The sequence below is a fragment of the Suncus etruscus genome, chromosome 16 (genome assembly GCF_024139225.1).
Source record: "Suncus etruscus isolate mSunEtr1 chromosome 16, mSunEtr1.pri.cur, whole genome shotgun sequence".
NCBI classification, from domain to species: Eukaryota; Metazoa; Chordata; class Mammalia; order Eulipotyphla; family Soricidae; genus Suncus; species Suncus etruscus.
In genome coordinates this window covers 78,846,438-78,918,526 of record NC_064863.1, presented here as the reverse complement: position 1 = coordinate 78,918,526, position 72,089 = coordinate 78,846,438, and the positions used below count along the sequence as shown (strand labels likewise).

Genomic DNA, 72,089 nt, shown 5'->3' with positions numbered 1-72,089 from the left:
TTCCAAATACCTCAGATAAGTGCTATCACTTGTATCCTTCTTCTGCCTTACTTCATTTAACATAATATAACCTAGAGCCATCCATGTTGCTGCAAAATCCATGATTGTATAATTTCTAACTGCTAGGTAGTATTCCATTGTGTATAAGTACCACATCTTAATGAAACACTCATCTGTTGTCGGACTTCGAGGTTGGTTCAAATCTTGGCTATTATGACGAGTGCTGCAATAAATAGTGGACTGTATACATACTTTGGGAAGAATGTCCTTCTGTTTTGGGGACAGATACCCAGAAATGTGATTGTTGGGTTATATGGCAGTTTATTCCTAGTATACTGAGCACCTTAAATACTGTTTTAATAGGGGTGGGATCAGGCAACATTCTTTCTTACCACATCCCTGCCAACAAAGATTTGTTTCATTATTTTTGATGTGTGCCATCCTCACTAGTGAAGGTGGTACCTCATTGTTGCCTTGGTTTGGATTTCCTAATGATGAATGGTGGTCAGCATGTTTTCATGTATCTATTGGCCATTTGTTGATCTTTCTTGTAGAAGTGTCTATTTATTCCTTCTCCCCATTTTTCTACAATATTATTAGTACCACCCTTTCTGATGCTTTGTATAGCCTAGATATCAACCCTTTATCTGATGTGTTGACTGCAAAAGTGTTTTCCCATTCTGAGGGGCTGGATTGGTGGCGCAAGTGGTATGGCATCTGTCTTGTGCACAAATGCTTAGGACGAACTGCAGTTAGATCCCCTAGTTTCCATATGGTCCCCCAAGCCAGGAGTGATTTCTGAGTGCATAACCAGAAGAAACCCATGAGCGTCACCAGATGTAGACCAAAAACAAAAAAATTTTCCCATTCTCTTAGGTGTTTTCTAGTTTTAAGCAGAATTTCTTCCAACAAACAGAAACTTTTTTGTGTGATATAGTTCCATTTATTTAGTTTGATGCTAAAGTTTTTGACACTGTCATTATATCATCAAAGACTTTTTTGATTTTTAAGTCTTAAATTTTTTCCCTATTTTTTCCTCAATGAACATTACAGGTTCGGGTCTGATTTCAAGGTCTTTAATCCATTTGAGTTGACTTTTGTATAATGTGTGAGGTATGGATCAATCTTTAATTCGTTACAGGTGACTTTTTTAGTTGTTCCAATACCATTTGTTGAAGAGACTGTCTTTGTTCCATTTCAGATTCTTGATCCTTTGTCAAATATTAGTTGATAGCATATTTCGGGTTATGTTACTGGACATTTCATTCTGATCAATTGGTCTGAGACTCTGTTTCTGTTCCAGTACCATGCTGTTTTGATCACTAATAGCTTTACAGTATAGCTTCAGGTATGTAAAGAAATGCCCCCAGTTTTCACTTTATCAGTATAGATTTGGCTAACCTAGGTCTTTTGTGGTTACATACAAACTACAATTTATTGTGCTAAGTCATTAAAGAATGATGTCTGAATTTAGATAGGGATTACATTAAATCTATATAATAATTTAGATAAGATAGTAATTTTGATTATGTTGATTATTCCTATCCATTAGCAGGGGATGTTCTTCCATTTTCTTAGGTTCTCTTCAATTTCTTTCTGAAGTGGTTTGAAGTTGTCATAGTACAGGTCCTTCACTTCTCTTGTAAGTTTTATTCCTAGAAACCTGATATTTTGTATACTTTTTAAAATGGGATTGACTCCTTAATCTCTTTCTCCTCTGCTTCTTTATTTGTATAGAGGAATATTATTGTCTTTTGTGTATTGACTTTGTAGCTGGCCACTTTGCTATATTGATTGTTTCTGGAAATTTTACTGTGAACTAGAGTTTTTGATGTATATCATCATAACATCTGCAAAAAGAGATAGTTTGACTTCCTCTTTCCCTATCTGGACAGCTTTGATTCTCGTCTCTTGTCTGTTTGCTATTGCTAGAACTTCTAGAACTATGTTGAATAAGAGCAGAGAGAGTGGTCAGCCTTGCCTAGTTCCTGAACTTACTGAAAATGCTTTCAGTATTTCACCATTAAAGATAATGTTGGCTGTGGGCTTTTTATAGATAGCTGTAACTATGTTGAGGAAGGTTCCTTCCAACCCTTTTTGCTGAAAGTTTTCATCATAAATGAGAGTTGGATTTTGTCAGATGCCTTCTCTGCAACGATTGATATGACCATGTGATTTTTTTCTTTCTTGTTGAATCATCCTTGCATCCCTGAGATGAAACCTACTTGGTCATGGTGTATAATCTTTTGATGTATTGTTGGATTCAGTTTGCTAAGATTTTTTTGAGGATTTTTGCATTCAGGTTCATTAGTGTGATTGCTCTGTAGTTTTCTTTCTTGGTGGTGTCTTTGTCAGCTTTGGGAATGAGTGTGATATTAGCCTTATAAAAGAAGTTAGGGAGGACTCATGTCTTTTTTTATGATTTGGAAGAGCATATGGATCAATGATAATAATTGTTCTCTAAATTTTGGTTTTTAGAATTCACCTGTAAACCATATGTTCCTGGGACTTTTGTTTTGGAGAGTTTCTTGATTGCTATTTTAATTTTATTTGGCTGTGTTTGGCCTGTTTTAGAGATTCAACATCCTCCTTATTAAATCTTGGAAGAAGATATTTTTCCAGACACTTGTCAATTTATTTTGGGTTCTCTAACTTAACTGAATAAACTTGTTCATAATAGGCCCTCACAATGTATTGGATTTCTTGTTGAGGTTGTGTTGTAAGCTCTCCCCTTTATTTGAGATATGATTTATTTGGGGGTGTCCTCCTCCTCCCTCCTCCTTTCTCCTTCTCCTCCTCCCTCCTCCTCCCTCCCCTCCTTCTCCTCCCTCCTTCTTTCCCCTCCCCCTCCTCCATCCTTTCCTCCCCTCTCTGCTCCTCTTCTTCGTGAGTCTTGCTGGTGGTTTGTCTATCTTATTTTTTTTGAAAAACCAGCCTCTAGTCACATTTTTGTATTGTTTTCTTTGTTTCTATGTTATTTATATATGCTCTGGTTTTTATTATTTCTTGCCTTCTGCCTGTGTTTGGGTTTCTCTGCTGCTGTTTTTTCATATCCTTAAGGTGTCCCTTTAAGCTGTTAATTTTATTATTTTCCTCTTTTCCTATCAAAGGTCTGTATTGCTTCCCACTAATTATTGCTTTTTCTGTGTTCCCACAGATTTTGAAAATGTTTTCTCATTTTTATTTGACTCAAGGAATCTTTTTATTTCTTCCTTGATTTCCTCCTTGATCCAGCTGTTGTTGAGTAGCATGTTGTTTAGTCTCCAAGTGTTGGATTTTCTCCAGACCTTCTTTTTTAAAAAATTTTTTAAGGCAGGAACACACTCATGATGCTCAGGTATTAGTCCTGGCTATGTGCTCAGAAATAGCCTCTGGTGAGGCCAGTGCAGTGGCGCTAGAGGTAAGGTGTCTGCCTTGCCAGCACTAGCCTAGGATGGACCACGGTTTGATCCCTTGGCGTCCCATATGGTCCCCCAAGCCAGGAGTGACTTCTGAGTGTGCATAGCATGAGTAATCTATAAGTGTTACAGGGTGTGGCCCAAAAACAATTTAAAAAATGGGGCTGGTGAGGTGGCGCTAGAAGTAAGGTGTGTCTGCCTTGCAAGCGCTAGCCAAGGAAGGACCGCGGTTCAATTTCCCCGGTGTCCCATATGGTCCCCCAAGCCAGGGGCAATTTCTGAGCATTTAGCCAGGAGTAACCCTGAGTATCAAACGGGTGGTGTGGCCTGAAAAACCAAAAAGAAAGAAAGAAAAGAAAGAAAAAGAAAGAAAGAAGAAAGAAAGAAAGAAAGAAAGAAAGAAAGAAAGAAGAAAGAAAGAAAGAAAGAAAGAAAGAAAGAAGAAGAAAGAAAGAGAAAGAAAAGAAGAAAGAAAGAAAGAAAGAAAAGAAAGAAAGAAAGAAAGAAAGAAAGAAAGAAAAGAAGAAAGAAAGAAAAAGAAAGAAAGAAAGAAAGAAAGAGGGAGGGAGGAGGGAGGAGGGAGGGAGGGAGGGAAAGAAGAAGAAAGAAAGAAAGAAAAAAGAAAGAAAGAAAAGAAAGAAAGAAAAAGAAAAGAAAGAAAGAAAGAAAGAAAGAAAGAAAGAAAAAGAAAGAAAGAAAGAAAGAAAGAAGAAGAAGAAGAAGGAAGGAAGGAAGGAAGGAAGGAAGGAAGGAAGGAGGAAGGAAGGAAGGAAGGAAGGAAGGAAGGAAGGAAGAAGGAAGGAAGGAAGGAAGGAAGAAGAAAGAAAGAAGAAAGAAGAAAGAAAGAAAGAAAGAAGAAAGAAAGAAAAGAAGGAAGAAGAGAAGAAGAAGAAGAAAAGAAGAAAGAAAGGAAAGAAAAAGAAAGAAAAGAAAGAAAGAGAAAGAAAGAAAGAAGAAAGAAAGAAAAAAGAAAGAAAGAGAAAGAAGAAGAAGAAGAAAGAAAGAAAGAAAGAAAGAAAGAAAGAAAGAAAGAAAGAAAGAAAGAGAAAAAAAAGAAAAACAAGGAAATACCATCTGGCTTGAAAGACCATATGGGATGCTGGAGATTTAACCATAGTTCTGTCCTAATTTAGCCATGTGCAGGGCAAATGCCCTATCACCTCTGCCACTGCTCTGGCCCCTTTACAATCAATTTTGTTCTCTGTTGCGTAGTGATCTAATATCGTGCTTCTATAATCCTTATATTCATGACTTGTGCAAGTTAAATATATATATAAGTTAAATATATATATATATATATATATATATAAATATATATATACATTCTTGAGAATGTTTCATGTGCACTTGAAAAGAATGTGTATTCTGTTTTCTGGTACTCGAGGGTTCTACATAAGTCCATAAGTTCTAGTTCTTCTAGTTTCTCTTGTAGAGGTCTTATGTCTTTGGTGGTTTTCTGTCTGGTGGATCTGTCTAGTGGTGATAGTGGAATATTGAAATCTACTACTATCACATTTCCTTCCATATGTTTCTCTAAGTTTGTGAGCAAATGCCTTACATATTTTGTTGGCTCTACTTTTGGTGCATAAATGTTGAATAGAATTAGTACTACTAAGTCTAATGTTACCCTGATCAGTAAGTAGTGACCTTCTTTGCCTCTGAATACTTTCTTGAGGTTGAAATCAATTTAGACTGTTATAAGAATGGCTGTCTAAGCTTTTTTTTGTTTTGTTTTCCTTTGGCTTTAATAATTGAATTCCATCCTTTTTTATAAGTCTGTGTCTATCTTGTTCTTATAGGTGTGTTTCTTTTTTATTTTAAGGATTTCTTTTTATCTTTATTTAAACACTTTGATTACAAAGATGATTGAAAGAACACTCTCCCTTCACCAGTGTAACATTTCCATCACCAATGCCCCAAATATCCCTCCTCCCCACCCAACCCTGCCTGTACTCTAGACAGGCTTCCAATTTCCTCATTCATTCACGTTGTTATGATAGATCTCAATGTAGCTATTTCTCTAACTGTACTCATCATTCTTTGTGGTGAGCTTCATGTAATGAGCTGGACCTTCCAGCCTTCCTCTCTTTTGTCGCTGAGAATTATTACAAAAATGTTCTTTATTTTTTTTAAAACCCATAGAGGACTGAGACTATATGCCTCTATCTCTCTCCTTCTGACTTATTTCACTCAGCATAGTAGATTCCATGTACTTTCATGTAAAGGAAAATTTTATGACTTTATCTCTCCTGAAAGCTGCATCATATTCCATTGTGTGTATGTACCACCGTTTCTTTAGCCATTCATTTGTTGAAGGGCATCTTGGTTGTTTCCAGAGTCTGGCTATTGTAAATAGCACTGCAATGAATATAGGTGTGAGAAAGGAATTTTTGTATTGTATTTTTGTGTTCCTAGGGTCTATCCCTAGGAGAGGTAGAGTCGTATTGTATGTGAGCTCAATTTTCAGCTTTTGGGAGAATCTCCATATTGCTTTCCATAAAGGTTAGACTAGACAGCATTCCCACCAGCAGTGAATAAGAGTTCCTTTCTTGAAGGCAGCAGATATCTGGTTTTTGTTTTCTGATCTAACCCTCTACTCTGTGTCTTAAAATGAAGGAATTTAGTACATTGACATTTAAGGAGATCATTGACAGAGAGGTTTCTTACAATTTGCAAGTTATTTCTTTTGTCTTTGTTCATTAGGTACCTGAGTTTTTCTTCCAATGTTTTGTCTCTTGTTTATTATTTCTGTTTCTTAAGATTTCTATAAAACCATGTAACTATGAACAAAAGTCTTAATACCAGAGAGATAGCATGGAGGTAAGGCATTTGCCTTGCATGCAGAAGGTCATTGGTTTGACCCCAAGCCTACCAGGAGTGATTTCTGAGCATAGAGCTAAGAGTAACCTCTGAGCACTGCGGGGTGTGACCCACCCAAAAACAAAAACAAACAAACAAAAAAACTCTCATTAAAAATTGTAACAGGGCCAGAGCAATAGCGCAGTGGTAAGGCATTTGCCTTTCAAGCAACTGATCCAGGACGGACCTCGGTTCTATCCCCGGTGTTTTAGCAATTGTCTCTTTGTATAATTTTTAGTGGTGGTCTGTTAAGTTTTAGCAAATTTCTCTTTGTATAACTTTTAGTGGTGGTCTGTTAGGCTTTAACAATTGTTTCTTTGTGTAACTTTTAGTGGTCTGTTAGGTTTTAACGAATGTTTCTTTGTTTGCTAAATATTTCTTTCCTTTAATTGAGTTGTGCTGTATTCCTAAGTAATATGTAACAAATACTACTTCCGTGACATATGCTGTTCCTTTGGAAAAGTGCTCTATAAAACACTGCTTAAGTGATGGTTTGGGGTCTTTGCTCTGGGGTTCTTCCCCTGGCACTGGCCCTGGTGTCACCCTGGCACCAGAAATAAATAAATCACCCTTTGCAAATTTGCATGGCTCCGCATCTCCTTGAAAGGCTCGAGACACCGCTCAAGAGAGGGGGACTAATCCCCTACCGCAACAGTAGAAAGCCTGTCTAAAGCACAGGCAGAGGTTGGGTGGGGAGGAGGGAGATTTGGTACATTGGTGATGGGAATGTTACACTGGTGAAGGGGTGTGTTCTTTATATGACTGAAACCCAACCACAATCATGTTTGTAATCAAGGTGTTTAAATAAATATATTAATTTTAAAAAATCAAACCAAAACAAAAAAATAAAAGGAAAATCTTCAGTCATTTCAGGACATTGGCTTAAAGGAAGACAATGTTTTATGGGCATGGTTGACATTTTCCACATATTTCCAGAAGGCCTCACTAATCTAAATTACAGCATATGGAGAAGCAGCAGGTGTGAACTCAGTAAATATTCGAGACAAGTTTTCAAAATAGGCATGCTACTTAAGGCTTTTCTTATTTGAGATAAGAGAACATATATATTTAGAAAATTTAGAAAGGACATTAGTTTGTTTGTATTAAATTAAATGTTCTGAGTACTTTTTTGTATTTAATACATGGAAAAATTAAGGCATAATCTTACCTTATATACATTTCTATCCACTCATGTTTTATATGACAAAATTTAAAAATTTAAATATAGGTGTAAATATAAAAAACTGAACTGGTATGAATATTGTAAAAATTAAAATCCAAATATACATGGTTGCTGGAGGCAGCTTCTGTCCTACAGCCATCAGTTGGATTTCAATTAATCCACTTTAAGGCGAGTGGGTTGCACAGGTAGCGAAATATGAAATAAGAAATAATGAGACAACACAAAATAAATTGTATGGGTAAGGGACCCGTATCTTCAGAAGATGTGAAACAATTTTACTTTTCAAGCTGGTGACATGTAAGCACATTTCTGGCATGGTATTTCCACGCTAACAAAAGGTGAAGACTCTCAGGAGAAACAACACAATGGTATCAGGCCCTAGAATATACATATCAAAAAACTAGCTGCAGCCGGCAGGAAAGTAAAATGCAAGAAAGATAGAAACTGTTTACTGACTAGAAGCTGAAACCAGAAAGGCTGATTTGCATTTGCACTGATCACTATGTTTTTAGAAATGCATATTTATCTGGCCAGGGGGCAAAACTAGCTGCAGACTTTTTGGTGCTGAAAATTTCCCTGAGTCATAGACTGAGGCCTGTAATTTTGGCCTGTATTTCTGCAAGGGAGAGAATACGCCAGATAGTAAGAAAGAAATTGTAATGCTCCTATCATGTCATGAATATCAGAAATATTGCCAGTAAGCCATGTAGGGGGTATAATTAACGTCCACCAATGAGCCTGCTGACTAAAATAATTTTGGGGGGAAAATATCAGCTCACTGCACCAGGAAAAGTCAATAGACACATCTGGTGGGCTTGCTTCTCTTATATGGAGACACCTATTATTGCATGCCATGACACATGGGTTTAAAATATTGTGGTTCATTATATTACTGCAGTTAATATTATTAAAGAAAAAACTAGATTGATAAAACTAAGTACAAATAAAACCAAGGAAAAATTAAGATTGGTAATAAACATTTCACCTTTATTAAAAGTGCAGAAATTTATTTTTGTACTTTGTGTTAGGAAAAATTGGTAATTACCAAGAAGCATCTTAATAGTATAAAATACATAGTTTAGCAGATTAAAATATATTGAAAAACAGTATACTTAAAACTATTATTGGTTTATATTTTGACTTATGTGAACAAAAGGGGAAACAATAGGAAAAATTTAAATCTATTATAAGGTATATATTTGTAATAGACATAATTATCAAGTACACTGTGTATTTTATACTTTTTGACTACAACAAAATATAGGATGTTTTACAGACTTTTGGTTTGAGCCAGTGTTATACTTAGTTATTATAATATCATTGCTATAAAAGTCAAAATCCTAATATATCTTGAACTTTATTCACTAAAAATACACTTAAGATTGGAGAGATAGTACAGAAAATTAATGCTCTTGCCTTCGACGCTGCCTGTTTATTTTCTTCACTATATAAGGTCCCCCCACTTCAGCCAAGAGTAAGTTATTCCTGAACATGGAGCCATGAGTAAATACTGAGCACTTAAATATGCATTTATATTTTTGCATTCTGCAAATATTTCAGGGTACATACAAGGGGAAATATGAAACTCAAGCTTCACTTAGCTCTCCATTTACATATATTTAAAAGGGCCACAACAGAAGCAACGGGCATACATTATATTAAGAGCAGTGTCGATTTCTGTAAAGCTTAAATTTTCAGCAACCTTATATGCCTTCTATTTTAGTGCTATAAGAGAAATTTAGTTTGTGAGGTTCATGATACCAGTGGAGGAAATTTGGGCATTAACCTTAATAATATGCACTTTAACATTTAACTTTATTGCTAAGACTATGTTTTTTCATCCATTTCTAACATGAATGAGACTCAAAAAACTAAAAACTAAAAAAAAATAAACTGATAAGATTTCAAAATACATATTAGAATAACTAAAAATCTTAGTATATTTAACTTCTAAAAACAGCACAAATTCTTAGCCAGTTAAGTAAATATAATAGTGTTATAGATAATTTAAACTTCTTTACTGCAGGATTTTTCCGAGTCTTTGATGTTGTCATGAGAATTACTCATCTCCAAGAATATAAAAGAACAATGTTTCTGAAAAGTTAAAATGAAAGTAACCCAGTGTGATTTAATGGTAAACAGAGTTGTTTTTCTTATTCTTTTAATGCTTTACTTAAGTCGTCTTTTTTGATGAGTTAGGGCCCAGATGTAGTCTTTAATTTCCCGCGTTTTACAGCCCCTGTGTGGGCAATTTCCTTTATCTAAATGTTGCAGGTATGTTTAAATGATGCATTTCCCTTCTTACAGCCCCTTACAGCCCCTGATGTGATCTGTATTTCTTGCCCTTACTGCCTGTTTCTCTTCAAAGCTTGTCTTGTTCTTTAACAATTACTGACTAAGAGTGACTTTGCTTTTGCCTGAAAAGTATGTAAACAGACTGGACAAAGGCTCGAGGTCTTTTGCCTCTGTCCTGTTATGGACATGCTTTAGACCCTGACCAGCCAGAAATAAAGAACTTGCTAAAGGATTTGCCTGGGTGTCAGTCTCTTCATTTCTCTGCTTGGGCAGCTAGATTAGGACGTCTGGACCTTTCATTTTAAAATTCTATTTTGGAGGCCAGAGCAGTGGCACAAGTGGTAGGGCATTTACCTTGCACGTGCTAACCTAGGATGAATCACAGTTCGATTTCCTGGCATCTCATATGGTCCCCCAATAGCGATTTCTGAGTATATCCAGGAGTAACCCCTGAGCGCCAATCACGTGTGGCCCAAAAACAAAAACAAAATACTAAACTTAAAATTATTTTCCTTCAAGAAGTGAAAACTGATATTTTTAGGTACTAGGCAACAAGATCATCTATTTCCTGCTGACATGAGGCATTGTGAAGTTGCCAGAGTTTTACTTTTTAAAAACTACCTAAAGAGAAAAGGGAATGTGACAAAATTGGGGATTCATTGGGTGAAAAATTTAAATAACATTTTGACAATTGTTACTTCCGTGTTTTAACTTTTGTGTTTTCACCTGTTTACTGTAACTTCTGTATTTTCACCTGAATGCATCAATTTGTTTCTGCCTTTATATGTTTTTCATTAGCCTCTCAGAGATTTTTATTCAGCATTATTTATGTATTGATCATAATGAGCATGACACTGAATATATGCACTTGCTAAGATTTTTTCCAAATATCAGGAGAACCTGACAATATCTTTCATGGAAGCAAAACCCAAAAATAATTGCTTTTTTTACTGTTGAGTGGAAAAGAGGTGACTTTTGATTTTGGGATGTAGCCTTTTAACTTTGGGTTTCAGTGTGTAACTTTTGAAGAAATCTAGGCCCAAGGAGACAGCTGATTCCTGAGATCAGGCTGTAAATCACAAAGGACGTCCCAAGGTACACAAGAGCATCTTATTTTCCACCAGACACCTTGAAAGGCGGGGAAACAACTAATCATCTTACATTCCAACCTTGATCCTCGAAGAGGAGATTCCCACAGAGGACAGATGGCCCTTGAAGATTAGGGAGAAATAATTGCACACAGTCACTAGAAAGGAAAGACACATTGATAGAACAGACATAGGTATAGATAGAATAACACATAGGTATATAGGTATAAGGGGAAAAAAATCTAGTTTAATGCTAGTCTCGCTTCTGTCTCTGGCTTGATTGATATAATGAACAAGGCTCACTTTCCTTAATTGCTCTGGTCACTACACTGTCAAGAGAATGTGTCCTCCAACCTGTGAATTGGGAAATCACCTGTAGAGTTTAACTCATATCTCTGCATACCATCAGTCTGGGAGTTGGGGTAAAATATCATGAAGGGGTTGAGCAGACAGGGTCTCCACCCTGTAGATTTTGGTGACCACCTGAAGTTTTCAATATGTATCTCTGCATACCATCAGTCTAGGAGTTGGGGGTAAATGATGTCCTGAAGGGGCTGAACAGACAGAAAATTGCGCCTTTTCTGTAAAAATTATTGGATGATTCAAACTGTATAAACCTATGAAATGCTGTGACCTGTATGCTCATTATTATATGAATTCCTTTAAATGTTCTGAATTTGGATTCTCGAGGTCTCACTGAATGTCTCACTGACATCCCAGGATCCTGGAAAAGGAATAAACCTACCTGTGATTGCATCCACTAAGATTTGTATCTCCTCAATTGAGCAGTGGGCTTTCCTCGGACTTTGGGCATCCCTGATCCCTGGCCTCCCCGGGCTTGGGCATCTCCAATTCTGGACCCCAACTCTGGTCCAGGCCAGTTTGGGTCAGCTTTAACAATACAACAAAATAAGATTAATGTTTAAGTGACTTTAAATAAAAGTAGAAAACTACTTACTAATTTAAAAAATATACTACTTTGAGGTCACCTAAAGATTACTTTTGAAGTTGCTCCTCTTTTGTAAAATGTAGAGGGATGGTAAGCTTGGAAATTAAGGAAACACTTAGGGACTTTATGTTATATAACTATGTTAATTATATAATAATATTTAAAATGGTAAACTTATTGCCATTATATTGCATGATTTAACATCTTTTACTCTACTGTCATTAGATAAAACATTGGGCTATCTAAATTAAATGTATGTACTGGTTAGATCAGATGTTTTCTGAGACTTTAGTTGTCTTCAAAATACAATTAAATTTACCTTAAATTCATTATATTTTGACTAAATACCAGCTCTAAAATTATGCAAAGAATATTCTATCAATATTTTTAGTGAATTTCAGGATTAAAATGGATCCCCTATAATATCTATTCTTAAAACAATTTTATTATTGTCAAAGCAAACATGCTGCTCTGAGTATAAATTTTTAGTGAAAAATATTTGTCATACATTTTTTGTGGACTAGAGAAATCTAAAAATGACATTCAAATAAAAATTTGAGAGCAAAACAAGAGGAAATGAACAGACATCTGTCTCTGAAGAAGACAGATGGCCAGCAAGCATATGAAAAAGTGTTTGTCACTTATTATCAGGAAAAGTCAAATTAAGATGACTAGATGTCACCTCACACCAGTGAAATGACACATATCAGAAAGAGTAGAAATAACCTGTGTGCCAGGAATGTAATATAAATGAGGCCCTTGTGCTATCGTAATAATAATGTTTCTGGTTCAGCCCCTGTCCAACAAAATATAGAGATTCCTCAATAAGCAAACACTAGATATTTTATTAGCCAATGATCCCAGTGCTTTGCATCTTCCAAACATGCAAAAACTTTAATTAGAAAATATACATGTCCTACCCTTCTCTGTCTTTCCTGAACTCTGGAGCTCTCCTCAGAGCCCTGGGAAGCGAACCCCAAAGAAACTACATTCGGAAGCTACCCAGCGAGCCAGTGAGTGAGGGAGAAAATGGCTGCATGTGGGGGATTCCAGGCAGAGTGCTGATTGCTCTACCTGCAGAGTCTCCACCCGGCTGTGCTTCTTCTGAGGAAACTGAGCACCGGAAGGGAGCCCTGTCCTACTCTTCTCTGTCTTTCCTGAACTCTGGAAGCTCTCCTCAGAGCCCTGGGAAGTGAACCCCAAAGAAACTACATTCGGGAGCTACCCAGTGAGCCAGTGAGTGAGTGAGAAATGGCTGCATGTGGGGGTTTCCAGGCAGAGTGCTGATTGCTCTACCTGCAGAGTCTCCACCGGGCTGTGCTTCTTCACCGGAAGGGAGCCCTGTCCTACTCTTCTCTGTCTTTCCTGAACTCTGGAAGCTCTCCTCAGAGCCCTGGGAAGCGAACCCCAAAGAAACTACATTCAGGAGCTACCCAGCGAGCCAGTGAGTGAGTGAGAAATGGCTGCATGTGGGGGTTTTCAGGCAGAGTGCTGATTGCTCTACCTGCAGAGTCTCCACCGGGCTGTGCTTCTTCTGAGGAACTGAGCACCAGAATGGAGCCCTGTCCTACTCTTCTCTGTCTTTCCTGAACTCTGGAAGCTCTCCTCAGAGCCCTGGGAAGCGAACCCAAAGAAACTACATTCGGGAGCTACCAGCGAGCCAGTGAGTGAGTGAGAAATGGCTGCATGTGGGGGTTTTCAGGCAGAGTGCTGATTGCTCTACCTGCAGAGTCTCCACCGGGCTGTGCTTTTTCTGAGGAACTGAGCACCGGAAGGGAGCCCTGTCCTACCCTTCTCTGTCTTTCCTGAATTCTGGAAGCTCTCCTCAGAGCCCTGGGAAGTGAACCCCAAAGAAACTACATTCGGAAGCTACCCAGCGAGCCAGTGAGTGAGGGAGAAATGGCTGCATGTGGGGGTTTCCAGGCAGAGTGCTGATTGCTCTACATGCAGAGTCTCCACCGGGCTGTGCTTCTTCTGAGGAACTGAGCACCAGAAGGGAGCCCTGTCCTACTCTTCTCTGTCTTTCCTGAACTCTGGAAGCTCTCCTCAGAGCCCTGGGAAGTGAACCCCAAAGAAACTACATTCGGGAGCTACCCAGCGAGCCAGTGTGAGTGAGTAAGAAATGGCTGGATGTGGGGGTTTTCCAGGCAGAGAGCTGATTGCTCTACCTGCAGAGTCTCCACCGGCTGTGCTTTTCTGAGGAAACTGAGCACCGGAAGGGAGCCCTGTCCTACCCTTCTCTGTCTTTCCTGAACTCTGGAAGCTCTCCTCAGAGCCCTGGGAAGCGAACCCCAAAGAAACTACATTTGGAAGCTACCCAGCGAGCCAGTGACTCTCCTCAGAGTCCTGGGAAGTGAACCCCAAAAATACAGCATTCTGAAGCTGCCCAGCGAGCGAGTAAAAACTACGCCTGACCAGTGGGGCTCGACTGTGAAAAACTGTGAGTGGTGCCTGTGTGTGTCTCTCTGCTATCCTGTTGCATGAACCTCCTGAGAGTGGGCTGAAAAGAGGCTCCAGAAGGCACTTAGCTCCACTTTGCTATGCAGCCGTGCGCTCTTTCAAAAAAAAAGAACACCATCACAAGAAGAAAAAAAACCACACTAAGAACTGTGCTGGATCACAGAAGCAAGAATTTCTCTCCAGACTGTCTTCTCTGCTGCGTGCTTGGGCCTAAGATTTGATCCTGTGTGAGGCTTCATCCACAGAGGACTCCCCTACCTTGGAGGCAAGTCGGCCCATCCAGAAAGGGCGGAGCCAGAGAAGTGTGTTGCCTGCATCATATAACCAATGAATACCACCACAACACGTAGAAAAACCCACAATACAAGTGTGACTATGGGGAAACAACGCAGGCCAGCATCAGACATAGAGAATGAAGATGACAATTCTGATGACCAATTAACGACCAACCAACTAATCAATCTCTCAGATAAGGACTTTAGAGTAGCAATATGGAATATACTCAAAGAACTCAAAGAAACCATGAATAGAATAGAACAGAACACTAATAAGAATCAAGAAAATATGAAGACAGAAATCACAAAACTCCAAACTGAAATAACATGTCAAATAACAGGCCTGAAAAAATCAGTAAACGAAGTGAATGACAAAATAGATAAGCTCTGGGGCAGGGTATCAGAAGCTGAGAATAGACTTGGTGCTGTGGAAGATGAGATACATAACAATTCCATAAAACAGGAGAGATTGGAAAAAAAACTTAAAACAAATGAACAGACAATGGAAAAATTAGTCAAAGAATGAGAACAGATGAAAATAGAGGTCTATGATAAGATCAACAGAAACAACTTAAGAATCATTGGAGTCCCAGAGACCCAGAAAGAAAATTTCCAGGAAGAATCAAGGGTCAAGAACATCATTAAAGAGAAACTTCCAGAGCTAAAGAATATATGTGATTAAATCCTGCATGCCCGAAGAGTACCAACCAAAAGAGACCCAAGAAAAACCACCCCAAGACACATCCTAGTCACAATGACAAATCCCACAGATAGAGACAGAATTCTGAAAACAGCAAGATCAAAAGGGGAAATTACATTCAAGCAAGCATCCTTGAGATTTACAGCAGACCTGTCACCAGAAACACTCAATGCCAGAAAGCAGTGGTGGGATATTGTGACAAGACTGAATGAAATGAATGCTTCACCTAGAATACTGTACCCAGCAAAACTCACTTTCTGGTTTGACGGAAGAATACATGGTTTCACAGACAAACAACAGCTCAGAAACTTTACAGACTCAAAACCAGTCTTAAGAGAAAAACTGAAAGACCTAATCTAAGACAAGACTGACCAAAAGACACACCAAATTTCGATATAAAGATGGCATTAAATCCAGGACAATTCTTTCTCTCAACGTCAATGGACTAAATGCACCAGTTAAGAGACACAGAGTGGCTAAATGGATCAAAAAACTCAATCCAACCTTCTGCTGCCTACAAGAAACGCACCTGAATAGTCTCAGAACAAACATAGACTCAAAATAAAAGGCTGGAGAAAAGTTATCCAAGCAAACAACACCCATAAAAAAGCTGGAGTGGCCATACTAATATCAGATAATGCAACTTTATACTCAGGAAGGTTGTAAGGGACAAAAATGGATATTTTATATTAATCAAGGGGTATGTAGAGCAGGAAGAAATAACTCTCCTAAACATATATGCACCAAATGAGGGGCCAGCAAAATATTTAAAACAACTGTTGACAAATCTGAAAAACAATATTAATAACAACACAATAATTGTGGGGGACCTCAACACTGCTTTGTCAACACTGGATAGGTCAACCAGACTGAAACCCAACAAGAATATACTAGACCTGGGAGAGAAATGGAAGAAAGAGGCCTAGTGGATATATATAGGACACTCCATCCCCAGAAACCTGGATACACATTCTTCTCCAATGTACATGGGACATTCTCCAGGATAGACTACATTCTGGCACATAAAACATACCTCCATAATATCAAGAGGATAGAAATTTTGCAGACTACCTTCGCTGACCACAAGGCTCTGAAATTATTTGTGAATTCCAAAAGGACTCAGAAGAAAAACTTTAACACCTGGAAGTTAAACAGCCTCATACTCAATAACCAGTGGGTCCAAGATGAAATCAAAAAGGAAATCAAAAGGTTCCTGGAAACAAATGACAATAAAAACACAAACTATCAGAACTTATGGGACACAGCAAAAGCAGTACTGAGAGGAAAATTTATACCTTTGCAAGCACACATCAGGAAGGAAGAAGGAGCTTACCTGAGTAGCTTAATGACACAGCTAATAGAACTAGAAAGTACTCAACAAAAGGACCCAAAAATAGGAAGACAGAAGGAAATAACAAAGCTGAGAGCAGAAATCAACGAAGTGGAAACCCAAAAAACAATCCGAAAGATCAACGAAAGCAGAAGTTGGTTCTTCGAAAAAATAAACAAGATTGATAGACCACTGGCAAACCTAACAAAGAAAGAGAGAGAGAGAAACTTGATAACTCGTATTAGGAATGAAAAAGGAGAGATCACTACTGATATGACAGAGATTCAAAGGGTAATCAGAAACTACTTTGAAAAACTCTATGCCACTAAAAATGAGAACCTGGAAAAAATGGATAAATTCTTGGACTCTTATAATCTTCCACGGTTGAAAGAAGAGGATGTAGCATATCTAAACACCCCCATCACCATTGATGAAATAAAATGGTAATCAAAAGTCTGCCCAAAAAACAAAAGCCCAGGCCCAGATGAATTCACTAATGAATTCTATCAAACTCTCCAAGAGGAACTACTACCAATCCTGGCAAGACTCTTTCATGAAATTGAACAAGTGGAAACACTCCCATATAGCTTTTATGAAGCCAACATCACCTTGATACCTAAACCAGACAGAGATGCTACGAAAAAAGAAAATTACAGACCAATATCGCTGATGAATGCAGATGCAAAAATCCTCAACAAAATCCTGGCAAATAGGATTCAATACCTCATTAAGAAGATCATCCACTACGATCAAGTAGGTTTCATCCCAGGAATGCAAGGATGGTTTAACATCCGTAAGTCTATCAACATAATACACAACATCAGCAACAAGAAAAATAAAAACCACATGATTATATCAATAGATGCAGAGAAAGAATTTGACAAGGTCCAACACCTATTCTTGATCAAAACTCTCAGCAAGATGGGAATGGAAGGAACCTTTCTCAATATAGTTAAGGCCATCTACCACAAGCCAGTGGCAAATATTATCCCCAATGGAGAAAAACTAAAAGCCTTCCCTCTAAATTCTGGCACAAGACAAGGCTGTCCTCTCTCACCACTCCTATTCAACATAGCACTGGAAGTACTTGCTATAGCGATTAGGCAAGAAAAAGATATCAAGGTAATCCAGATAGGAAAGGAAGAAGTCAAGCTCTCACTGTTTGCAGATGACATGATGCTCTACTTAGAAAACCCTAAAGACTCTACCAAAAAGCTTCTAGAAACAATAGACTCATATAGCAAGGTGGCAGGCTACAAAATTAACACACAAAAATCAATGGCCTTTCTATACACCAATAGTAATAAGGAAGAAATAGATATTAAGAAAACAACCCCATTCACAATAGTGCCACAAAAACTCAAATTTCTTGGAATCAACTTGACTAAAAATGTGAAAGACCTATACAAAGAAAACTATAAAACTCTGCTCCAAGAAATAAGAGAGGACACGCGGAAATGGAAACACATACCCTGCTCATGGATTGGCAGGATTAACATAATCAAAATGGCAATACTCCCCAAGGCGTTATACAGATTCAACGCTATCCCTCTAAAGATACCTATGACATTCTTCAAAGAGGTAGATCAGGCACTCTTGAAATTTGTTTGGAACAATAAACACCCTAGAATAGCTAAAGCAATCATTGGGAAAAAGAATATGGGAGGAATTACTTTCCCCAACTTTAAACTTTACTACAAAGCAATAGTTATCAAAACAGCATGGTATTGGAATAAGGACAGACCCTCAGATCAGTGGAATAGGCTTGAATACTCAGAAAATGTTCCCCAGACATACAATCACCTAATTTTTGATAAAGGAGCAGGAAATCCTAAATGGAGCAAGGAAAGCCTCTTCAACAAGTGGTGTTGGCACAACTGGCTAGCCACTTGCAAAAAATTGAACTTAGACCCCCAGCTAACATCATGTACGAAGGTAAAATCCAAATGGATTAAAGACCTCGATATCCGACCCCAAACCATAAGGTATATAGAACAACACATAGGCAAAACTCTCCGGGACATTGAGACTTCAGGCATCTTCAAGGAGGAAACTGCACTCTCCAATCAAGTGAAAGCAGAGATTAACAGATGGGAATATATTAAGTTGAGAAGCTTCTGCACCTCAAAGGAAATAGTGCCCAGGATACAAGAGCCACCCACTAAGTGGGAGAATCTATTCACCCAATACCCATCAGACAAAGGGCTAATCTCCAAAATATACAAGGCACTGACAGAACTTTACAAGAAAAAAACATCTAATCCCATCAAAAAATGGGGAGAAGAATGAACAGACACTTTGACAAGAAGAAATACAAATGGCCAAAAGACATGAAGAAATGCTCCACATCACTAATCATCAGAGAGATGCAAATCAAAACAACAATGAGATACCACCTCACACCACAGAGAATGGCACACATCACAAAGAATGAGAACAAACAGTGCTGGCGGGGATGTGGAGAGAAAGGAAACTCTTATCACTGCTGGTGGGAATGCCGTCTAGTTCAACCTTTTGGAAAGCAATATGGAGATTCCTCCAAAAACTGGAAATCGAGCTCCCATATGATCCAGCTATACCACTCCTAGGAATATACCCTAAGAACACAAAAATACAATACAAAAATCCCTTCCTTACACCTATATTCATTGCAGCACTATTTACCATAGCAAGACTCTGGAAACAACCAAGAGGCTCTTCAACAGACGAATGGCTAAAGAAACTGTGGTACATATACACAATGGAATATTATGCAGCTGTCAGGAGAGATGAAGTCATGAAATTTTCCTATACATGGATGTACACAGAATCTATTATGCTGAGTGAAATAAGTCAGAGAGAGAGAGAGAAAAACGCAGAATGGTCTCACTAATCTATGGGTTTTAAGAAAAATGAAAGACATTCTTGCAATAATAAATTTCAGACACAAAAGAGAAAAGAGTGGAAGTTCCAGCTCACCTCAGGAAGCTCACCAAAATTGTGGTGAGTTTAGTTAGAGAAATAACTACATTTTGAACTGTCCTAATATTGAGAATGTATGAGGGAAATGTAGAGCCTGTTTAGGGTACAGGCGGGGGTTGGGTGGGGAGGAGGGAGATTTGGGACTGGGTGATGGGAATGTTGAACTGGTGATGGGTGGTGTTCCTTTTATGACTGAAACCCAAACACAATCATGTATGTAATCAAGGTGTTTAAATAAAAAAAAAAAAAAGAAAATATACATGTGGGGGCTGGAGTGATATCACAACAGTAGGTCCTTTGTCTTACACGTTGCTGACCCAGGATGGACCTGGGTTTGATTCCCAGCATCCCATATGGTTTCTCCAAGTTAGGAGTATTTTCTGAGCACATAGCCAGGTGTAAACGCTGAGCGTCATCAGGTGTAGCCCAATAACCAGAAAAAAAGAAAAGAAAACATGCACACCTCTGTTCAATAATGCACTCAGTTCAATAACTAGTATACAAAAATATATAGGTTTCCCAGCGACAAAAGAATAGCTAATGCATTTTTGGTGTGCATACAAAAGGAATCATATGAGGCACAGGGATAGTGAAATCATGCTATTTGCTTCAGCGTGTGTGGAACTAGAAGATCTCATTAAATGAGGACAGAAGAAAGGCAAATACCAGATTTATGAGATAGTTTGTCTAGGAAACAGAAGGTATCACCAGTGATTGGGGAGGCAAAATACTTTGGCTCTAGATTACAGAAGTAAAAATATCAAGAAGGAGAGAAATAGAAGTAGTAAACAAAAAGAGGGTGTCTGAAAGTCACATAGAGTCAAGAATCATGGACCTTAATCCTCTGTAATCAAGAGGAGAGGTATTTGTATGTATCTAAGCCATTAAACCCAATACTACTGAGCCCAATGACAATAATTAAACTTAAAACTGTAGGCCACTGGAGTGATAACACAAGTGGTTAGGCTTAGGGCATTTGCCTTGCACAGAGCCAATTGCGTTTGATCCACAGCATTCTATGTATGCCTGAACCTTTATTATAAAAACCTTATAAGGCATTTTTTAATTTTTAAAAATTAATGTTCATTTTTTTGATAAAAATAGACTTAAGGGGCCTGAGTGGTGACGCTAGTGGTAATGCATTTGCCTTGCCCACACTAGCCTAGGAAAGACCACAGTTTGATCCCCGGTGTCCCATATAGTCCCCCAAGCCAGAAGCGATTTCTGAGCACATAGCTAGGAGTAACCCGTGAGCGTCACCTGGTGTGGCCCCAAAACAAAACAAAAAGATAAAAACAATAGACTTAAAATATGATCTGTTTTACATTTTGTGGCAAGTAACAAATATTAAATAGAGATACATTAAACAAATAATTATAGAAAGTCCCACAAGGGCTGAAGCTCAGCAGTAACACATTTGTCTTGCATTGCCGGTGACCCAGGACAGACCCAGGTGTGATCCCTGACATCCCATATGGTACCCAGAGCCTGCCAAGAGCTATTTCTGAGTACAGAGCCAGGAGTAATCCTTGTGTGCCACCAAACCAAAAATGAATAAATAAATATATAATAATAATAAAGAGAAAGACCCCACAAATGTGAAGCTGAATAACTGGGTTTTGAGTAAAGCAGTATCACAGCAGTTTCCACTGGGTAATATACACAGGCTTCAGGAGGCCTGCATTATATTTCAATAATCATAACTTACCATACTCTGTTACTCAGTTCAACTCCCTATGACTGTAGAATAGCCACTGCTTAGATAAAGTGACCATCTCTGACCTAATCAACCTAGCAGAAGTGGACCATATAATACAGATGTGACTGGAGGAGGAAGAAGACCTTATGTTTGGATCCTCATTTCCTAGAAATTTTCAAAAGAAAAAAAGTGTGTTGATCAAATTAAATTTTAACTATTATAGATTCAAATATATTTGCTCAATCTATAATTACAGAATTATGATTGTAGATACAGTATGCTCAGCACTTCTTTCTCTTCTTCCTTCCTTCCTTCCTTCCTTCCTTCCTTCCTTCCTTCCTTCCTTCTTCCTTCCTTCCTTCCTTCTTCCTTCCTTTCTTCCTTCCTTCCCCTTCCCCCTTCCTTACTTCCTTTTTTCTCCCTTCCCCTCCCTCCTTTCCTTCATTCCCCTCCCTTCCTCCTCCCTTCCTCCCTTCTCCCTCACTCCTTCCTTCCTTCCCCTCCCTTCCTCCCTCCCTTCCTCCCTTCCCTCATCCCTCCCTTCTTTCCCCTCCTCGCTTCCTCCCTCCTTTCTTTCCTTCCTTACCCTCCCTGCCTCCCTCCCTTCCTTTCTTCCTCCCCCTCCCTTCCTCTCTCCCTTCCTTCCTCCCTGCCCCTCCCTCCCTCCCAACCTTCCTCTCTTTCCCCTCCCTCCCTTCTTCCCTTCCCCCTTTCCTCTTTCCTTCCCTCCCTCCCTCCTTTCCCCTCCCTCCCTCCCTTACCTCCTCCCTCGCTCCTCCCTTCCTTCCTTCCTCCCTCCTCCCTTTCCTTCCCTTCCCTCCCTTCCCCCCTCCCTCCCCTTCCCTTCTTCCTTCCTCCTTCCCTTCCTTTCTTCCCTCCCTCCCTTCCCTTTCCTTCCCTTCCCTTCCCTCCCCTCCCTCCCCTCCCTCATCCCTCCCCCTCCCTCCCCATCCCTCCCCCTCCCTTCCCCTCCCTCCCCCTCCCTTTCTTTCCTTTCTTTCTCTTTCTCTGTTTCTCTCTCTCTTTCTTTCTTTTTTCTTTTTTTCTCTTTCTCAACAGATCTGTCTCCCAGCCTTTTTTATAATAGTGAAAAGTATAAATTTTATTTATATTTATTAGCACACATATTAACATCAAAAATATCAGCTCCGTTGGTTTTAATATTTCTTTATTTCCTCTTTCGGATTTACAAAATCTTGCAAGTGAAATGAAATAATTTAACTCTAAAATTTAGAGTTAAAATACAATGAAACTATAAAAGTAAAAAAAGTAATATTAAAATACTCATTAAAAGTGTGTTTTGACAACAGATGACTGGTTAAAAAGTGTGGTACATATACACAATGGAATGGTATGCAACTCTTAGGGAAAAAGTGATGAGATTTGCCTATACATAGATGGACATGAAGATTATTATGCTGAGTGAAATGAGTCAGAGAGAGGAATAAACATAGAATAGCTTCACTCATATGTGCTATACAAGAGAAATAAATGACACCATGGTAATAACATACAGAGACAATAAAGATGAGTGCCAGGAAGACCAACCCATGATATGAAGCTTGTCACAAATAGTTGTGAGTGTAGTTAGAGAGTATGACAAATGATAAAGAAGCAGTAGACCTGTCCTAGAGACAGGCAGGGGGTGGTGAGAGGAGGTAACTGTGGTGGAAAAGTTGCACGGATGAAGGACTATATAAATTCTATAACTGAAAGCCAATTATGAACATTTCTGTAACCACTGTGCTTAAATAAAAGAAAAGATAAAGGTGTCAAAATGTGGTGTTTTTTTTTTTTGCTTTGTTTTCCCCTGTTTTAAAATTTTTATTGTGGTCAAAGTGAATTATAATTCTTTCACAGTAATATTTGAGGCACATAGTGACAAAGAGTGAGGGGCATTTCCACCACCAGTGTTGTTTCCTCCACCCCTTTTTCCAGCATGCATCCCATATCTTCCTCCTTTACACCTATAATGTTAGTGCAACTGTTCCCCCCTTCTACAGCTTATTGTATATTGGGTATTGATTCTGTTGTTGTTTACTTTGATTTGGTATTCATGTCTGATCAGTTTTTATTTCCACCAAATGAACATTCGACTGTCTGGTCTTGGAACCATCAAGGGAAGAAAGAAAAAGGCAAACAAAAAAGAGAAAAACTAGGAGGAGTCCGTCTAGATGTTAAAAATATCCATTTAGAAGAAGAAAGGGAAAAAAGAACAAAAAGGTAGTAAAACAAAACAAAGCATAAACAAAAAACAATAAGGAAGTATCATCAAAATTACAAAAAGAGTAAACAAAGAATAAACCAAAAGCCAAAACCATCAGCTACAAAAAGAAAAAAAAAACAAAAACAAAAACAAAAACCCAGACGAGCAACTTCTTTAAAAAAAATAAAAGGTTGTGGGGGGCCAGTGAAGTGGCGCTAGAGGTAAGGTGTCTGCCTTGCAAGCACTAGTCAAGGAAGGACTGCGGTTCGATCCTCAGCATCCATAAGGTTCCTCCAAGCCAGGGGCAATTTCAGAGCACTTAGCCAGGAGAAACCCCTGAGCATCAAACGGGTATGCCCCCCCCCAAAAAAAAATAACAAACAAACAAAAGTTGTGTTTCTTCTGGGTTTTTGTTTGCTGTTTGTTTGCTTTTGCATAAACACAGTAAACATTGGAGAAATTACATCGGGAATTCCCTTGGCCTATGAGATACAGGGTTTCACCACCCTTGAAGCATACTGCTATAGGAACAACTACAGGCTCCATGCTCACTCATTTACACACACCAAGGTCTTTTTATGGTGCCAGGAAACTTTCTACTCAGATGTGGGTGATGACATTTCACCTCTGTAGCTGGAGATCTTGTTTGCATAGGTCATAGGGTGAAGGCTAGGAGAGAGTTTTCCATTATGGTTCTAGGAGTTCTGTCCCATCACTGTTGTTATAATCAGTCTTCTGTAATTAGTGGTCCTGATTATTGTTCAGAACCTAGGACAGAGCCTAGGGTATAGTCTTTCAGCATAGTTCCAAAAGTTCTGCTCAGTCACAGTTGTCATAGTTAGACCTCTGGAATTAGAGATTATGCTTTTATACAAATCCTAGGCCAAGGCCTAGGCTAGGAACTTCCTCATTGGTCCCTTGATGGGTTCTGTCCAGGCCATGTTTCTCAAAGTTAGTCTTCTGTAGATAGCGATTTTGGTTTTTGCTTAGGGCAAATAATTACATGTCTCCTGATTGCATGAGACTAAGATGGGGCAGCCCACTCTTAGCTCAAGTTGTTGTGTTTTCTCATGTCAGGATGTCATGTTAAAATTGGTGCAAGTTGGTGCTGGGACGACATTCAGAGTTTCCCCGGAGGAGTGTGGGTCCTAATGCTGTTGCTATGTCGGTTCCATGTCTGAGATCTGGGGTCTAGGTTGAATTGTTGCTGTCCAATCATGTGGAGTCTAAATTGGGTCTACATGACATATGCTTATAAAGGAACTAAAGGCTTCACTATTGAGTATTTTGAGATATCCTTGTGGTGGGTGGAGTCCAGGGCATTTTTTCATCACACATAGTGTCTTGTTGAGTTTGCAAAATTATTTGTAACCATGAATGAAGTTTCCTTGAACTGGGATCCTTCTGGGCCTGAGTCAGTGGCATGCAACAGTCCATGATTAGAAGTGTAAGAAGAAGGTCCATGAAGCATGAATCAGCAGGTGTATTGGTTGTAATTTCTTACATGTGACATGGGGCTGGGAAGGTGTACTTTTGGTTTGGGAGCTTGGTGATGGTTTATTGGAGCAGGAGGTTGGTCCTGGTACCTACTGGGTTAATAACTGAGGGTAAAGATGGTTAAATAATGAAGGATAATGAGTCAGGATTGGGGGATGAGGGGTTAGAAGGATTTTGAAGGAGGGAAGAGGGGGTAATATATAAGAGGGGCTATATACATTCTAGGCACGGTTTGTTTCAATTTAGGTTTGGCAGCCAGGAAGGAGCCCACTGTCTATTAACTTATGCCCACATTAAGACAGGCTTTAGTGTTCTATTCTTAGGTTGCTGTTGGAGGCCTGACCCTCATAAGCTGGGTCTGAGCTCTTAAGATATGATTGAGTTAAGAAGAGATAAATAGTTGGTTAAAATATGGCTTAGGAGAGAAAGGAGGGGAAAACAAAAGATAAGAGAGAAGAGAAAAAGATGAATAAGTAAATATGGTGCAATGGATTGAAGAAGAGTAAAGGACAGAGGGGAAAAGTAGAGGGAATAAGAGAGAAAAAGAAAGGAAGAGAAAGAAAGAATATAAGAAAGAAGGAAGGAAAAAGAGGAGGAAAGAGAAAGAAAGAGAGAAGAAAGAAAAATAGAAAGAAAGAATGAGAGAGAAAGAAAAAAGGAAAGAAAGAAGGAAGGAAGGAAGGAAGGAAGGAAGGAAGGATGGAAGGAAGGAAAGAGAGAAAGAAAGAAAGAAAGAAGAAGAAAGAAAGAAAGAAAGATAAGAAGAAAGAAAGAAAGAAAAGATAAAAGAAAGAAGAAAGGAAGGAAGGAAGGAAGGAAGGAAGGAAGGAAGGAAGGAGGAAGGAAGGAAGGAGGATGGAAGGAGGGAAGGAAGGAGAAGGAAGAAAGGAAAGAAAGGAAGAAAGGAAGAAAGAAAGAAAGAAAGAAAGAAGAAAGAAGAAAGAAAGAAAGAAAGAAAGAAAGAAAGAAAAAGAAGAAAGAAAGAAAAGAAAAGAAAGAAAGAAAAAGAAAAGAAGAAAAGAAAGAAGAAGAAAGAAAGAAAGAAAGAAAGAAGAAAGAAAGAAAGGAAGGAAGGAAGGAAGAAAAAGAAAGAAAGAAAGAAGGAAGAGAGACGAAAGAAGAAAGAAAAAGAAAAGAAAGAAAAAGAAGAAAGAAAAAGAGAAGAAAGAAAGAAGAAAGAAAGAAAGGAAGAAGAAAGAAGAAAGAAAGAAAGAAAGAAGAAAAAAGAAAGAAAGAAAGAAAAGAAAGAAAGAAAAAGAAAGAAGAAAGAAAAAAGAAGAAAGAAAGAAAGAAAGGAAGGAAGGAGGAAGGAAGGAGGAAGGAAGGAAGGAAGAAAGAAAAGGAAAGAAAGAAAGAAAGAAAAAGAAAGAAAGAAAGAGAAAGAAAGAAAGAAAAGAAAGAAGAGATTGAAAGAAAGAAAGAAAAAAGAAAGAAAGAAAGAAAGAAAGAAAGAAAGAAAGAAAAGAAAGAAAGAAAAAAGAAAGAAGAAAAGAAAGAAAGAAAGAAAGAAAGAAGAAAAGAAAGAAAAAGAAAGAAAGAAAGAAAAAAGAAAGAAAAGAAAAAGAAAGAAAAAAAAAAAAAGAAAAAAGAAAGAAAGGGCACAGTGACTTGCTAGAGACAGTGCCAGTGGTCTGAATTATCATATGCTTTGGGTTCTATCTAAAGACATAAACAAAAGTGGGTTAATTAGAGTATTTTATCAAGACATTGACATAATAGGAACTGTATATATTATTCTGTATGACTGACCGCCAAGGTTTAAAATTAGGGTTGTCCGTCCTTTGTTTCCAAGTCCCCCTGTGGACAATGAAGCTAAAGTTTTATTTTATACTTGGTAAAATTAAGGCATTAAAACATATTGTTAGTAATCACTGCACCCGATTTTGTGATAAAACACATAAGGATATTATTATAGACCTTTATGGTTAGAGGTTGATTGCATACCTGTTCACTCAAAAATTGTTGCTTCCATCGTTGCTTGATACTTTAGGTTATAATGGGCATTCACATCTTTGTGTTGCCACCTTCGACTCTATTTGAACACTTCACCACGTGATGAAGTGGTGGCACCTAGGGTGTTTGGAGATTTTACCCTTTCGGCTCTTATATTTGTTCATGGACTACTATATGTAAATGTGGTATATTTTCTGAATACCCCAAAGAAGTGCTATCATTCTGTGTTTATCCGTTTTCTTGCTTACTTTGTTTAACATAATATTTTGGAGATCCATCCATATTGCTGGAAAATTCATGACTGTATCATTTCTAACTGCTATGTAGCATTCCATTGTGTATAAATACCACATCTTCATGATCCATTCACCCATTGTTGGGCATGAAGATTGGTTCCAGTTCTTCGTTATTGTCTGAGTGCTGCGATGAATAGTAGAGTGCATACATACTTTGGGATAAAGATGGAAATCTTGGGGGTAGATACCCAGGAGGGAGATTGCTGGATCATATGACAGCTCAATTCTGAGTTTACTAAGTACCCTCGATACTGATTTCCATAGAGGTTGGACCAGGCAGTGTTCCCACCAGCAGTGGATGAGAGTTCCTTTTCTACCACATCCTCATCAACAGAGATTGGACACATTATTTTTGATGTGTGCCATACTCGCTGGTATCTGGTGTTCCTCATTGTTATCTTAATTTGGATTTCTCTAATGATGAGTGATGGTGAACATGTTTTCATGTATTTATTGGCCATCTGTCGGTCTTCCTTGGAAAAGTGTCTATTCATTTCTTCTCCCCACTTTCTATGGCTTTGTTGGGTTTTGTGAGAATCACCTTTCTGAGTGCTTTGTATATCCTAGATATCAATTTTTTTATCTGATGTATCGAGTGTGAAATTTTTTCCCCATTCTGTTAGCTGTCTATTAGTTTTAGCCAGTGTTTCTTTTGCCATACAGAAACTCTTTGGTTTCATGTAGTTCCATTTGTTTACATTTGATTTTATTACTCTTGCCATTAGCATTCTGTCATCAAAGACTTTTTTGAGGTATAAGTCTTGTAGTGTTCTACTTATTTATTCCTTAATAAACTTTATAAATTAGGGTCTGATTTCCAGGTCTTTAATTCATTTTGTGTTGATTTTTGTTTAGGGGATGAGATATGAATCAATCTTTTGTTTCAACACCATTGGTTGAAGAGACTGTCTTTGTTCTATTTCAGATTCTTGGATTCTTTTTCAAATATCAGTTGACTGTTTATTTGTGGGTAAATATCTGGATTTCTGTTCTAACTCACTGGTCTGATACTCTGTCTTTGTTCCAGTACCATGCTGTTTTGATGACTATGACTTTATAATAAAGCTTCAGGTTAGGTAAAGAAAAATCCCTTCCTCACACCTATATTCATTGAAGTGCTTTTACAATAGCCAGACACTGGAAACAACCTAGTTGCTTCTCAACAGATAAATGGCTAAAGAAACTGTAGTACATCTGGAATATGTACGATGGAATATGATGTAGCTATCAAAAGAGTTTAGTCATAAAATTTTCCTCTACATGGATGTACATGGAATCTATTATGCTGAGTGAAATAAGCCAGAGGAAGAGAAATAGACACAGAATAGTCTCACTCATCTATGGGTTTAAGAAAAATAAATTTTGCAATAATTCTCAGAGACAAAAGAGAGGAAGGCTGGATGGTCCAGCTCACGACATGAAACTCACCACAAAGAGTGATGAGAACAGTTAGAGAAATAACTACACTGAGAACATAATAATGTGAGTGAATGAGGGAAGTAGAAAGCTTGTCTAGAGCACAGGCAGAGGTTGGGTGGGGAGGAGGGAGACTTGGGATATTGGTGATGGGAATGTTGCACTGGTGAAGGGGGGTGTTCTTTACATGACTGAAACCCAACTACAATCATATTTGTAATCAAGGTGTTCAAAGATATCAAAAAACATAGAAAACTAATCAATGTAATACAATACATCAATGCAAATAAAAATAATAAAAAAGAAATGTCACCCAGTTTTTTGTCTTTTCAGTATGGATTTGGCTAACCTAGGGTTTTTGTGGTTCTAGATGAATTTTATAATTGGTTGTTCTAGTTCCTTAAAAATGGCATCAGAATTTGGATAGGGATTTCATTGAATCTATAAAGTAATTTAGGTAATATAGTTATTTTGATTATGTTGATTCTTCCTATCCATGATGTTCTTTCATTTCCTTAGGTTCTCTTTAATTTCTTTCTGGAGTGTTTTGAAGTTTTCATGGTATAATACTTTTTCTGCCTGGTGGATCTGTCTAGTGGTGATAGTGAAGTATTGAAATCTCCTACTTCTATCATATTTCCTTCCATATGTTTCTCTAGATTTGTGAGCAAATGCCTTACATATTTTGCTGGCTCTACAGTTGGCACAGGGTTAGTCTTTTTGATCTAATGTTCCCATGGTCAGTAAATAGTGACCCTCTTGGTCTCTAAGTTCTTTCTTGAAGTTGAATGCAATTTGGTCTGATATAATAATGGTTGTCCCAGCTTTTTTTTTGTTTTCCATTGGCTTGAATAATAGATTTTCATCCTTCAATTCTAAGCCCGTGCCTACCCTGTTCTTTTAGGTCTGTTTCTTAGAGGCAGCAGGTGTCTGGTTTTTGTTTTTTGATCAGTCCTGCTACTCTGAGTCTTTTAATAGGGAAGTTTAGCCCGTTAACATTTAAGGAGATTACCACGAGAGAGGGTTGTTGTGCGATTGTATTGAGTAGAGTGGTTGTTGTTACAATTGGGGGTTTGTATTGTGTAGAACATCTTTGAAAAGTTCATTTAGAGATTGTTTGGTTAGCGCAAATAGTGTGAGTTCTTTCTTGTCTAAGAATGTTTTTAGTTCTCCTTCCCATATGAGTGAGAGTTTTGTTGAATAGTGTACTCCAGGTTGGAAGTTTCTTTTATTCAGCAATTTAAACATGTCACTCCACTGTCTTCTTGCTCAAATTGTTTCACATGGGAGGTCTAGTTTGGTTCTTATGGCCCTTTCTTTGTATTTGAGGGTTTTTCTCTCCTTGAATGCTTTAAAGAATTCATCTTTCACTTTGTTTTTGTTTTGTTTATTTATTTATTTATTTTTGCAAGTTGGATTACCATATGTCTTGGTATTGGTCTGTCAGGGTCTATTTTATTGGGGACTTTTTTTTTGCCTCCTGAATTTGTATGGGTTTTTCTTTCCAGAGGGTGGGAAAATTCTCTGCTATTATTTCCCTCACTACTTGTTCTTCTTTCCCTTTTTCCTCCCCTTCTGTTATTCCTACAATTCATAGGTTATTTCTGTTATCTTTATTCACTAGTACCTAACTTTTTCCTCCAATGTTTTGTTTCTTGCTTTTTTATTGACTTCTTTGTCATTGTTGTTTTGTAGTTTTTCCTCAAGTTTCTCTATGCTTTCTTCTAACTGTGTAATTCTACTATTATGGCTTGCTAACATGTTTTTTATTTCTCCTAATTCCAATTGTATGGATTTTTTTCATATTCTGTAAAATTCTTCTTTTAGTTGGTTGAATTGTTCCATCTATAGATTTCTTACTCTTGCTGGCTAGTGATTCCTTGATTTTCCCTTGCTAGGACATGCAGTGCTATTTTTAGGTACTCATCTATTGGGCTCATGCGTTTTGGTGGACTTGGAAACTTGATAGGATTTCTCTGCATTTCCCCAGCTGCTAATGTCTTTCTTAGTTTACGCACATTTCTTTGCACCTGGTGGTTTTGAATGTTGAGTTCTGGTTGTTTAATAAAGTGGACTGTTATACTTGTTTTATTAGAGGTGCTTGAAAGTATATTCAATTTAGAGTTTACTTTCCTTAGCCAGATAATTTGTCTAAACATGATTGGGAGATTACAAGCTGCTTCAGTGTTTTGCTATCTTGTTTTATGAAGTGTGGGATTATCTGAGGAAATTGAGTGTTAGGTCTGAGTGTTAGGACCTATGTGTTGAAAGTTAGACTATCCCGTGCATTTTCACAGATCATGGTCCTGGGGAGGAGGACTGGCTGTTTCAACCCTGCCCAAAGGTCCCAGGCCAAGGTGTATACAATTCCTGGTTTAGCAGAGGGGTGGTGGAAGGTATCAAACCTTCCTGCTGGGGGTCTCAAACCAGCCCAAAGTTCCAGGTGCCAAGGACCCCATGCTTTTGGGCCAGTGGAGGGGGTGATATGAGGGGGTGGTCTAAAACCAGCCAAAGGTCTGGGAGTCCAGGTCCATGCATTTCCTGGGCTGGTGGAGGGGGTCCTAAGGGTGGAAGGGTGGTCCCAGACCAGTGGAGGGTGCCCAGGTCCATGTGTTTACTGGGCGGGAAGAAGAGGTCCTGAAGGTGGAAGAGGAGTCTCAGACCAATAGAAGGTCTGGGCGCCCAGGTTCACTTGCATACTGGGCAGGGGAAGGGGTCCTCATTTGTTGTTTTTTTAAATGTAATTTTTAGCTTCCTATAATTTTACAACATAACAAGCTATAACTGCTCTTCTTTGTTGAGTAATAGATTAGAATAATATAATTTTAATTAATTATTCACTATTTTGCTTTATGAAGTTATTAAATATTTGGTTTTGGTTTTTCACTTGATCTCCAGAACAGAGAGCTGAACATGTGTCAGAATCCCTTGCTTTAAAATTTAAAACTTCCTAAGAATTCTCTGACCACACAAATGGCAAAAAATAGCAAAAAAATTTTTAAAATGTTTTTCCTCAAATTCACATAGTATATTCTTGGATTTTAGTTTATTTTTTTTAATATTTGGAGGTGAGGTTTAGGTCCACAACTGACAGTGCTCATGTAATAATTCTGGCTCTAAAAATAACCTTGTGGTTATTTTCACAGAGCAAGTGATAAATGAAAGTCAAATTTAGATAAGCCTTAAATATGGTGCTTGTCAGTAACTAATAAAGAGATCCAGTAGTGGGGCCAGAGTGGTAGGGCAGTGGTAAGGCTCTTGTCTTGTACATGGCTGACCCAGGATGGACCTCAGTTTGATCCCTGGCATCCCATATGGTCCCCCAAGCCAGAAGTAACCCGAGTGTCACCGGATGTGGCCCAAAAACAAAACAAAGCAACAACAAAAGATATCCAGTGGTGACATTATTATGCACTGAAAATGAGGGAAGTCTAAAAACACTTTATGTTTTCATTGACTTTAAATTAAGCTGATTTTTCCACAGTTCTTGAGTTATGTTTTGTCCATTGATTTTCTTTCTTTTTTAATTTTTAATACACCAGTTGTTGTTCAGGGCTTACTCGTAGTTCTGAATTATGGTATTTTTCCTTAGAGGCTGGGTACTGGGAGTGATAATAAGTCAACTTTTGTGCATGGCAAGAACCCTACCATATGTACTGCCACTAAGGCCCTATCGTCCACTGATTTTCAAGGCTACCATGAAGCTACTCAGAAAGAAACAGTAAATAGTAAAATGGCCCTTCTTTTTACCCTCCTAATCATGGACTGTTGCATGCTACCGATTCACACCCAGAAGGAACTCAGCCCAAGGAAACTTCCCTCATGGCTACAAATAACTTTACAAACTCATCAAGACATGATGTGTGATGGGAAAATGCCCTGGATTCCACCCCCCCCCACAAGAATATCTCAAAAGATTCAATGAGGAAAACTATATTTCCTTTAAGTGTTTAATACCTCTATAATACCTCCAGTCTGTTTATCCCCAAAAGTAAGTTAGCCTCATGAACAGCACTTTTCTTCAATGCCTCTTTTAAATGTATTTTTATTTATTTCTTCTATTAGAAAGCTAGCTAGCTAGCTAGATTTTTTCTCTCTTTCTTTCTCCAATCTCACCTGTTTTGGTTCTGCTTGGTATGAAAACCTGCAAGAAAACGTTTGCCTGGGATAAAAGCCCCGGTCAAAATCAGGGCACAGAGATAGTACATAATATCAATCTTGCTCCAAATCCACCAGCAATATAATATGTCACCATACCATTTTGCTTAGGCACTCTAAATAAAGGGAAATATTATGCACAAAACAAGCTCTTATTTATTAGGAATAAGAACCCACACTTTTTATAATGCAGGGTCACGTGCCACCCTGAGCTTGTGTCATATGAACCCAATTTAGACTTCAGACATTTGGACAGCAACCATTCAATCCAGAACCCCCGATCCCAGAAGTGGAACATAGGTTCCAGCAACAGTACCAGGAACAAAACTCCTCCCAGGGAAACTCTATCAGCCTGGCACCAACTTGTACCAGTTTTGACATGATATCCTGACAGGAGGAAACGACAACAACTTGAGCTAAGAGAGGGCTGTCTTATCTCATCACCTAATGGTAAGATACAATTGGGAGACATGTCATCCCTTGCTAGGAGCAAAACCAAAATTACTATTTACAGAAGACTGACTTCAACAACCATGGTCTGGACAGAACCTATTGAGGGATCAAGGAGGAATTCCTAACCTAGGTCTCAGCCTGGAATTTGTACAAAAAGCAAGATCCCTAATTCCAGAGATCTGACTTTGACAACTGCGACTGAGCAGAAATTCTGGAACCATGCTGAAAGACTATACCCTAGGCTCTGTCCTAGGATCTGAACAAAAACCAAGACCACTAATTACAGAATATTGATCACAACAATGGTGATGGAGCAGAACCCCTAGAACCATAAAAAGAAAATCTCCCCTAGCTTTCACCCTATGTCCTATGCAAATAACAAGAGCTCCAGCTACAGATGCGAGATGCCATCACTCACATCTGAGTGGAAAGTTTCCCAGCAGGTTAAAAAGACCTTGGGGTGTTGTAAATGAGGGAGTACATAGCCTGTAGATGTTACCATGGCAGTATGCTTCAAGGATGGAGAAATCCTGCATCTCTTAGGTCAAGGAAATTCCCATTCTAATTTTCCCAATATTTACTGTGCTTATGCAAAGAAAAAAGGAAGAAACATATTGCTGGTCTTTTATTTATTATTTTATTTTTATTGTTTTAAATAATTATTTAAATTTTATTTTTTTAGTTTAGTTTTGTTGTTATTGCTAGTTTTTATTCTTTACTATAGCTGATAGTTTTTGCTTTTTGGTTTATTCTTTTTTGATTCTTTTTGTACTTTTGTTGTTACTCCCTTATTGGTTTTTGTTTTTAAGTTGTTTGTTACCTTTTTCTTTTTTTTTTTACCTTCCTTCTTCTAAATGGATACTTATAACATCTAGATGGACTCCTCCTAGTTTTTCTCTTTTTTTTGGTTATCCTTCCCCCCACACCCGATGGTACCAGAACAAGACAGTCATATGTTCATTAGATGAAAATAAAAAATGATCAGACTCGAATACCAAATTCAAAGTCAATGACAACAGGATTGATACCCAATCTACAACAAACTATACAAGTAAGAAACAGTTCCTCTAGCATTAAGCAGGGGTAAAGAAAAGAGATGGGGAATGCATGCTGGGAACAGTGACGGAGGGAGGACAACACTGGTGGTGGGAATGCCCCTCATTAATTGTCACTATTGCTACTGTTCTAATTATTATTGCTTTATAGTAGAGTACAAAGTTGGGGAAAGTGGTTGCTCCCATCATTTTTTTTTTTTACTAAGGATTGCTTTAGCTATTTATGGGCACTTATTTCTCCATATAAATTTCAGGAGTATCTAATCCACTTCTTTGAAAAATATGTAAATTTTTGTAGGAATTGTATTAAATCTGTACAATGCTTTAGGAAATATTGACATTTTGATTCTGTTAATCCTGACAATACATGAGAAGAGTTTATGTCTCCATTTTTGTATCCTCTTTTATTTCTTAAAGTTTTTTTTTGTAGTTTTCTTTATATATCTCTTTCACCTCTTTAGTTAATTTGACTCCAAGGTACTTGATTTTCTGAGACACAATTGTGAATGGATTCTAATTTTAGTATATTTTTCTTATCTTTCATTATTTCTGTATAGAAAACCAGGGATTTTTGTGTATTGCTTTTGTAGCCTCCACTTTATTATGCAAATCTATTGTTTCTCAAATTTTTTTTGTGTGGATCCTTTAGAATTTTATGGTTACAGTTTCATGTCATTAGCAAACAAGGAAAACTTCACTTCTTCATTTCTACATAAATGCTTTTGACATTTTTTACTTGCCTAATTGCCATGGCTAGGATTTTCAGTACTATATTAAATATAAGTAGTCAGAGGGATCAAACTTGCCTTGTGCCAGATTTTAGAAAAAAGGCTTTTAGGTTCTCCCCATTGAGTATAATGTTCACAATGGGTTTTGATAAATGGCTTTGACAATACTGAGGAAGGTTCCTTCAACTCACATCTTATTGTGAGTTTTATTGTGAATGGGTGCTGGAAATTGTCAAATGATTTCTAAGTATCTATTGATGTAATCCTATAATTTTTGTTTTTGTTCTTTTATTGATATAGTGAATCATATTGGTTGACTTGTGTATGTCAAACAACCTTTGGATTCCTGAATGAATCATGCTTTGTAATGGTGTATAAGTTTTTTGATGAGTTGTTGGATTTTGTTTGCTAGTGTTTTGTTGATAATCTTTGCATCTGTGTTCATCCAAGATATTAGCTTATCATTTTCTTTTTTTTTTCATGTTGTCTTTGTTTGCTTTTGGTATTAGGATGATTTTAGCATCATAAAAGCTATTTGGGAGTGTTCCTGTTTCTTCAATTTTCTTGAAGAACTCGAAGAAGATTGGCAGTATTTCTCTAAATGTTTGAAAGAATTCACTAGTGAATCTATCTGGTTCTGGGCTTTTCTTTTGGGAAAGCCTTTTGATTACCCTTTAAATTTTCTCAATAATGATAGGTCCAGGTCATCTTGTTTCAAGTCCAAGAACGTATCCATTTCTTTCAGGTTCTCTGGTTTTGTGGCATAGAGATTTTCAAAGTAATCTCTGATTGCCCTTTGAAGTTCTGTAGTGTTTGTAGTAACTTAGCTCTTTTCATTTCTTGTTGTGTTTATTAGGTTCCTTTCTACTTTCTTTGTTATTCTTGCTTATAATTTATTGATCTTGATTATGTTTGTCAAAGAACCAACTCTTGCTTACATTGATCTTTTAGATTTTTTGTGTCAATCATTAATTTCTGCTATTAATTTTGTTCTTCCCTTCCTCCTGCTTTCTTTTGACTTATATCATAGTTCTTTTTCCAATTTTTTAAGCTGTTCATTTATTTTTTATATAGATCTTTTCTTCCTTTCCGGTGAATATTTGTAAATTTCCCCTCTTATATAGTTTTTTTCTGTGTTCCAAAGATTCTGATAATTCCTATATTAATTCTCATTTATTTCCAGAAATCTTTTGATTTTCTCTTTGACTTTATTTTTTCTTTGATCCACTGGTTGTTCAGCAGTGAACTGTTTAATTTCCAGGTTTCAACATTGTTTCTCTATGTCTGCTTATAATTCATGTCTATTTTCAGTGCTTTATTGCTATGTCCAGATCTGTGTAAGGAAGTCTGACCCTGAGACCAAAGAAGAACACCAGGTTTGAGTAAGTCCTAGCTGCCTGTACCTTTAAGGAAAAGAATAGCCACCTGTGTCAGCAAGGATGGTACTTCAGAAGCTGACTGTATCACCAAAAGGAGGACATTAGGGAGCAAGAAAGATCTTGGTCCCCTGTCCACGAGGCAATCAAGTAAAAGGGGATGTAACAAATATTATTTAAGATATAACTTCACTAACATCCAAGGGATTTTTCTTTTAGCCTCTATTAAAGACCACTCAGATTTCTTTCTTTCTTTTTTCTTTTTTCTTTTTTTCTTTTTTGTTTTTTGGGCCACACCCAGCGACGCTCAAGGGTTACTCCTGGCTCTCTGCTCAGAAATCACTCCTGGCAGGCCAGGGGACCATATGGGATACCAGGATTCGAACCACCATTGGTCCTGGATCAGCGCTTGCAAAACAAACACGCTACCACTGTGCTATCTCTCCGGCCACTCAGATTTCTATAAACACACCTTGTTATGAGCATTATGTAGATGCAATATTCTTTATTTAGTCTTACAGAATTATTAACCACTCTCAAATCTAGCTTTTCTGTTAAACTAAGTGCCGTCATATTAAGGGTTAGTATCTTAGGCCTCAGTTCAAATTACATAAGTTGGAGTAAGACCAAAACAATAGCCAGTCTCTGGGAACTGATGATCTTGCTGGGAAGCACAGAGGCTGGGGCTGTACCCTGCTCTGGGTTGATAAAGATAAACATGCAGCTTGTCCTGGACATTTTGTCTAGGTCCAGTGAGATAACTAAACATTTAGGTCTGCAATTGTGATGCCTTGCCAAGAAGTTTTGTATAAGTGTTCTGCTCCAGCAGAGAGAGAGAAATAAAGAAACAAGACATACTTCATTTCTGAATGTCTGAATCTCTAATCCCATTTATCAGACTTTATGCACACATTTTCCTTAATAGGGAATTTGACAATTCCTTAGTGTCTAAAACCAAGCAGGCTGTGACACTTCATGATCTGAAAAAATTGCGATTTCTATCCTCTTGTTTTCATGAAGGTGTGTTTTATGGCCCAGTATGTTGTCTTGTAGAATGACCCATCTGTACTGGAGAAGAATGTGTATCCAATTTTCTGGGGATGAAGAGCTCCCTCTCTCTCTCTCTCTCTCTCTCTCTCTCTCTCTCTCTCTCTCTCTCTCTCTCTCTCTCTCTCCCTCCCTCCCTCTCTCTCTCTTTCTCTCTCTCTCCCTCTCTCTCTCTTTCTCTCTCTCTCCCTCTCTTTCTCTCTCTCTCTCTCAACAAACAAAGCCATCTTTTATTTTTCCCTCTGAGCCAGTATATCTTTGTGAAATTTTAGCATATAAAGGAATGACAAGGTGTTGAATCCTCCCACTATTATTGTGTTATTACTGATGTCTTTCTTCAGTTTGATCAACAGTTGCTTTAAGTATTTTGTTGCCCCATCATTGGGTGCTTATATGTATAGAGCTGTAATTATTTTTCTTGCTACAATTTTCCCTTGATTAGTAAGAAATGCCCATCTCTATCTCTTATAATCTTTGGAAGCATAAAAGTTTAGTCATCTGGTATTATTATAACTACCCCAGCCTTATAAGGGTTTGCTAAAATGATTGTTCTCAAACCTTTTATTTTTGTGTTTGTTCAGACTATTTCTTGTAAGCAGTAAATTATTGGATTAAACATTTTGATCAATTTTGCCACTCTGCCTACCTTAATTTGTGCATTTAGTCCATTGATGTTAAAAAAGATGATTGTTATGATATTAAGTGTCATCATTTTGTAGAAGTTTGGTGTGTTTGCTTGGTCTATCTTGCCTTAAAGTAGACCTTTCATTTAAACTTTTAAGGTTGGTTTTGAATCTATAAAGTTTTTGAGCTGTTGTTTATCTGTTTATCTCTGTGTTGTTTTATTCCTTCAAACTGGAATAAAAGTCGGTGGCGAAGCATTCATTTTGTTGAGATTTGCCATTATATCCCACCACTGCCTTTGGACCTTGAGGCTTCTGACAAATCTTTTGTAAATCTTAAAGATGCTTCTTTGTATGATTATCTTTCTTAGGACAGGATCTGTTCATTTATTTTTTTTTTATTTTTTTGGTTTTTGGGCCACACCCGGCAGTGCTCAGGGGTTACTCCTGGCTGTCTGCTCAGAAATAGCTCCTGGCAGGCACGGGGGACCATATGGGACACCGGAATTCGAACCAACCACCTTTGGTTCTGGATCTGCTGCTTGCAAGGCAAACGCCACTGTGCTATCACTCCAGGCCCTGTTCATTTATTTTTAAGGCTCTTTCCCAACTTCTGTTAAATGGAGGTTTTTTGCATCTTTTCTTCAATCTCATTGATTTTGTTTACAGCAGCTGGTAAGGCTGGTAAGGCTTTCCAGTGAGTTTTTTATTTTCCTACTGAGATTTTCAATTCCCTAGAAGTTTTCATTCAAATCACATTTCTTCCTTTTTTTCATTGGTTATAAAAAAAAGAAGATGCTGCTAAGAAAGATTATGTTTCCCATCAAGGAACAATTGAGTTCCACTTATTTAATTTCTTGTCCTAAAAATATTCTGCAACTCATCCAACCATAGGTCACAGTATAATCCAATTTTCTCACTGTGCTTCACTGATACAGTCTTACCCTAACAAGATTAAGACTCTACAATGAAATTCATGTGATACTTCGAATAGGAAGAACTTTTAACTGATTTTCTTGCACATTTGACCATTGCTTGTCTTGTTAAATTGTTATATGTTCTTTCAAAATATTTATCATTATATTTTCTATCTTTTTTCTTCTCATAGGTAATATTATTTTCTATTTATTTAACTGAAAGGGGAGGGCAGCTGTCTTCTTGGTTATGTAAAACAGTATTCCAAAGCTTCATTAAATTACTACAAATCACACAAGAAAATATATGCAGTGTAGGACTAATCTAAGAATAGATCTTGAATCTCAAGTCTAAAATCAAAATCATGGTATAATGTATTCTGAGTATAGCAAGATTCAATATATAATTAAGTTTCATGAGACTTGGATTTCTTTATATAATTTTCAGCATGTGGCTCTCAGAAGGTTAGCTTCCTAAAGGTCCTTTCCAAAATCTTTTTGGGGAAGTGTTATAGTATCAACCAATTTATATTGATCTGTCTTCTAAATAAGGGAATCTGGGTTCTGTTAGCTTATTTCTACAAAGAAAGTTTAACAATATAGTGCTTATAAACAGAAATTATTTAATATTAGCTTCTGAGTGATGGAAAATAAGTTATCCATTAATTACAGCATAAAATATTTACTTTATTATGAGATAATTAAAAATTGTTGATTGTTTTATTTAAGAAAAATAGTCAATTGATTTAGTGAAGTTTTGAAATGTAAATTAATTTTATTGACTTTATAAGATTATTTTCATTTATTTAAAATAATACCTTTTTATCAGATGAAAATTTTGATTATGAGATAAATGCCCTTATTTATATATTTTCTGTATATTTTTTTCTTTTAAATAAATATGTAAGCATCATGATTGCAAACATGATTTTAGTGGGTTTCAGTCATAAAAAAATACCCCCTTCACCAGTGCAACATTCCCATCACCAATGTCCCCCAAAGCCCTAATCCTTTCCCCCACCTCCGCCTGTATTAAAGACAAGCATTCAACTTCTCTCACTCATTGACATTAAATCTTCTAATTAAGAGTCTGGCAAGAAAGTTCATAGTTGGGTTTGAGCCTGTTTCTTCCATACACATAGCCCTGAGTTCATTCCTGGTCTCCTGAGCATTAATGAATGTAGTTTCTCTGGTGTACCCCTCCATCTTGTGGGAATTCCCCACAGATGAAAAGGCAGAGAAAAACATGTGTAACTGGAAACTGTAAGTTAAAAAGTATGAGTGCTAAAAATTGTAAGAAAAAATTATTCTTTAAAGAATATAAGCCTGAATAAAGTGTTTTAGTCCTTGCTATAAAACCCTTAGGACATGAGTAGAAATAATAATATATGTTTCTTTGTGAAACCACAGGGATTTCAATCTCAGATCAATGATATTTGGCTATATGATTTTGAAAGATTCTTAAAGTCTCATTTATTTTGTATCCATATTTCACAAAATACTTTAGTGCCCATATATGTTATTAACAATGATAGAATTTGGTCAATGTAATCATTACATTAGACTCAAAATAGCATTTGGGGAGTAGATGACTCCGTATTAGGCTATATTAAACTTCTCCCTAGAAATGGCCTGTGGGCCACATATTGTATTTGTATCTGTTTTGTTTCTTCATTGCAAAATAAGATATATGCAGTGTACATAAGAATTCATTCATAAGTTTTGTTTTTACTATAGTCAGATGCTCCAATGGTCTGAGGGAGAATGAACTGGTTCACTGTTTAAAAAGTTTGAAGACCCCTGATCTAAGATCTCTCAAATTTGTCTTTATAAATTCAGTTGAGGTTAAGACATTCTGTTTCAGGAGGTGCTTTATATTACTGTTTTTGAGACAGTGATACACATGTTAATTTACAGAAAGTAGGAAGCAATGGATTGGCCTCATTTTATCATTAAACTTTATTAAAGTTATGATATGAGAAAGAGGCAATGATAGATAGTAAACAGAAATAAATAAAGCCATAGTGATCAAAACAGCATGGTACTGGAACAAAAACAGAGCCTCAGACCAGTGGGTTAGAACAGAATTTCCAGACATATATATAATATATATAAATACATAGAGTAAACATTAAAAGGAGTAATTTCTGATTGTGGAGCCTTGAGTAAACCCTAAGCATTACCAAGTGTGGTCCAAATATAAAAAATGAAAACAAAAGAAAGTGGTGCTATAATATTTTATGCATGAACCCTATCATTAACTCTTTTATAAACCACAATGCCTAAAATAAAATAATTTTTCAAAATAGAAAGAGGGACAGAAAAAGCATAGGGAGTTGAATGACTGCCCTGCATATGGTTGACTAGGATTGGATTCTGACACCACTTAAGGTTCTCTAAGTTTTCAGGAATGACCCCTAAGAACAGAGCCAGGACTAAACCTTGAGTACCATGCTATGTGGCCCAAACCCACCAAAGTGGCATCAAATCCCTATTTTCCTTTTTCCATTTTTGACCTTTTCCTTCCATCTATTCTACTCCATCTGTGGGTCTACTATCACAGCTCTACCAAATTCATAATTAATTATATGAATGTACCAAATATATTAATTGTGCCTTGGAGTAAATATACATGTAAGGTGGTCTCATTTAAAATTCACGTATAGTGGATGGACCTAGAAAATATTACGTTAAATGAAGTAAGCCAGAAGATGAAAGATAAACACAGAATGATAGCATTATTCTGAAGTACATAGAATATACACCATATATACAACCAATATTCCATGATCAAATAACAGGGTTTAACAGGGTAGAAACTCCAAACACAATAACAGTCAACATATACTGGGGAGTAGTGCCCAAAACAAATGAAAAAGGAATAGCACAAAGCCTCGACTACACACTATACCATAAAGAAACCAGCAACAGCAGAAACTGCAGCATAGAGAGAACATGTATGTAATCAGCCTTTTACTACAAAGGCTCATAATAATCTCTTAGGGACCTTATATAAGATTATTGGTAAAGAATACCATGGGAAATCACTGTCTCCAACGGAAGCATTTCAAATCAGTACGTTTTAATGACTTAATCTTACTATATTTAAAATAACCTCTCAGTTTTTCATTCCACAGGGGTTCTTGGATACAAAGGGTGGACAACCTAAGATGGACAACCTAAGATGGCACCTTGGTGCTCAGTCACACGAGATACCATACTCAGCTTGCATTATGAAAATGTCTTTAACGTACTCTTTAATGTACCCTTTATCTCTAAGTTATGCCTTCTTTAGGACCTTAAGCACATGACCAGCCAGACCACCAAAGCAGCAACTGTGGCCTATAGACTTATACTACTCATCGAACTCATTCAAGCAAACTAACATTCCTTTGCTCTTTTTTTCCTCTCTTCTCACTACTACTTTTTTTCTCTTTTTCTTTTTCTTCTTTTTTTCTGCCTCTTCTTCTACCTTTCCCTCCTTATTATCATCAATTCAATCCCTGTCAAATATAAACCACACTGTTATCTCCTCTTTAGGAAAGCAAAGTGGATATATAAGGTGCTGTGGACAATACTGCATAGAGTAACACATACATAGATAGACCTCACGAACACAATGCCTAGTACTCAAGATGCGAAACCTATTTGTATCCAAAAGGTGATCTATATAAGTTTTTTTTGCCTTACATGTACTGTATATACCTTTCTGTACTCAGTTTATCCCTTGATCTCCCCATCTCTTTTCATTAAGCTATACCTAAGATAAATTCTATATGTTAATATGTGGGCAAGAACACACAGAAATAGGAATCCTCCTTGAGCGCCAAACCAAAATTACAATCAACCCGTACCTAAAGTGTATATAGCCCCTCCCATATACTATCTCCTCTCCCCCCTTTCAGAAATCTGACTATCCCTTCACCCCTCATTTCCATCCAAATTTCCCACCTTATTAAAACTCTTCACCCTCATTTCTTAATCCATTAGGCCTCAAGACCAACTTCCGACCCCAATAAACCAGTACCCAGCACCCAAGTGAAGAGATACCCACTCAAACCCACACCTCGTCCCCGGCAAGAAAATACAACCAACACCCCTATTAACTCATGCTGTGTGGTCCTCCTTACCACCTCTCCCTAACGTGGACTGTTGGTTGGTACCGGACTTAGCTACAAAAGGATCCCCACTGAAAGAACTCTACCCAAGACTTCCCTGCAGCAAATCTTTGATCAATTTTAAGAAGGCCAGGCTGTATGATGAAAAAGCACCCTGGAGCCCACACCCTAAAAGAAAATGTCAAGAAAAAATGGGGGAAGCCTCTACTTCCACCATAAGTATAAGACCTATATAACACTACCTCTTAACCTGCTTTTCCTCAAATGTAAGGTAGCCTCCTGCATCACTTTGCTCCTTTAATTACTTTTTTTTATTTCATTTTTTTAAAAAAATTCTTTTTTCTTTATATATATATATATATGTGAGCATATATAGTTATTTTTGTTGTTGTTTGTCTTGTTTCTGTTTTCTTCTCTTTCCACCCCTAAATACATCAGCAATGTAATGTAGCACCATTTCTTCCTGCAAAGGCATACTAAAAAAAGGGGAAATCTTACGTACAAAAATAAGCTCTTATCTACTACTGATAAGAATTCATACATTTTTTTTAACAATACAGGGGCACTTTCCACCTTGAAAATATGTCATGTGAACCCAACTTAGACCCCAGGTAATTAGACACCAACAGTCCAGCCTTGAACCCTGGATCCCAGACATAGAAATGACATAGTTCTCCACAATAGCTACAGGAACCAAATCTCCTCCAGGGCATCCTTAATACTGCTCTGGCACCAACATGTGCCACTTCTAATATAATATCCTGACAACGAGGAAATGGGAACAACTTGATCTAAGATCAGGTTGTCCTACCTCACCAGGTAACGATAAGTCAAAATCAGAAGACTTGTCACCCTTTGAGCTGTGCAGAAGCCAAGATCGCTATCTACGGGGCCGGGAAGGTGGCGCTAGAGGTAAGGTGTCTGCCTTGCAAGCGCTAGCCAAGGAAGGACTGCGATTCGATCCCCCGGCGTCCCATATGGTCCCCCCAAGCCAGGGGCGATTTCTGAGCACATAGCCAGGAGTAACCCCTGAGCGTCAAACGGGTGTGGCCCCCCCAAAAAAACAAAACAAAACAAAACAAAAAAAAAGATCGCTATCTACAGATGATGGGCTGATACAATCATGATCGGCAATACGTATCCTGGGTCTAATAAAAAAAAAGCCCTAGTCTAGCAACCATCATCTCTAATACCAGAGTCTGACTGAGACAACTGCAACTGAAGAATCTTCTGGAAACATAATGAAAGACTCTATCCCAAGCAGTGCAATGACCAAGACCACCAACTGCAGAAGACAGATTAAAATGACACTGAAAGAACAGAACTTCTAGACCACGGGTCTCAAACTCAATTTACCTGGGGGCTGCAGGAGGCAAAGTCGGGGTGATCCTTGAGTGCAAAGTCAGTAGTAAGCCTTGAACATTGGGGGGGTGTGACCCAAACAACTAAAACAAAACAAAACAAAAAAAGATTCCTCTAGGGCAGGGCCACAAAATGTTGTACGGAGGGCTGCAAACGGCCCACAGGCTGCAAGTTCTAGAACCACAAAGAAAGACTTCATCATAAATTCCACTCCTTGACCTGTGCAGATACTGAGACCTCTAGATACAGAGGTCTAATTTTATCACCCATGACGGAGCAGAAGTCTTCCATACACCACATAAGAACCTAGGGAAGAGTAAAAGAGCATGCACAGAGCCTGTAGTTATAACCCGTGACAGTATACTTCAAGGGCAAAGAAACCCTGTATCTCCTAGGCCAAGGAAATTCCTTTTCTAATGTCCCCAATATTTATTATGCCTATGCAGAAGAAAGAAAGCACAAAATAATATTTTTAATTTATTTATCCCCATTTTTTATACTTCTTTGTTTTGGTGTGGATATTGAAGTTGTTCTCTCCAGTTTTCTTTTTTTCTTTCTTTTTTCCCTTTTCTTCTTCCTTTTTGTGCTCTGTTATGTTTTTTTTATTTCAAGACCATAGCTATTATGTTGTGCTTATCTTTATTGCTGTAGTGCTCACTGGATATTTTATTTGATTTTTTTTTGTATTGTGGTGTTACACTTTCTTTTTCCCTTTTGTCTCTCAAACCAAGGATGAGAGCTTCTAGAAGGACTCTGCCCATTTTCGGCTTATTTGATTTTTACCCCATTTTATTGCTTTTCTTTTCTTCAAACAAAACCACATAACCAGAACTATCTAGTTCCGCCTCTCCAATAGAGGGGGAAATAATGGAGGGTACCAAGACCAAACAGTTGTATGATCACTAAGTAGTAAGCTAGACACAGAGGGGACCAGTCATTATAGCAGCCCGGGGGGTGAGGGAGATATGGGAAGCAAGATGGAAATGGGGGTGGAGGGAGGACAAATTTGGTGATGGGAATTCCCCAGATTCAATGTTAATATGTACCTAAAATATTACTATGAACGTTATGTAAGCCACTATAATTCAAATAAAAATTATATAAAATAAATGAAATTTATATATATATATATATATAGGGACCAGTAAATCCTAAATTTATTTTTATGAACCACCTTCTTCATCTCCTATGTCTATTTATACACATGTATATCCAAATTTTATTCTCAATTGCTCTCTCCTTTAACTTTCTACCAATGCTCAGTCTATTATTATTTTTTTTTTTAATTTTTTTTTTTATTTAAACACCTTGATTACATACATGATTGTGTTTGGGTTTCAGTCATAAAAGGAACACCACCCATCACCAGTGCAACATTCCCATCACCCAAGTCCCAAATCACCCTCCTCCCCACCCAACCCCCGCCTGTACCCTAAACAGGCTCTACATTTCCCTCATACATTCTCAATATTAGGACAGTTCAAAATGTAGTTATTTCTCTAACTAAACTCATCACTCTTTGTGGTGAGCTTCCTGAGGTGAGCTGGAACTTCCAGCTCTTTTCTCTTTTGTGTCTGAAAATTATTATTACAAGGGTGTCTTTCATTTTTCTTAAAACCCATAGATGAGTGAGGCCAGTCTATTATTTTTTACTTTTCTTTTTCTTTTTTAAAGGAGTTCCATGGATTTCTCCTATTGCATCCAATCACATACCACACATCAATACCTGCTACCTTCATTTCTTTTTCTTAAAAGGATGGCATACCCAGAAGTGGTTATCAACTACTTCTGGTTGTGTACTTAGGAGTAACTCCTGAAGCACAATGACCATTTGACATTCAACTAGTTCCACAGATTTACTTTGTTCTCAAGTATGTAAGTAAGCTATAAAAGTTACACCTCAAAGATGTAAGTAAGATGTAAGTCAAGTTATAAAAAATCATGGGTACATTGTCATTTAGCTGAAAGCTGGCATTCTTAGGAGGAGACAATGGGCCATGCCTGCTGAAGCCATACTTGCTGGACCTATATCCTCCCACAATCACCTCTTTGCCAATAGCTCTGCTTCACCACTCACCCGTGACTCTCTACAGCAACACCAATCTGACCAAAGCTCCAGATATGCTGGTATTTGGGCTGACATCACCAGGACATTTTGTGGTGAGTGCAAGTACACTCCTCCCAATTTTTCAGGAATATCTGACAACCAAAACATGCCCCACAAAAGCCAAAGTGCCAGCATTAGTACTTAGAATTTCTGAACTGAGTTGCCCAGTGTGACAACTCTAATTTTTTTAACTCTGTTATCCTTGTGGGAACATGAAGCCTCATCCCCCACCCTTTCTCCCTAGGTAACTTGACCTTACCTGCAAGACCCCACCCATTCCTGGGAGGGGTCTTGGAAAAGGTAGATAAGGTATGGACCACAGGGGATTAGGGCTTTTTGCTGGCTCTCACGCACTTCTGGTCTTTGACCAGCATGGAGGTCAAAGGAAGATGGCTGAAAGGAGTTAAGAAGCAGGCTAAGAATAGCAAGTGCTTGAGAGGTTATGATATAGGCCACACACATGTGGTGAATAGGGCATGAATAAAGTTGATGCTTCCTGATGCCTGTCTCTGGATGAGTCTGATTCCGCCATTCACCTAAACCTGGGACCCGCCAGCTGAATGGGGGTTGTGGAGCCCCGTGGCCTGAGATGGCAGAGAAAGATTCCTCCATCCATCCTTCACCATCCTGCTCATTCGTTAATTATTTAATTCAACAGGAACACACCAATTTCGATGCCTATGTATATCTGGCATCTAATGACATCTAAGACACCTAGTACTAAGAAACAAAAAAGTAACAGAATGATCAACTAGCAACAAGAGCTTGCTAAACATCCTAAAAATGACTTTAATGATCTCATGTGAGATGCAATGATTTTCACAAATTTTTTCCTTCTCCCTTCCTCCCTTCCTCCCTCCTTCCCTCCCTCCCTTCCTCCCTCCTTTCCTCCCCCCTCCCACCCTCCCTTGCTTCCCTACCCCTTCCTCTCTCATTCCCTCCCTCCTTCCTTCCTTTCTCTCTTTCTTTGTTTCTTTTATTTTTTCTTCTTTCTTTTTCTTTCTTTCTTTCTCTTTCTTTCTCTCTTTCTCTTTCTTTCTTTCTTTCTTCCTTTCTTTCTTCCTTCCTTCCTGTCTCTGTCTTTCTTTCTTCTTCCTTTTCTTTCTTTCTTTCTTTCTTTCTTTCTTCTTTCTTCTTTCTTTCTTCTTTCTTTCTTTCTTTCTTCTTTCTTTCTTTCTTTTCTTTCTTTCTTTCTTTCTTTCTTTCTTTCTCTTCTTTCTTTTCTTTCTTCTTTCTTTCTTTCTTTCTTTCTTTCTTTTCTTTCTTTCTTTCTTTCTTTCTTTCTTTCTTTCTTTCTTTTGTCTTTCTTTCTTTCTTCTTTCTTTTCTTTCTTTCTTTCTTTCTTTTTTTCTTTCTTTCTTTCTTTCTTTCTTTCTTTCTTTGTTTCTTTCTTTCTTTCTTTCTGTCTTTGTTTCTGTCTTTCTTTCTTTTTTCTTTTTCTTTCTTTCTTTCTTTGTTTTTAGGCCACACCTCGTGATGCTCATGGGTTACTCCTGGTTGTGCACTTGATGTCAATAATAAATTTCTTGTTATATTTCATGTTCTTATTTAAACTAATGTTAGTATTTGATTCACTTAGTCACATTCCCCAAATTATTACCTTTGTTTTAAAATAATCAATTTCATGGTTTATATCTTGACACCTGACTGTTCATTCTTGTGTGTTTGTGTGTGTTTGGCTGTTTCACTCTCAAATTTTTAGTATTAAAGTGTTATTATGCTTAAATACTGGCCCACTTTTCACTTCTATTGACAATTATTTGGTGATTGCATTATGACCACACATGCACTATCTATGTGATTACAAATTCAATATGTTATCTCCTCAGCCATCCACTCTTAAGAACTGAGTAACTTGAAGTCACTTCATGTATTTTGCCACAGTAAAGACTGGGGGATGAGTTTGTAATGAAAGGCAGTTCAGTTGTGCAGCATACTGCCTTTTCTGAGAATTCTAGTACATAATAATTTTTTTTAAAAAAAAATATGGGGGCCGGAGATATAGTATGGAGGTAAGGTGTTTGCCTTTTATGCAGAAGGTCAGTAGTTCAAATCCAGGCATCCCATATGGTCCCCTGAGTCTGCCAGGAGTGATTTCTGAGCATAGAGCCAGGAGTAACCCGAGTGCTGCCAGGTATGATCCAAAAACAAACAAACAAAAAATGGAATGCTTCGCGAATTTGCATGTCATCCTTGTGCAGGGGCCATGCTAGTCTTTTCTGTATCGTTCCAATTTTAGTATATGTGCTATAATTTGACTTGTTTTTTACTAAGCATAAGAATTTGAGACATGAGTGGGTTAAGACAAGACAGTTGATTCCTGCTGGTTTCTGCTGGGTGTCAGAAGGGTGCAGAAGCCATCTTGGGCCATGGTGTTTCCAGCTGCCTGAGACTGGATTTCATCAGCATTCCTGCTTCAGAGGTGGGTCAGGACATACACACACTGATTCCTGCTGGTTTCTGCTGGGTGTCAGAAGGGAGCAGAAGCCATCTTGGGCCATGGTGTCTCCAGCTGCTTGAGATTGGATTTCATCAGTGTTCCTGCCAGTGATCCTTCCTGCTTCAGAGGTGGGTCTGGACATACACATACTGATTCCTGCTGGTTTCTGCTGGGAGTCAGAAGGGTGCAGAAGCCATCTTGGGCCATGGTGTCTCCAGCTGCCTGAGACTGAATTTCATCAGCATTCATGACAGCAATCCTGCCTGCTTCAGAGGTGGGTCAGCACATACACACACAGATTCCTGCTGGTTTCTGCTGAGTGTCAGAAGGGTGAGGAAGCCATCTTGGGCCATGGTGTTTCCAGCTGCCTCAGACTGGATTTCATCAGCATTCCTGCTGGTGATCCTGCCTGCTACAGAGAGTTCTTGGCTGGCTTTACTCTCCTGCTGTGCCTTGAATAACCCTGAAGGGAACACTTTGCTTTGCTTGTCTGTCTTTCCTGAATACTTGAAGCTCTCCTCAGAGGCCTAGGAAGTGCACCCCCAAAGAAAGATTGTCATCTACACACCGCAAAAGAGAGTGGCCACTCCACTTCGCTTCATGGCCGTGTACTTTTTCTAACCAATGAACCCCATCACAACACACAGAAAAAAATCACACTACAATCATGACAATGGGGAAACCTCGCAGGCAAACACCATGCACAGAGAATGAAGACGATAGCTCAGACAACCCAAAAAATTCCAACCATTTGATTATCCTCTCAGATAAGGAGTTTAGAATAGAAATTTGGAAGATGTTCGTAGAACTCAAAGAAAGCATAGATCAATCTGAACAGAATACAAAGACAGAAATCAGAAAACTCCAAAATGAAATAACAGATCTGAAAAACATGGTAGCTCAACTGAAAAACTCAGTGGATAGCCTCTCCAGCAGGTTAATAGCTGCTGAAAACAGAATCAATGTGCTGGAAGATGAGATGCAAAAAAACTCAACACAACAGAAGAAATTGGAAAAGAACCTTAAGACAAATGATCAGGCAATGAAAAAAGTACTCAAGGAATGTAAACAGATGAAAATAGAAATCTTTGATAAACTCAACAGAAACAACATAAGAATCATTGAAGTTCCAGAGGCCCAGATAAGAGATCCCTAGGAAGAATAAAGAATTTGAGACATGAAATTGATGCTGTCCATATCTGCCAGAAACCAGTCAATGCCTGAATCTAAAACCAAGATAATAAAGAAATAGATTCTAGACATGAATTCAGATAACTTGGCTGAGTTTGGTATGATGTTTCATTCTTAAGTTAAACCTGTGTTCTGGGTTATTCTATTACATAAGGATAAATTTTTAAACTGGAATTTCTTTTACTTAAATTCACAAAGAGGAGTCATTCTGGCACTCAAATATGTCTTGAGAGAATTTAAAAAAAATGTTTAGCAAAATTGCTCACATGTGCCCTGAACATTCTATGACAAATACATATTTAAATATTGAGTTATAGAGTTTTGATTTAACAATGTTTAGTAATCTACAGAGTGATGGGGAAACTCATTGCATCTACTATCTTATCTCAGAACTAGAAAGTTTTTCTCTAAGAATTCTCAGAAGGGGACTGTTGTATTAAATAATTAAAGATGGGGCTTGATGGCGATGGATGGAGGCCTTTGTGCTTAGGCCCCAGCCACGTGGCTTCATTCCCCATGCAGCTGGCGAGTCCCAGGCCCAGGTGAAATGCGAAATCACTCACTCACAGGCAGGCTTCAGGAAGAATCATCTTTATTTAGGCCCTAGCCACCACGTATGTGTGGCCTATCTCATAACCTTTTAAGCATTTGGCCATTCTTAGCCCTGCATCTTATAATTCAGTCATCTTCCTCCGAGAGCCCAGCAGGGCCAAAAGGCAAAAGCCTTTAATCCCCTGGCTTCCGGGTTTATCTACCTATTCCAAGACCCCTCCCAGGAATGGGCCAGGTCTTGGAAGTAAGGTCACACCTATTATCCGGTTCCCAAGACCCCTCCCAGAAATGGGTGGGTCTCAGATAGGTATCCTACAGGGGATGATTCTTTTTTGTGTGTATTTTTTTGGGGGTCACACCTGGCAGTGCTCAGGGGTTTTTCCCGGCTCCGTGCTCAAAAATTGCTCCTGGCAATATGGGAGACCATATGGGACACCGGGATTTGAAACGATGGCCTGCATGAAAGGTAAACACCTTATCTCCATGCTATCTCTCCGGCCCCAGAAGGGGATAATTCTTGAGTAAGTGAAGTCTATGTAGCAATGAGGAGGTACACAGAGACTTCAAAGAAATCAAAGCAGCAGGCAGAAAAGCAAGTCCTCTGCCTGTGATGTCAGGCTGGAGAAATCAGCCCCTGCCTGAGTGGTAGCCAACTATGAGTGTTGCCTGTGCGTGTTTTTCTACTATCCTGTGTCCTGAACCTCTCCTGAGTGGGCCAAAAAGGGCTCAGCAAAATTGCTCTCATAAAGTTGCTTGAGGCCAGAAAACCAAGGGACACAGAGTCTCCAAGTGACAACCAGCAATAGCATAAAGGCAGGTCCTCTGTCTGTGCCATCAGGCTGGAGAAATCTGCCCGTGCCCGAGTGGTTACCAACTGCGAGAGACTGTGTCACCAGTGTGTATTTTTCTACTGTCCTGTGTCCTGAACCTCTCCTGAGTGGGCAGAGAAGGGTCCAACAAAATCATTCACCTAGAGGCTCCAGAAAATGACAGTCTCTCTGCTCTACTTTGCGGCTGTGCATTCTTTCTAATGAATGAACCCCACCGCAACATCCAGAAAAATATCACACTACAAGTGTGACAATGGGGAAACCTCGCAGGCAAAAACCATGCACAAAGAATGAAGATGGTAGATCTGATGACACAAAAAATACAAACCACCTGATTATCCTCACAGATAAGGAGTTTAGAATAGAAATATGGATGATCCTCATGGAAATCAAAGAAAATATAATTCTAGCTCAACAGAACACAAAGACAAAAATCAAAAACTCCAAACTGAAATAACAGATCTGAAAAAATCATGATAGCTCAACTGAAAAACTCAGTGAACAGCCTCTCCAGCAGGGTAACAGCCGCTGAGAACAGAATCAGTGAACTGGAAGATCAAATGCAGAACAAGTCAATAAAGCAGAAGAGACTGGAAAAGAAACTTAAGGCAAATGATCATACAATGGGAAAAGTACTCAAAGAATGTGAACAGATAAAAATAGAAGTCTTTGATGAACTAAACAGAAACAACATAAGAAACATTGGAGTCCCAGAGGCCCAGGAATGGGATCCACAGGAAAAATCAACAGTCAAAGACATCATCACAAAATAACTTCCAGAGCTAAGGACTGCATGCAGTCAAATCCTGCACGCCTGAAGAGTCCCAGCTAAAAGAGACCCAAAGAAAAATACCTCAAGACACATCCTAGTCATAATGATGAATCCTACAGATAGAGACAGAATACTGAAAGCAGCAAGATCAAAAAGGGAAATTACATTCAAATACATTCAAAGATTTACAGCAGACATGTCACAAGAAACACTCAAGGCCAGAAGACAGTGGTGGGATATCGTGACAAGACTGAATAAAATGGAGGCTTCAACTAGAATACTGCACTCAGCTCAACTCACATTTAGGTTTGAAGGAAAATACATAGCTTCACTGATAAACAACTAAAAAATTCACAGATGCAAAACCAGTTTGAAAGGAGAAACTGAAAGGTCTACTTTAAGACAAGAGAGACCAACATATTAAACGTATACACAAAAATTACATTAAATCCTATGACAATTATCTCCCTCAATGGCAATGGACTAAATGCACCAATTAAGAAACACAGAGTGGCAAAATGGATCAAAAAGATGAACCCAACCTTCTGCTGCCTTCAAGAAACACACCTGAATAGTAAAAACAAACATAGACTCAAAATCAAAGGCTGGAGTAAAATCATCCAAGCAAACAACACCCTTAAAAAAGGTAATAATAGGGGCTGGGAAGGTGGCACTAGAGGTAAGGTGTCTGCCTTGCAAGTGCTAGCATAGGAGAGACCGTCGTTCGATCCCCCAGTGTCCCATATGGTCCCCCCAAGCCAGGGGCAATTTTTGAGAGCATAGCCAGGAGTAACCCCTGAGTGTCAAAAGGGTGTGGCCGAAAAACCAAAAAGAAAAAAAGGTAATAATATTAATATATTATGAAACCAATTTTAGACTCAGAAAAGTTTTGAGAAACAAAGATGGACACTTCATACTAATCAAAAGATATGTGCAACAGGAAGAAATCAGACTACTAAACATATATGCACCCAATGAGAAAATGGAAAATTATTGAATATAATTATTGACAAATTTGAAAGAAGACATCAATAATAACACAATAATTATGGGAGACCTCAACACGGCCCTATCAACACTTGAGAGATAAACCAGACTGAAACCCAACAAAAATATACTAGCCCTGTAAAGAGAAATAGAAGAAGAGGACTAATACATATTATATATAATATATATTATATATATAGGATGCTCTATCCCTAGAAACCTTAATATACATTCTTCTCCAATGTACATGGGTCATTCTCCAGGATAGACCAAATGTTGGCACATAAAATATACCTCCATAAAATCAAGAGAATAGAAATTTTTCAGGCTACCTTTGCTGACCACAAGGCTCTGAAATTAGATGTGAACTAAAAAAGGAACACAAAAGAAAAACTTTAACAACCGGAAATAAACATCCTGCTACTGAGTAACCAGTGGGTCTGAGATGAAATAAAAGATAAATCAAAACTTTCCTGGAAACAAATGACAATGAAGACACAAACTACCAGAATCTATGGGACACAGCAAAAGTGGTCGTAAGAGGAAAATTTATAGCTTTGCAAGCACACATCAGGAAAGAAGAAGGGGCATACCTGAACAGCTTAATGATGCAGCTTATAAAATTAGAAAATGATCAACAAAAGAAACCAAAAATAGGGAGACAGAAAGAAATAGCAAAGCTGAGAGCAGAAATCAATGAAGTGGAAACCCTAAAAACAATCAGAAAGTTCAATGAAAGTAGAAGTTGGTTTTTTGAAAAATAAAGAGGATTGATAGACCATTGACAAAACTCGCAAAGAGAGAAAATTGATAACCCATGTTAGAAATGAAAAGGGGGAGATATTGCAGAGATACACAGGGTAATTAGAGACTACTTTGAGAAAATTTACACCACTAAACATGAAAACCTGGAATAAATGGATAAATTCTTGGACTCTGATAACCTTACATGATTGAGTAAGGAATACAATGGTAATCAAATGTCTGCCCAAAAAGAAAAGCCAGGCCCAGATGGATTTACTAATGAATTCTTTCAAACATTTCAAGAGAAACTACTACCAATCCTAGCCAGACTCTTTCATTAAATTGAATAAACGGGAACACTTCCAAATAGCTTTTATAACGTCATATCACCTTGATACCTAAACCAGACAGATATGCTGCCAAAAAAGAAAATTACAGAACAATATCCCTGATAAACACAGATTGCAAAGATCCTCAAAATAATCCTGGCAAATTGAATCCAATACCTCATCAAGAAGATCTTTCACCACAATCAAGTAGGTTTCATCCCAGGTATGCAAGGATGGTTTAACATTCGTAAATCTATCAACATATTACACAACATCAACAACAAGAAAAATAAAAATCACATGATCATATCAATAGATGCAGATAAAGCATTTGATAAGGTCCAACACCCATTCTTGATCAAAATTCTCAGCAAGATGTGTATGAAAGGAACCTTTCTCAATATAGTTAAGGCCATCTACCACAAGCCAATGAAAATATTATCCTCAATGAAGAAAAAGTAAAAGCCTTTTGTCTAAATTCTGGTACAAGACAAGGCTGTCTGCTCTTACCACTCCTCTTCAACATAGTACTGGAAGTACTTGCTATAGCGATTAGTCAAGATGTCAAAGGAATCCAGATAGAAAAGGAAGAAGTCAAGCTTTCACTGTTTGCAGATGACATGATATTCTACTTAGAAAACCCCAAAGACTAAAAAAAAGAAAACCCTAAAGACTCTACCAAAATGCTTCTAGAAACCATAGATTCATATAGAAATGTGGCAGAATACAAAATTAATACACAGAAATAGAAAGAGGAGGTATAGTAAATGCTCCCCATATACACCTCAAACCCGGCCCTTTGCCTGGTTTGTATTGTGAATAGGGGGACAAAAAAAACCCCAAACCCAAAATAATACACAGAAATCAATGGCCTTTTTATATACTGATAATGATAGGGAAGAAATGGACATTAAGAAAACAACCCCATTCACATTAGTGCCACACAAGCTCAAATACCTTGGAGTCAATTTGACCAAAGATGTGAAGGACCTATTCAAAGAAAACTATAAAATCCTGCTCCAAGAAATAGGAGAGGACACATGGAAATGGGAACATATACCCAAAATGGCAATACCCCAAAGCATGTATAGATTTAATGTGATCCCTCTAAAGATAACCATGACATTCTTCAAAACAGTGGGTCAAACACTTTTGAAATTTATTTGGAATGATAAACACCCTCGAATAGCTAAAGCAGTCTTTGGGAAAAAGAATATGGGAGGCATTAATTTTCACAACTTTAAACTGAATTACAAAGCAATAGTTCTCAAAACAGCATGGTATTGGAATAAAGACAGGCCCTCAGATCAGTGGAGTAGGCTTCAGTACTCAGAAAATGTTTCCCAGACATATAATCACCTAATTTTTGATATAAAGAGCAAGTAATCCTAAATGGAAAAAGAAAGCCTCTCTTCAACAAGTGATGTTGGCACAACTGACAAGCCACTTGCAAAATATTGAATTTAGACCTCCAGCCAAAATCATGTAAGATGGCAAAAATCCAAATGGATTAAAGACCTCAATATCAGATCTGATACCATAAGGTATATAGAACAACATGTATGTAAACCACTCCATGACATTGAGACTAAAGGCATCTTCAAGGAGAAAGCAGCACTCTCCAAGTGAAAGCAAAGAATAACAGATGGGAATATATTAAGCTGAGAAGCTTCTGCACCTCAAAGAAAATAGTACACAGAACACAAGAGCCACCCACTGAGTGGGAGAAACAATTCACCCAATACCCAACAGATAAGGGGCTATTCTCCAAAATATACAAGGCACTGACAGAACTTTACAAGAAAAAAAATCTAATCCCATCAAAAAATGGGGAGTAAAAATGGACAAGCAATTTGACAAAAAATAAATACAAATGGCCAAAAGGCACATGAAAAAATGCTCCACATTACTAATCATCAGGGAGATGCAAATCAAAACCATGAGGTACCACCTTACACCGCAGAGATTGGCACACATCAGAAAGAATGAGAACAAGCAGTGATAGCGGGGATGTGGAGAGAAAGGAAGGAACTCTTATCCACTGCTGGTGTCGGAATGTCATCTAATCCAGCCTTTATGGAAATCGATATGGAGATTCCTTCAAAACCTGGAAATTGAGCTCCCATACGATCTAGCTCTACCACTCCTAGGGATATACCCTAGGAACACAAAAATACAATACAAAAATCCCTTCCTTACACCTATATTCATTGCAGCACTATTTATCATAGCCAGACTCTGAAAACAACTAAGATGCCCTTCAACAGATAAATGTCTAAAAAATTGTGGTACATATACACAATGGAATATTATGCAGCCATCAAGACAGATGGAGTCATGTAATTTTTCTATACATGGATGTACATGGAATCTATCATGCTGACTTAAATAAGTCAGAGGGAGAAAGAAAAATGCAGAATGGTCTCACTCATCTATGGGTTTTAAGGAAAATGAAAGACATTCTTGCAATAATTTTCAGAGACAAAAGAGAGAAGGGCTGAAGTTTCAGCTCACTTCATGAAGCTCACCACAAAGAATGATGAGTGTAATTAGAGAAATAACTACATTGAGAACTATCCTTACAATGATAATCAATGAGAGATGTAGAAAGCCTGTCTAGAGTACAGGCGGGGGTGTGGTAGGGAGGGGGGAGATTTGGGACATTAGTGATGGGAATGTTGCACTGGTGAAGGGGGGTGTTCTTTGCATGATTGAAACCCAACCATAATCAGGTTTGTAATCAAGGTGTTTAATAAAGATATTAAAAAAGAAATAAAAACAGCAATCACAGTGAAGAGCTTTTGAAGCAGTGATTGGAAAAGGCAACCTCCTCTCCTTACAAAAAGAAAGTCAATGGAGCAAAACAATTTTTAAATTATTAAAACTGAAGAACTAACCCAAATCAGCAGAAATAAGTGAACTGACAGATGTGTGATATTGAGGGTGGTTTTAGAAGATTCTCTATAGGGAGTTTGATTTTTGGCAAAGGCAATACAAAATTTTACTAACAAGTCTTACTCAAAAAATTCTTATTCAAATGAGTTTGTGTAGGGAATTGCATTGTATCTTTGCCCACCTCTTATAACTAAAAATAGTCCACACAAGTTTTGCAAATTCCAGTTGTGTCAATTGAGTTATGGAATGAAACTAGTCACCCAGCAGAATAACAAGGATTATTTTCTTCAATAAGCATAATAAAATATGGCATAACTCACAGGTTTCATCTCCTATTGTCATGAGTATAAACTTTGGATTATAATGATCAAGGTGAAATCATTTATCCATGCTACAAAAACAGTGATCTTTTATTTTTATATTACATATGGAAGAATTCTAAATATTGAAATACTTTATCTGAAAATCTTAGTGTTTCTTTCTTGTGGGCCAATCATGCTCAGAATGCTCAAAGACTCCCCAGCCTGCTCTCTGGTCATTCCCAGTGGCTTTTAGGAGACTATGGGGTACCTGGGGCAAACCCCAGAGCTAGGACTCCTCCATACAAAAATCATGACCAGTATCTTGAGCTCTATTCAGAACTTACATTTTATTATTATAACTTTACGAACATGTTTACCCATTAAGTACTCTTTCTTTAGGGAAGAAATATAAGAAGTGTCCTTCCACTGCCATACAGTAAAATAATATGTTCCATTCTCCTGTAATCTTAGGCATCCTATGGTTTCACATCCCTGCAAACTAGTATGAATGTGTTCAGCTTGTGTTGCAGTACAATTTTCTGAAAGCAGATGAAATACTTAACTGTTCTAATGACCACAGAACCCAGGAAGAAACCAAATCATTCTGAGTTCAGTTCCTAAGGAATGTCATTGGTGTCAGTGCATTATCAAGCAACCATCTTGATTAGCAAGGCATCATCATTATTAAGATAGTTTTAATTGGGCTTAATATAAACAGTAGACCTTGCCAGGTAACAGAGTTACAAGGTAGCTCATGTGCTTCCTGAGCTTAAAATGGTCAACTTCTACCTATTTTAGTGATAAAAGTTTCTGTCAAAAATACATAAAAGAATCTGAAATATAGTCTTTTATATACTCCTAATCAATATATATATATATAAATATTATACATATATATAACATATATATATGTGGTTTTTGGGTCACACCCGGCAGTGCTCAGGGTTTTTTCCTGGCTCTGTGCTCAGAAATTGCTCCTGGCATGCATGGGGGACAATATGGGGACCATATGGGACGCCGGGATTCGAACTGATGACCTTCTGCATGAAAGGTAAACGCTGACCTCCATGCTATCTCTCGGCCCCCTAATCAATATTTTGAGGCAGTGATTATCAAATTCCAGGGGGGAATTAAGGTTTACTTTCTAATTTGAATTAGGGAAATAAGCAATCTGATTCTATGACGTCCCCAGTGTTGATGTATAGACTAGGCCATGCCCCTTGAATAACCCCACTGTAATATCAGTTGAAAATGGACACGCCCCTTGGACATACCCCTCTTATCCTGCTGGGTATTAAAGGAAAAACTTGGACAGTTCAGGGGGCACCCAAAATAGTGACCAGTGCCTGCTGGTCCTTGGGGGACCAGAGATAAAACATTGGAGAGATAATGCCTGCTTTGTATCTATTCCTTTCTCTTTCTTTTTTTGAACTCGGACCTCTCCCTGCCATATCTGGCCAGTGAATTTCCATCTATCTCTCCCTCTCTCCAATGGTGGCCGTGGTGGCAGGCCTCAGACTTCAGGAGGAATAAAAATAATACTTGGTTTCTCTCCTTCTCTCTCCCTCGGTTCTGGGCAGGAAGTCCTTACACGTTGGCATCCCTGGGTGAGCATGAGGCCCCATCCGGCAGGTAGACTCCATGGCCCCCTGTGAGCCTTGGAGCACTGGGCCCAGGGAGCCTTGGGTCCTTGTAGCTGATCAGCAGCGGACTTGTGAGGGATTCTGCAAAATTCTACACATTTCTACAAAACCCCTTGGCTGGAACTTTAGTAGTTATTTGAAGCATAGTAAATATCCAGCAGGAGCAAAGTTAATGGCATTTTCTCTTGTTGCAATTATACCACCAGAGTAGGTACTTGAAATAATTAATGGCTGTTTACATTTGGAGGCCACTGTATGTCTCACATCAATCTGAACTGTAAAAACAATAGGCACATTGAAAATTGTACATGCACTAAAGACAGAGCAATTCAATCTTCCACTTAATATATGTAAAGAGTAGAGGCAGAATAAACAATCACACATTTCTTTATTACACTCCCAATGCCAAAGCTAATTTACCTTTCATCATAGAATGTAGCATTATTCCCTATGTGTTTGCACACTTACACCAAGGATCTAGAAGCAGTAGGCTTCTTCTTTTTGAAGAGCATAATTTGTAGAAGCTCATAAAAAAAGATCTGCAGAGAAACCCCTGCCTACCAGACCAGAAACACTAGACACAGTCACCTGTATTTGGATAGTGTCAACTGCCAATGAAGTGACCCTTTCCAGTTAAATTATATTAATGGAACATTTCTTGAACTATGTAAGGAGGAATGAGTTCTGGTCTATTCATTAATATTCACTAGTGCTCCAAGATGATAATAAATGGAACATGGCTAATATGTCTTGAGCATTTACCATCTGAGAGTGAACAGGAAAAGTGCCTTACATATGATCTTGTTTCCTTCTAATCATAGATGTATGAGGTGCCTGATTTTATTAAGACAAACTCCATTAACTTTCATTAGGCCACAGAGTTAATGTACTATAAATTCAGACACTGACTAACCTTTTCCTATTTGCCTCTTTGCCTATAAATCCGGATAATCCATGGGAAATCAAGTTGGTCTCGTCTCAGAAAAGTGGTTCTGTTTTATGACCCTGATTAATACTGCTTCAGTACCTGAAGATTCCATTTTTTACATTAGAACTATCACTTTCAGAAAGTAAGACTATTTGGCAAATTCAAATAGATCAACTTTTGCATTCATGAGTCTTTGCTATGAGATAAGGCAAATATCTTCATCAGGAAATACTATGAATATGAGGTGTCTCAAAAATCAACTCCTGGACTTTGGAGCTCTGGGAAAGCCTTGAGAACACCCCAGGCTGCTTGCCCTTCCTGGGCTGGCAGAAGGAGGGCGCCCCTCTCTGCGCCTTGGGTAGTGCCCCTAGCTGATGCGCCCTTCCCAGGCCGCCTTGGCCCTCTGCCTGCTGGCCGCGGTCCGAGTCTGCCAGCTGCTGTCGGAGTGGAGACCCTTAAAGAGGGCTGCCGCGCCAAGCTAGCAGAGATCATCCTGTATGCCAAGGTCCTGGCGCTGTACCCCGAGGACCAGGGCGACTACAACTCCCTACCCCGGCGGCTGGGGCTCCTGAACTTGGCCGAGGTGGAGATGCTGCGTGACCAGTCGTGGAGCAGAATGCTTGCGGTGCCCGCATGGTCCAGCCTCAACCTCAGGCCTGGGCTATTTTCGTGCCACTCCCACAGTGTGGTGCCCGACGCTGCTTTCTTTCTTTTTCTTTCTTTCTTTCTTTCTTTCTTTCTTTCTTTCTTTCTTTCTTTCTTTCTTTCTTTCTTTCTTTCTCTTTTTTCTTTCTTTCTTTCTCTCTTTCTTTCTTTCTTTCTCTCTCTCTCTTCCTTCCTTCCTTCCTTCTTTCCTTCTTTCTTTCTTTCTTTCTCTTTTTTCTTTCGTTCTTTCTCTCTTTCTTTCTTTCTTTCTTTCTTTCTTTCTTTCTTTCTTTCTTTCTTTCTTCTTTCTTTCTTTCTTTCTTTCTTTCTTTCTTTCTTTCTTTCTTTCTTTATTTCTTTCTTTCTTTCTTTCTTTTCTTTTTCTTTTTCTTTCTTTCTCTCTTCTTCTTCTTCTTTTTTTTTTTTTTTTGGTTTTTGGGCCACACCCGGTGACGCTCAGGGGTTACTCCTGGCTATGCGCTCAGAAGTTGCTCCTGGCTTGGGGGACCATATGGGACACCGGGGGATCGAACCGCGGTCCATCCAAGGATAGCGCAGGCAAGGCAGGCACCTTACCTTTAGCGCCACCGCCCGGCCCCTTCTTCTTCTTCTTCTTCTTCTTCTTCTTCTTCTTCTTCTTCTTCTTCTTCTTCTTCTTCTTCTTCTTCTTCTTCTTCTTCTTCTTCTTCTTCTTCTGGATGGATGGAAATGATAACTTCTGGCCTCACGGGGTCAATTGCCAAGATGCCAAGATGCCAGCCTTTTCCAGTTCTCCAACTGTTCCGAAGGGCAGCAAGTGGTGACCTTCTCCAGTGCCTGGAGAAGGAGGATTCCAGGCTCCTGTGCTCTTCCGTGCAGGAGCTGCTGAAGGAGACGCCCGTGAAGATGCGGCCTCAGAAGGGGCCGGTGCTGGAGAAGCGCATCCTGCCACTGCGGGCCTTGCGCAAGGCGAGGCTCGCCCTGCGCCCGGGCGCACGAACTTGGCCGCAACGTGGATCTGCCTTAGCCAGAAGCTGCGTGCACTCTGGCACGTCCACGCGCAGGGCTCGGAGCTCGCGGGCTCCTCCTACCGCGGGCTAGGGAGAGCCAAGGCCTCTACTAAAGTCTTCACAGGATGGGGGGATAGTCATGGGGTTGCTTTCCAGGGGTACTGGTCTCTGCTCCGTGCGCCCCAGGTTCCCTGATTGGGGAAGAATTAGGGGCCTAGATTCTGACTCAGATGGAGAGCAGTGTCCCTTCTGCTACTGCACAAACCATGGTGATCTCAAAGCAAGTCCCAGAAACCCTTGGATCCCTGTTGTTCCTGCCTTGCTAAGGAGGATGGTGGTTTTCAAAACACCCAGGAAAAAGCCCAGGTAAGGAAGCTTTTCCCAGCCAGCAGTTCCCCAAGGCAGTGAGCGGCTGGGCTTGGCTTAGTCCCTTTCCTGTGCTGAGCAGCTGGTATTAACTAAATCCAGACCGACCTCCAGCAGTTGGAGGATATAAAGTTTCTCCCTACTGTTCCCAACATGTTTCCAACCGCTTATTGCATAAGCTTGCTCCTTGCTGGGGTTCATTTTAACTAACCTTAGACTCAGGACTGGTTTCCTGCCTCTCTGAATGTGGAAACCCTGAGCAAAGATACCTTCTTACTTTTAGGCTTAAGTGAACTGACTTCAATCGAACCCTTCCTGGCATTTCTCCTCCCTATTGCTTTATACAAATGCTCCTTCACTCCAAGACCTCTCCTGGTTGTGTGTTAATGCCTACACTTGAAAAAAAAACTCTGGCGAAGAAATTTTGGGTCCACATTCCTGCTGCCCGCAGACCCCCACTGGATGAGCCACTGAGGATCTCCTCATTGCAATGACAGCTGGTGTTCCATTCAAAGCCACGGCCACTACAAAGCCATGAGATCCTGGCCTGGAAGATCCAGAAGGGAAACTTCTTGAGGGTGCTTCATTTCCAGGCTTTAACCCCACTTGCTGAACCATTTTTCCTCCTCCCAAAGGGGGTCCCAGTGAGTGTAGCAGGCTTGGGCAAAATGGTTCAGCACAATGCCTTATTTTCTGCCTTTTGAATAAGTTCGAATGGAATTTTGGCCAAAAAAAGGGAAAATGTCAACTCTGCACAGCTAATCAGAGGCAGAGCGAACAGTCCAAACAGTCTGAATAGACCAATAGTCTATTTTAAAGATAGCTCTGAAGAGATAGAAATTATTGAACTAAGGAAAATATTGAGTTTAAGAAGAGGTGATGAGAAAGGGAAACAGGAGGTTTGAAAGATAGAAATCAGCCTCAGAATTTTCATTAGAATAAACTATCGAAGGTACCAACTAAAGATGTAGCTTCACCACTTAACAGCTCATGAGTAAACAATAGATTTTTTGCCAAAAATATTCAGATAAGTTTATATATTCCAATATGTTTAGAGCAAACATTTTTTAATACTTGTCACTTGAGTACATGGAACTAAAGTCAAGTTAGTCCTATAAATTTCAAATAAAACTGTGAATATTACATTAAAGAAAGAATATTATCCAGATTTGGGATCATACCTTGAGAGATTCTTTTTTTAAATATTATCTTTATTTAAGACCTTGATTACAAACATAAGTGTATTTGGGTTTCAGTCATAAAAGAACACCCCCTTTCACCAGTGCAACATTTCCACCAGCAATGTCCCCAATCTCCCTCATCCCCCCACATGCATTTGAGACATGCAATCCACAACTCATTGACAATGTCACCATAGTTGTCAGTGTAGTTATTTCTCTAACTGCACTCATCACTCTTTGTGGTGAGCTTCATATCATAAGCCAGTCTGTCCAACTGTCATCTCTATTGTCTCTGGGCATTATTAGAATAATGCCCAGAGATGAGTGAAACTATTCTGTGTCTATATCTCGCCCTCTGACTTATTTAACTCAGCATAGTAATTCCATGTACTTCCATGTATTGGAAAATTTCATGACTTCATCTCTCCTCACAACTGTATAATATTCCGTTGTGTATATGTACCACAGTTTCTTTAGCCATTCATCTGTTGAAGGGCATCTTGGTTGTTTTCAGGATCTTCCTATGATAAGTATGTGCTGCAATAAATATAGGTGTTAAGAAAGTATTTTTGAATTGTATTATTTGCTCCTAGGTTATATCCTTAGGAGTGGTATAGCTGGATCATATGGAAGCTCAATTTCCAGTTTTTTGAGGAATCTCATATTGTTTTCCATAAAGGCTGGACTAGATGGCATTCCCACCAGCAGTATATGAGAGTTCCTTTTCTCCACATCCCCAACAGCACTGACTGTTCCTGTTCTTTGTGATGTGTGCCAGTCTCTGTGGCATGAGATGATACCTCATTGTTGTTTTGATTTGCATCTCCTTAATGATTAGTGATGTGGAGCATTTTTATATGCCTATTTCTTTCTTCTCCCATTTTTTTTAGGATTAGATGTTTTTTCTTATTAAGATCTGTCAGTAATTTGTATATCTTCAATATTAGCCCTTTATCTGATGGGTATTCAATGAATAGTTTCTCCCATTCTGTGGATAGCTTTTGTATTCTAGGCAGTATTTCCTTTGAGTTGCAGAAGTTTCTCAGCTTAATTATAGTCCAATCTGTTTATCTCAACTTCTAATTGTTTGGAGACTGCTATTTCCTCCTTGAAGATGCCTTTAGTCTCAATGTCATGGAATTTTTTTTACCTATGTATTCTTCTATATACTTTATGATTTGTCTGATATCAAGGTCTTTAATCCATTTGAATTTGACCTTTGTGCATGGTGTTAGATGGAGGTCTGTGTTCACTGTTTTGAAAGTGGCTGACAAGTGTCCCAACACTATTGTTGAATAAGCTTTCCTTGCTCCATTTTGCATTCATTGCCACTTTATCAAAAATCAATTGATTGTATGTCTGAGCAATATTCTCTGAACACTTGTCTATTCCATTGACCTGAGGGTCTGTCTCTATTTCAGTATAATGCAGTTTAATGACTATACTTTGTAACAAAATATAAAATTGGGGAAAGTGATGTCTCCTATCTTCTTTTTGGAAGGGTTGCTATAGCTATTTGTGAGTATTTATTGTTACAAATAAATTTCAGAAATATTTGATCCACTTCTTTGAAGAATGTCATAGATATCTTTGCATTAAATCTGTACAATGCTCTGGGGAGTATTTCATTTTAATGATGTTAATCCTCCCAATCCATGAACAGGGTATATGTCTCTATTTCTTTGTGTCCTCTTTTATTTCTTGAATCAGTGTTTTTTACCTTTCTTTGTATAGGTCCTTCGGCCTCTTTAGTTAAGCTGACTCCAAGATATTTGAGTTTGTGTGACACTAATGTGAATGGTATTACTTTTTTAATGTCAATTTCTTTTCTATCATTATTGGTGAACAAGAAGACCATTGATTTTTGACATTCTTCAAAAAAAGTGGGTCAAACACTTTTGAAATTCATTTGGAATGATAAACACCCTCGAATAGCTAAAGCAATTATTGGGAAAAATAATATGGAAGGAATTACTTTCCCCAACTTAAACTTTACTATAAAGCAATAGTTATCAAAACAGCATGGTATTGAAATAAAGACAGGACCTCAGATCAGTGCAATAGGCTTGAATACTCTGAGAATGTTCCATAGACATACAATCACCTAATTTTTGATAAAGGAGCAAGAAATCCTAAATGGTGTAAAGAAAGCCTCTTCAACGTGGCGTTGGTACAACTGGTTAGCCACTTAAAAAAATTTAACTTAGACCCCCAGTTAACATCATGTACAAAGGTAAAGCCCAAATGGATAAAAGACCTTGATATCAGACCCCAACCATAAGATATATAGAACAACACATAAGCAAAACACTTCAGGACGTTGAGACTACAAGCATATTCAAGGAGGAAACTGCACTCTCCAAGCAAGTGAAAGCAGAGATTAACATATGGGAATATATTTAAGCTGAGAAGCTTCTGCTATTCAAAAGAACTAGTGCCCAGGATACAAGAGTCACCCACTGAGTGGGAGAATCTATTTACCCTGTACCCATCAGATAAGGGGCTAATCTCCAAAATATACAAGGCACTGACAGAAATTTACAAGAAAAATAACATCTAATTCCATCAAAAATGGGGAGAAGAAATGGACAGACACTTTGACAAGGAAGAAAAACAAATGGCCAAAAGACACATGAAAAAAATGTTCACATCACTAATCATCAGGGAGATGCAAATCAAAACAACTATGAGTTACCACCTCACACCCCAGAGATTGGCACACTTCACAAAGAATGAAAACAAGCAGTGTTGGCGGGGATGTGGAGAGAAAGGAACTTTATCCACTGCTGATGGGAATGCCGTCTAGTTCAACCTTCATGGAAAGCGATATGGAGATTCCTTTGAAAACTGGAAATCGAGCTCCCATATGATCCAGCTATATCACTCCTAGGAATATACCCTAGGAACACAAAAATACACTACAGAAATCCCTTTCTTACACCTATATTTATTGCAGCACTATTTACCATATCAAGACTCTGGAAACAACCAAGATGCCCTTTAACAGATGAATAGCTAAAGAAACTGTGGTACATATATACAATGGAATATTATGCAGCTGTCAGGAGAGATGAAGTGATGAAATTTTCCTATACATGGATGTACATGGAATCTATTGCTGAGTGAAATAAATCAGAGAGAGAGAAGAAAAATGCAGAATGGTCTCAATCATCTTTAAGTTTTAAGAAAAAATGAAAGACATTCTTGCAATAATAATTTTCAGACACAAAAGAAAGCAGGGCTGGACGTTACAGCTCACCTCATGAAGCTCACCACGAACAGGGATATGTTTAATTAGAGAAATAACTACTTTTGAACTATCCTAATAATGAGAAAGTATGAGGTAAATAGAAAGCCTGTCTAGAGTACAGGTGGGGGTTGGGTGGAGAGGAGGGAGATTTGGGACATTGGTGATGGAATGTTGCACTGGTGATGGGTGGTGTTCTTTACATGACTGAAACCCAAACACAATCATGTATGTAACCAGGGTGTTTAAATAAAATATAAAAAAATAAATTAAAAAAATACTGTAAAGTGCTGCATGTGGCTCGTAAGCTGTGGCTTACTGACCACTGGCCTAGAGATACAGGATTTCTCCACCCTTGAAGCATACTGTCATAGGAACAATTATAGGCTTCATAAAAGCTTCTTATTGAACTCCAAGGTCTTTATATGTTGCCAGGAAACATTTTGCTTTGTTGTGGATGACAAAATCAGTCTTCTGTGGCTGTAGCTTGATTTACTTGTATTTCAAAAGATCATAGGATGAAGTCTAGCATAGAGTCTATCATTATGGTTCTAGATGTTCTGTTTTGTCACATTTATTGTAATCAGTCTTCTGCAATTAGTGATCTTGGTTTTTGCACAGGTCCTATTATGGAGTCTAGGCGAGTATTTACTTGTTTCCAGAAATTCTGCTCAGTTACAGTTGTCAAAGTCTATCTCTGGAATTAGAGATCTTAGTTTTTGTACAAATTCTAGGACAAAGCCTAGGTTAGGATCTATTGGTCCCAGGAAAAGTTTGCCCAGTCGCAGGTGTCAAAGTCAGTCTTCTATAATTAATGATCCTGGTTTTTGCACAGATCAGAGGACCGTGTGTCTTGATTTCATCTTACCATTAGGTAAGAACACCTGCTCTTAGATCAAGTCGTTGCCATTTCCTCATTGTCAGGATGTCATTTCAAAACTGGCACATGCTGGTACCAGAGCAGTGTTGGGAATTTTCCACTGGGAGTTTGGTTCCTGGTGTTGTTGCAGGGAGCTGTGTCACCTTTACATATGGAAGCTGGATTCAGGGATTGACTGACAGCTGCTGTCTGATTCTATGGATTCAGGTCCTCATGAAACATGTTCACTATAAAAGGTGACATTGTATTATAAAATATATGGGTTCTTATTCTCGCCTACTCATTATGGCAAAAACTCCCAGCACTATGTTGAATAAGAGTGGTGAGAGAGTTCAGCCTTGTCTTGTACCAGATTTTAGAGGAAAGGCTTTTAGTTTATCCCCATTGACAATAATATTTGCCATTGGCTTGTGGTAGATGACCTTGACTATATTGAGAAAAGTTATTTTCATTCCTATCTTGATGATAGTTTTTTTTTAATCAAGAATGGGTATGGTCCTTATTGAATGCTTTCTCTGAATCTATTGATATAATTATATGGTATTCATTTTTATTTTTGTTGATATGGTCGATTGATATAGTATGATAAACCATCCATTCATTCCTGGATTGAAACCTACTTGGTGATGATGTCATGACCTTTTTGATGAGGCATTGGATTCCTATTGCTAGATTTTTTTCTATTGCTAGCATTTTGTTGAGGATCTTTGCATCGTTTAGTCAGGATATTGTTCTGTGGTTTTTCTTTTTTTGCAGAATCTCTGTTTGGTTTTGATATGAAGATGATGTTCGCCTCATAATAACTATTTTGGGAGATGTCTCCTTGTTTCTTCAGTTTTTATGAAAGAGCCTGATAAGAATTGGTAGTAGTTCCTCTTAAAAGGTTTGAAAGAATTCATTAGTGAAATCATCTGGGCCTGGGCTTTCGTTTTTGGCAAGACTTTTGATTACCATTTAACAGCCCCTCAGTCTGTGATGAATCCTGTTTAGATATATTAGATCATCCTAGTTTAAGCAATAGAATATTATAACGAATCCAAGAATTTATTCATTTCTTCCAGGTTCTCATGTTTTGTGGAATAGAGTTTCATAAAGTAGTCTCCGATTACACTTTGAATCTCTGCAGTATCCTGTAAAGATCTCCTTTTAATTTCTAATTTGCTTTATTAAGTTTCTCTCCTCCATTTTTTGTGAGTTTTGTTAGTGTTTTATAAATCTTGTTTATTTGTCAAAGGAAAAACTTTTGCTTTCGTTGATTTTTCAATTGTATTTTTGATTTTCACTTCATTGATTTTTTTTCTCTAAGCTTTTTATTTCCTTCTTCCACCTATTTTTGGTTCCTTTTATTGATATATTTTGGTTTTGGGCCACACCTGGTAATGCTCATGGATTATTCCTGGCTATTCACTCAAAAAATGCTCCTGGCTTGGGGCTAATATGGGATGCCAGGGATTTGAACTGAGGTTTGTTCTGTGTCAGCCAGATGAAGGAAATGCTACTGCTATGCTATCACTTTGGCTCCTGTTGATAATCTTCTAATGTTCTAATTTGTGTCATTAAGCTTTTTATAGGCCCCATTTTCCTTTCTGATTGTGTGCTTGCAAGGCTATAAATTTATCTCTTAGTACCCACTTTTTTTTTTTAGCATAGGCACAGTAAGCACTTGAGGTTAGAATGAGACTTCCCGTGGCCTAAGAAACTCTTCAGATTATTATTTGGTGATTTGGAGCTGGGTTTTTGTTGCTGGGGTTCCTATTGATTTTTATTTGTTATCCATTCAACTCAATCTATGCTTTCTTTGAGTTCTGAAAACATCCTCCAATATTTCTTTTCTAAACTTTATCCTGAGGAGCTAACTAGGTGGCTAGCACTTCTTAGTTCATCAGAACTGCCATATTCATTCCTCTATGCATGTTGTTGGCTTGCATAATTTTCCTCACTTCACACTTGTAGTGTGGTTTTTTTCTACATGGTATGGTGGGATTCATCGGCTAGAAGATGCACACAATTGTGAAATGAAGTGGAACAGTCACATTACTGTCTGTGAGTAGAATTTTTTTAAATGTCTATCTCTTCTATATCATTATTGGTGTATAAGAAGGTCTTTGATTTTTATGTGTTAATATTTTAGCCATGGAAATCAAGGAGTCACTAAAATTCTAAATTAAGAAAATCTATAGATAATTCAAACAACTCAAAGAAAAAACTCTTTCAGAGATGAGAGAACCTATACAAATGGAACTGATGGAACTAAAGAACAAGTTAACAAGGATAGTAGTAGAATTACACAGGAAGAGAATCAATAGATGAACTTAAAAGATAAATTACAAGAAACAGGGGCAGCAAGGTGGCACTAGAGGTAAGGTGTCTGCCTTGCAAGCGCTAGCCAAGGAAAGACTGTGGTTCAATCCCCAGGTGTCACATATGGTCCCCCAAGCCAGACGCAATTTCTGAGTGCTTAGCCACAAGTAATCCCTGAGCATCAAACGGATGTGGCCGAAAAAACAAGAAAAAATTTACAAGCAAGCAGTGATAGTGAAGTCAAAAAAAGAAGAAAGAAAGAAAGAAAGAAAGAAAAGAAAGAAAGAAAGAAAGAAAGAAAGAAAGATAAAGAAAGAAAGAAAGAAAGAAAGAAAGAAAGAAAGAAAGAAAGAAAGAAAGAAAGAAAGAAAGAAAGAAAAAGAAAGAAGAAAGAAAGAAAGAAAGAAAGAAAGAAAGAAAGAAAGAAGAAAGAAAGAAAGAAGAAGAAAGAAAGAAGAAAAGAAAGAAAGAAGAAAGAAAGAAAGAAAGAAGAAAGAAAGAAAGAAGAAGAAAGAAAGAAAGAAAGAAAGAAAGAAAGAAAGAAAGAAAGAAAGAAAGAAAGAAAGAAAGAAAGAAAGAAGAAAGACAAAACATTGGAACAAAATGTAAGGTAGCTAATAAATAAGATAAAATAAATAATCTCTGAATTATAGAAATAGAAATACCAAAAGGGAAGTAAAAAGGGAAAGAGAATGAACAAGTAGTGAGAGATAATAGAGGATTTTCCCATTCTCTGGAAAGAGGCTCTTCTACAAATCCATGAGAAAATGAATGCCAAGCAAAATAGATATGAACAGAACATATCGTAACTCAAATAGCAATAATGGAGAAGAAAAACCTTAAATGCAAAGGGAAGAACATAAAAATGAAATCAGATTTTCCATTTGAAACAATCAAGGTAAGAAAAGAATGGGATGACATATTCAAACTACTGAATGAAAGAAACTTTCAACCTAGAGTCCACTACCCAGCAAAACTCTCTTCCAAACAATATAAAAACAGAACATTTTGACTATTTATTTCTGCATTGTCCTTTATTTCCCTCATACTGGTTGTAATGAAGATTATTTTAGAATTTCCTTTGAATGTAATACAAAATTCCTCAACAAAATATTAGGGAAACTACATCGAACAACATGTATACTTGGGATAAGTCCCATTGGTTCATGGTATCCCAAGAATATATGTTTACTAATTATCTAAAACTTAATAAATATATATATATATATATTTAAACACCTTGGTTACAAACATGACTGTGGTTGGGTTTCAGTTCATATAAGTGGACACCCCCCCATCATAGTGCAACATTCCCACCACCAATGTCCCAACTATCCCTCCCTCCCCCACCCCACCCCCACCTGTACCCTCTAGACAGGCTTTCTATTTCCTCATACATTCTCATTGTTAGGATAGTTCTCAATGTAGTTATTTCTCTAACTAAACTCATCAAGCTTTGTGGTGAGGGTCAGTAACTTGAGAAAAACAAATGGAGACCTAAAAAGTGACATATCTTAAAATATCACTTCATGATCACAAATAAATAAAGGAACAAGCATTAAGAATAAAAAATAAAACCTGAATTTGTAGAAATAGTAAAGGGGTTATGGTCTTCCATACAGCCAACCTGGTTCTTCAGCATTGTATATAGTACCCAGAACACAGCAGGAAATGAATCCCAACCTCATAGTAGAGCCCAACACCACTATATATGGCTCCCAAAACAATACCAAATGAACAAAAATTTAGTAAACTAGAGACACAAGACAAAAGGTAAAGGCACTTTCTTTTACATGTGGATGACCCAATGGGATTCCCTCCACTGCATGTGGCCCCCCTGAGCACTGCCAGGATTATTCATGATCATAGTGTCAGGTGCAAGCCCTGAGCAGCACTGCATGTTTCTACTCCCTAAAATAAATCAACCTACAAAGTTTTTCTCAAGCATGTAATTAAGCCAGAGCCACACATGACATTCCAACAGTATCCCCTTAAAGCCATCTGGGCCCTTTTTTTGTCACAGTCTCCATTTCTTTCCTTCTAAGTTTTTTCCAACTCTGCCATCAAATCCTTTAGAAGGCACAACTTTGACAATGGTATTATAAATTTGACCCTCCTTAGAACAAGTGCAGGAGCGCTATCTAAGGGAAAGACCACTCTCACTAGCCAGGAAAGTAGGTAATTTTGGGGTGTGGGGAGCCTGCTCAATACATTTTAGAGAGTCAGAAAATAAAAATTCTGTGAGACAGTATTTTACCTGGAAAGTCGTGCCACAGGAACAAGGTTCAAAAGTTCAAAAGTGTCAGCTCAAAACTGAAACTCCTTGCATAGATAAATAAAACAAGAAACAAACAATAAATA

General features: G+C 38.1%; 1 non-coding gene and 2 pseudogenes across 1 annotated transcript; 2 read left to right on the top strand and 1 right to left on the bottom strand.

Moving 5' to 3' along the window:
- Window positions 1-48,662: 48,662 nt before the first annotated feature.
- On the bottom strand, window positions 48,663-48,765 carry LOC126033100 (U6 spliceosomal RNA). Its single transcript, XR_007504254.1, has one exon. It is a non-coding gene; the product is annotated as a U6 spliceosomal RNA (small nuclear RNA).
- Window positions 48,766-55,034: 6,269 nt separating this feature from the next.
- On the top strand, window positions 55,035-55,184 carry LOC126032768 (uncharacterized; annotated as a pseudogene).
- Window positions 55,185-59,189: 4,005 nt separating this feature from the next.
- Window positions 59,190-61,948, top strand: LOC126032223 (coiled-coil domain-containing protein 3-like; annotated as a pseudogene).
- The last annotated feature ends 10,141 nt before the right edge of the window (window positions 61,949-72,089 follow it).